This window comes from Microcaecilia unicolor, chromosome 10 (assembly GCF_901765095.1).
Source record: "Microcaecilia unicolor chromosome 10, aMicUni1.1, whole genome shotgun sequence".
NCBI classification, from domain to species: domain Eukaryota; kingdom Metazoa; phylum Chordata; class Amphibia; order Gymnophiona; family Siphonopidae; genus Microcaecilia; species Microcaecilia unicolor.
The window spans coordinates 15,344,381-15,416,469 of NC_044040.1; positions in this window are offsets into that span (position 1 = coordinate 15,344,381).

A 72,089-nucleotide genomic window follows, 5' to 3' on the forward strand; every position below is an offset into this window, starting at 1 on the left:
AGTAGATCAGTGTGCTTTCAATGTTCATTGGATGATTTTACGCTGCCTGTCTATATGATTTTGATTATATAATGATGTGAGCCACCGAGAATGGTAGATCGTGCGGATTATAAATCTTGGAAATAAATAAAGCCATAGAGCTTGTGTAATTGAGATCACCTAAGTGCAGAAGATACCCATGTAACTTACAGTATTGTATAAGTTACATGCATAAGTGGGAGCCCTACCTGTATCCCACCCATGCTCTGCCCCTGTATATGTCCCCCTTGCAAAAAGCTGGTATTTGCACAATATTGCTTAGACAGCATGCACACAGATAAGTGCCTAGTTTATAGAATTGCACCATACGTGGGTAACAATCACCACATATACTTACTATATTTAAAAAATAAATAAAACAAACTAAACTTAAACATAAAAACTAATCAATCAACTCATAGTTAATATATCAAAACATAAAATAGAAAACAAGCACAGATCAAAAATATGAACACCATCAAAAAGGCAGAATAAAAGTTTAAAAAATAAAGAAATAGCAGAAAAAGCCATCCCAAACAAATAAGTCTTTAGCCTGTTTCTAAAAGCAATCAAACCCTGAATCAACTGCAAGTCTACAGGAAGACCAAAAAGGCATGAAAACTAATTCTGTGAACCACATGCTGGGATGGAATTTCCAGACACTGCTGTTGACCTCAGAAGAGAGCATTGAGAATGTCAATATAACAATGTACTCAATTCATTTGAATATATGAAACGGAGAGCCCTAAAACTCTTAAAGCAGTAACCAAAACATGAATATTAAGGGACAGATTTTTAAAGCAATTTAACAGACAGGAAAGCCTCCCGCTTGGTTAAATCACACTCTGTGCCCTGCCAGCATTTGGTGGCACTTAACGAGGCAGTACCACTGAACATTGGCTTTGACCACTGTGGCACTGCCTGGTTAATGCTGGGCCAGTTGGTGGAAAGAGTTGAGGGGGAACCGTCAGTAACGCAGGCACTGGCCATATTTAGTGCCAGCAGCCACATAGCTAAACTTATTCTGAAGCTCTTATTCCCTTGTTGGGACTGGTCATTTGGATTCGGCATTCTTCCACCCTTGGTCCTCTTTGCTTGTATTTCTGTGGAAGGCGTGGACCCCCCCCCCCCCCCGCTACTAAATGGACTTGGGAAAAATCCACTATTTCGGGAATAACATGTATAGAATGTTTGTAACGTTTGGGAAGCTCGTCAGGTGCCCTTGACCTGGATTGGCCGCTGTCGGGAACACGATGCTGGGCTCGATGGGCCCTTGGTCTTTTCCCAGTATGGCATTACTTATGTACTTATGCATGTATTCCTGTCTCAATCATGACTAAGTCACAAAAAAGGTGTCCTAAATGACCAGATGACCACTGGAAGGATTAAGGCATGAACCCTCCCCCCCTTATTACCACAGGGGTCACTGACCCTTTCCCACCCCATCCCCCAAAGATGTGAACGAAACAGTACACAAGTTCAAAACAGTTGATTATGTTGGGAGAGATCTTTTTCTTTTAGATCTGTATGCATATTAAGACTAGCCGTTGAGCCCATGAAAACGGGCTACTTTTGGAATGGGGGGGGGGGTTTCCGAGCCCCCCCCCCCCCCGAGGTTGGCGCCGCCCTGCCCCACCTCCCCCGGAGTCGCCGCTGCCGCCCCTTCACCCGGCCCGAGCAGCACTGTAAACTTACATCAGCACGCAGCAGCAGGCACATCAGCAAAGCTGCCGTCGGGGCGGGCTTCCTTCTCTGCCTGTGTCCCGCCCTCGTGTGATGTAACGTCGGTGAGGGCGGGACAAAGGCAGAGAAGGAAGCCCGATGGCAGCTTTGCTGATGTGCCTGCTGCTGCGTGGTGATGTAAGTTCACAGTGCTCGGGCCAGATGGAGGGGCGGCGGCGACTCCAGGGGAAGGGGAGCGGTTCCGCTGTCTGCAGCATGCCAGTAGAGACTTCCCTCTCTGTCCCGCCCCCATCATCACGTATTGAAGCGGGGCGGGGCAGAGAGGGAAGTCTCTACTGCACATTTGCGAGTGAGTACGGTCACTCGCCGTTTATATGTTTGATACACATGTGTTTTGGACCATGACTATATGATATGGACAAATAGATGTTTAGTAATATTTATATTTCTCATTGGGGTCGCATGTGCCATAAAATCATCTGGGAGATTCAATAAAAGGAATTTTGGACACCATCTGTGAGATGTTCCTTCTTTTTTTTTGTGTCTCCGCTACTGTTTTGAACTTGAATTATTCATCTGTGGAGGTTGGTTCTTCCGTTTGTAACTAATGAAACAGTTCACACCAGCATCTATGACAGCTTCAGATGTAATGGCCAGTCCTATTAGAGCAGCGAGCAGGTTCCTGGAGTAGCCAAGTGGTCAGCGTAGAGCACTGGAGAGAAGGGGACCCAGACCCCACCAAAATATGAATTCTGACTAGGCCGCTTCATGTCCAAATTCGTTCCTTCCCTTTCAGCTGTGTGCTACACAATCTGCTGCAGTGACATTATCTGTTAATAGATATACACTGTTCTCAGTCCCACAAATCAGTATCTGATTTATTTAGATTTTGCTCACACCTTTTTCAGTAGTAGCTCAAGGTGAGTTACATTCAGGTACTCTGGATATTTCTCTGTCCCAGGAGGGCTCACAATCTAAGTTTGTACCTGAGGCAATAGAGGGTTAAGTGACTTGCCCAAGATCACAAGGAGCAGCAGTGGGATTTGAACTGGCCACCTTTGGATTGCAAGACCGGTACTCTAACCACTTGGCCACTCCTCCACTTGTTAGGCTTTAGTGTTCTACATGGAATGTTGCTACTCATTGGGATTCTAGAATCTTGTACTCTTTGGGGTTCTACATGGAATATTTATTTATTTATTTAGATTTTGCGCACACCTTTTTCAGTAGTAGCTCAAGGTGAGTTACATTCAGGTACACTGGATATTTCTCTGTCCCAGGAGGGCTCTAAGTTTGTACCTGAGGCAATGGAGGGTTAAGTGACTTACCCAAGATCACAAGGAGCAAAAGCAGGATTTGAACTGGCCACCTCTGGATTGCAAGACCGGTACTCTAACCACTTGGCCACTCCTCCACTCCACTGATAAATGAATAAAACGACTGGATGAATAAAGCATCCTTATGCACCAAACCAGGCAGCATTGTGACTTCATAGCCTTTAAGAGCAATCAACCAGGTAATCTCTATAGTCATCTAGAGAATTTCTATTGAAGATGTATGAGAAAATGATGTGACCCTCATCTTTAAATAAGTGATTTTTAAACAATGCTTTCAAGGACAATTCTTCTGAAATGACAAATGCGTCAGCAGCTTCACAGCAATTCCCAGCAGGCAGGCAGGCAGGCGTCCACCGCGTGATCACAGAGGGGTCAGGGCTACAGGTGAGTCCTCCAGAACAGGCCCAAAATATTGATATGCCACAAAAAAAACATGGCATTTTGTCTTCTCAGCACCAGTGCTGTAAATGTGGTGCTGAGGGTTTAAAATCTCCTCCAGGATGCCTGGAGTGTAGAAGAATTGCCAAGTTTCCCAGTGCCAGGAGGGAGACTTTTTAAGCCAGTACTGGTTTTGAACTTCTATCCCAAAGCAGGGCGATATTTGTAATCCCTGATTCCAACCATTAAATCAGTCCTGCAGGTTCCATCAGGTAGCAGGGCTGAGAATCGAGAGATCACACGGTCTATAAGTTTTTAGAAATAAAATTTTAAAAAATAAGTCCAGACTCGCCTGTAATCTTCCTCTGAGAACTGGATAACTTGACAGGTCTACTTACAGGTAGAGCTTCCTTCCCAGTTACCCAGTTCCAGGAGGAAGACTTTTTGGCCAGTCCTGATTATGAACTTCCATTCCAAAGCAGTGTGTATTTGTGTCCCTGATTCTACCCCAGTGATTCCCAAACCTTTCCTGGGGGAAGCCCAGCCAGTCAGGTTTTCAGGATATCCACATTCATGAGATCAATTTGCATACACTGCCTGCATGGTATCCCTGAAAGGCAGTATATCAAATCCATGATCCTTTACCCTTTAGTAAAGTACGGCATATTAAATTTCTCTCATGAATATTCATTGCAGATATCCTGAAAACCTGATTGGCTGGGGTTCCCCCAGGACAGATTTGGGAATCACTGTCCAGTGCTGCAGGTCCCATAACACAACAGAAAGGGGTTGTCAGAAATCCAGGACTAGCCTAAAATCTCCCTCCTGGAGCTGGGTAACTTGGCAGCTCTGGTGTAGCTGTTCCACTCTGCTTCTCCTGTTTAATGGTCGGCACAGGGGTTCTGAACCCAATCCTCAGGACACACCCAGCTAGTCAGGTTTTCAGACTGCCTACAATGAATATGTATGAGAGAAGATTTGCATAGAATGGAGACAATGCATGCAAAATTATCTTATGCATATTCCTTGTGTATATCCTTCAGTATGTCCCAGTATGGCAACACTTAAGTTCATTTCATCCGTTCTCAGACACAGGGTCATCATAGATCTTTTCAAGAATGCCTCCATCCTGGCACAAAGCTCCAGTTACACTGCTGCTTCATGGTTTCATTTTGCTGCAGTGATTCACAAGAGTACAACAGAACATGGTTCCAGAACCCTCTGAAGCAAGTAGGGTTATGAACTGCCTTTGGCTCTTCCTGACAGGTTAGGCCATTTCTGGGTAGGGTTGCCAACATTTTGCCAAAGAAAAACCCAACACCTCCCCCACTCAACCCATACTCCTCTTTTGTCCCGCCCTCTTGCCATGCCCCAAGTCCCTAGACCCGCCTACTGTTGTACCCTTCTCCTGCCCCTCTACAACCAACTATCCACACTAGCGTTGACATCTTACAAGAAAAAATTGCCACACATGCATACGTTCTATGATTATTTCACAAACTTTACATAACGGAAAAAGTTCTGGTACTCAAATTCTGCGAAAAACATACACATTCCAGATTTATATATTGTAGAAAACTTGTCAAGTATATAACATCAAAATAATGTTTTTATTTTAATCTTTAATTGAGAATGAATGAGACTGGTAGGCAGACTGGATGGGCAAATCTGAAGCCAACTGGCATTCCAAGGAGCAAGTCACAGTCACAAGTCATATTACTCCAGGCATTTACAAGCCATGGTGACATCATTCCTGTGAAGTAGAAATCATTGTGATCTCAGAAGGGTTTACAGTTTACTGGAGTGACATCACCCAGCAATGAGCTGCTTTGATATGACCAGGAAATGATGAATGATGTAACATAGACAATATGAGCAGAGATTTATTTAGATGAAGCTTTTTGTGGCAAAAGCTAATTTCAGAGTGACATATAAGGCTCATAAGGATGCAGTACACAGCTCAATATCATTAACAACCTTATGAAACCATAAGTGGTAATGTTGGTAGCAGTAGTGAGGCTTAGCTAATCTGCACAATTTACTTCCTGCTACAGTATTACAAAGCCCCAGTTATCTCTTACTTTCCCATCACTTTATAACCACTACAAATCCTCTGTTCTTAGCCCCAGGCTTTTTCTTGAATTCTGTTGCGAGTTTGCTTCCACTGGGCGGCTGCTCCAGTTATACATCACCCTTAACATCATCCGAGAAAATCACAAGGAGCCGATACAAGATTCAGAAAACTTTATTGGCACAACAAGTCATTGTGACATCTCTGCTGTGAGTTCCACATGAACTCATGCCAGGATGCAAAACAATTCTGAAAGGAAGCTCTGGAATGAGAGGGCGTAAAATGAAGTTGAAGGGGGGTAGACTCAAAAAGGGTGATGGGTGCGTGGAATGACCTCCTGGTGGAGGTAGTGGAGAGGCGGAGTGTATCTGAATTCCAAAAGCATGGGACAAGCATGTGGGATCTCTTAGGAGGGAGGGAGGGAGGGATAGCGGATTATATGGATGGGCCATATGGCCTTTATCTGCTGTCATTTTCTATGTAATTCTATCTAGTATGAAAAATAAAATATTCTCACCTGATGCAACTTTAAATCTTGCATTGACAAAGATGGTGGGTATAGGCATGTACATAATCCATAGAGTCTCTTGAAAGATCACATTTAAATAATATGAAAGATTTCCTCTAGCAGAGCAAAGAATAAATACTATCTTGTTTATAAGCCATGTGAGGGTTTGATGTAACAATAAGAGCCAAAAAAAATTGAAATAGTCACTTGAAACTATGCAGTGAAAGAAATGTTTTATTTACAGCAATGACGGTGTGTGGGGTGCATTGAGGGTTACCACATTATGATCTGAACCAATGTTATTTTGAGAAGGATATTGTGAATTTATTTTAAAGTAGGAGGGGAAAGTGGTGTCGCTGAGAGGCTTTCCCAGTCAGGGTACATTGGAGTATTCCATCAGCTGAGTCAGGAAGAAATGAAGACATTGATGTCTTTCAAGAAGCTCTATTGAGATAAATGGTGGTGGATCCCATGAGGGAAGATGTCACACTGGACTTGGTACTCACAAATGGAGATCACATGTCTAATGTCCAGGTGGGTGCCCATCAACACCATTGATCATCAGACTGTATGGGTTTAATAGAAAAGCTAAGATGGAGTCTAGGTATACCAAGCTCAAATTCCTGGATTTCAAAAATGCTGTCGTCAGTAAAATAGTTGCCTTGAATAAGTACTGGCATAGTAACATAGTAGATGACGGCAGAAAAAGACCTGCACGGTCCATCCAGTCTGCCCAACAAGATAACTCATATGTGCTACTTTTTGTGTATACCCTATTTTGATTTGCACCTGTGCTCTTCAGGGCACAGACCGTATAAGTCTGCCCAGCTCTATCCCCGCCTCCCAACCACCAGCCCCGCCTCCCAACCGCTGGCTCTGGCACAGACCGTACAAGTCTGCCCAGCACTATCCCCGCCTCCCAACCACCAGCTCCTTCTCCCAATCTTGACTAAGTACTGGCATGGTTGACATGAGGTAGGAGAAGCAGAACAGAGACCTATAAACTAAAACAAGTTATAAAAACGGCAACAGATATTTATGTGAAGTAAGTAACTGCAAGAGGGAAAGGAAATACATATAGCCAAGGATGTGGCTCAAAAAAAAAAAAAAAAAACAAAGATTAGCATTCAAAAAATATGAAGGAACTCAAACTGAAGAATACAGAGAAGAAAATCTGGTAACGCTGAAAGAGATAAGGAAATAAATCAGGGTTCAAATGCACAAATGGGTTAAAAAGATAAAGTGAGATGACAAGACTTCTTTCAAGTATGTCAGAGAAAGGAGAAAGAGCCAAGGTGAAATGGTAAGACCGAAAGGTGCCAAGGGGGTGAGGAGAAAAAGGCAGAAATACTGAACAGACACTTCAATTCAGGGATCACAGAAGATGGCCCTAGAGAGAGAGAGAGAGACTACAGATGGCTAGCAAGGGGGCATGTATGGAAACGGAAGAGAGTATGCATGAGAAACTTGCAAAAGTGAACGTAGGTAAAGCCATGGCACTAGCTAACATACATCCCAGGAGTAATGGAGCTCAGAGGGTCTGCAAAGAATCTGTTCAATAGATCTTTGGTGATGGAAGTGGGTCCAGTTACTTAATAAATCCTTTTGCTTCTCTAAGGGAAAGGCCACTAGTAGCCCTCACATGCTCTCATCATCCAGAGTAACATTTAACAACTCGGTCTTAGAAAGGTTCACCTTAAAACCCAAGAGGCTACATCTCCTCCATAATGCCCCTTAATAGCTGTTATGGGTTGACAACCATTATCATGTTGTTGGCAAAAAACACGATCTTATATTACGCTAGGCCACTACTTTACCCTTCATTGACCTAAATCTGTGCTACTAAAGGCTCAACCACTAGCGCAAAAAGTAAGGCGAAAGAGGGCCCCTTGCCTCATCTCAAAGGGAACAGTTTGGAGTATCCCCCATTCACTTGGATTCTGCAGTTAGGTTCCAAGTAAAGTGCTAAAATCCATCTCTCTCAAGATGGCCACCATGAAGGCCCATCCCACTCTACTGAAGCCTTTCCAGCATCTACCACTAAAAGAACTAGTGGAATCCTATGTTTGTATGCCCACACCACCAAATTTACTAAAATCGCCACACATTTCACTTGCTATCCCCCCTGGAATAAAGCCCCACTGATCAGCAAGAACTAAGTCAACAACAGCCTTATTCAATTGCACAGCCAGTTACTTTGTCGTGAACTTTACATTAAGATTTAGCAAGGATATTCGCCTATAAGAATCGCATACCATCAGGCCATGTCTCTTTTGCTGCCTGCTTCTGGGTCTGTCCTCCCCTGCTTCTATCTGTGCCGGGAGTCAGGACTGGATGATTGCATTAGCGCAATATTGGACAGGAGCAGGAGAGGACAGACCGTGGGAGCAGGCAAGCAGGAAGTGGTTTACTGGTGCCCTCAGGGCCCCCCCCCCCCCTTGGAGGCAAAGACAGAAAGGTAAGGGGGCAGGTAGGAGCGGCAGTGCGAGTGGGAGGGGTGGCTTGTGGCAGTCTGGTTCTGCCCCGGGACCAGCTATGTCTCTCTGCCGCCCTAGAATTACTTTCTCAGCTCACAGAGAAATTGTCTTCTCAATCCCATGATCTTGGTTTGATGCTATTAAGCCCCCCTAGCCTCTCAAGTGCCTCACTTAATCCTTTTGCATTGGCTTCATGTGACCTCTTCTAGTAAATGATCCTAATTACTGCCTTTAAATCATCCCATTCCACATCACGAGGCAGCTCCCCACCAGTATGTATTTCAAAATATTCTTTGATAACTTGGGTGAGATATGCCACAAATCACTATATTCTCTAACAGCACTTCATTGAACCTCCAAAATCACAACCTGGAGGTTTCACTTCCTGCCCACAGCTTAGGCCAGACTGACTGCAACCCATCTTGCAATTCTGTGAGCTATACCTGTTTGCGTAGGGCCTGGTCTATTAGGATATAATCAATGCATGGGTAGGAATTATGGGACTAAAGTAAGGGACTAAGGCACAACGGGACAAAGTGAGTCTGCCAAGGTTATTCAAGGTCAGTAGCAAAAGGTTGGATTTGAATTACAGTCTCTCAGGACCTTGCATTCTACCTAAACTGTGGAGCCCAGTACAGCGGTAATCATGGGAAAGCCTGCAATAAATTCTTTTTGCAGTTCACTTTTTTCTACATTGTTTTGGAACTACCAAAATATTCCTTCTACCAAGCGAGATGCTTCGCTGCAGGCATTCCCTGTAATAACAGAACAGACGAATCACCCCTTTCATGAGCTCTCAGATGGTAGGACACAATTTATAGAGAATATTAAGAGGCAATTTCCAGGTAAGATTGGGAATCGATACACACCATTGTCACAGTCCGCTGTTGATCGAGACTACTTAACAAGCAGAGGCCTGCTGTCCCTCCTGCCTGTGACTTACAGGCACATCATCTGGGCCAGATATTTTTAATTTACGGTAAACTACCTCAGCTGGCTCCAGATCAGCTGGGGACATGATTTACTGCTAATTCATGGCTCAGATTCCCCTCATTCACAACCCAGCAAACAGTTTGATGCTGATAAAAATCAGCTTAAACACAGTCATTTAAGAATGAGTGCCAAAGCTGTGTGCAAAGGGTTAAAACTGATGGCTGGAGACCATAGTGAGTCCCCCAAAGACGCTTGAATAGCGCTCTTCATTGACAAGTCCTGCTTTCTCAGAACTTGGCAGACCCTCCCTCCCCCCTGTCATCCACTTCACTACGTCTAATTAATCCTATTAGATTATTTTCACACCCTGGATGCTTTGGGACTGCAGAAAAATAGACCTCTAAACACAAAATTACTCTTAGGGGAAGGGACACAAATGTGTGAGCCTGGGAATGGGGCTTTAACCAGAATATTTTATAGTAGAAATTAGGGCCGAGCTAGGAAGGTAGGAAAAGCCATTCTTCTAATGGACATGGACACAAAAGGGTCTTAAGAAAGGAATTTAAAGCAGCATAAAATGTCCACTTTCCACTAACCCAAACTGCTTCACTTCTCACTAAAAACTTTCAAAGTGGCAACCCTGTCATGAACGTCTAACCATTGTGGAAGCTTTTCTTTAAAACGAGAGTTACAGTGATCTGTCTGGAAAAAAAAAAGATTTGTGGATGTCTCCTGCGTGACCATTCTGTGGCTTTCAGCTAAGACCTGCCGTTCAGTTTGCATGTACCTCTTATTCAGACAGAGAAAATGCAATGAGGTATTCTACATGTCATATTCCTACTATAGCTATATTGGTTCTCTAGCAGCACTCTTACTATCGGATGTAAACACAGTCACAAAGAACACAGCCTGAACTTCAGATTCCATTCTCCCTGTGCAGTATCTTTCTAAAAACTGCATTAAACCTGGAGCCACAGCGCACTCACACACAGGAAACAAGAAGGTATCGTTCATGCACAACAATTTTTGGCCTCCCGGAAACACTACCAATAAAACCTGGCACTAATTCAAAATTGAACACCTCAAATCCCATAGCTTTGATATAATTGAAACCTTTTTGTGCACTGTTCAGTAATGCCTTAAAAGCCTTTTTAGCTCCATGCAATTTGTTGCTCACCCACCTTCTCCCAGATACAACCATAAGAAAGAAAATTCCAGTCTTTTTTTTTATTTTATTTTATTATGAACCCCCTTTCCCTCTTCCCCACAGCCTGCTTTGCTCTTCCAGACCTGGAATCAGAAAATGCATTCCATTCATGAGCCCCTGACTGCAGTTACAGTGGAGTGGAAGAGTTGCCTAAAGGTTAGAGCAGCGGCCGAGAACCAGGGGAAGCCAGGGCTCGACTCCCACTGCAGCAACTTGTGATCTCGGGCAAGATGTGGGACGCGCTGGGGTTTGCTTACCGCAGATTAAAAAGGATTACGGCGGGATGCGCCGAGGCGTCCTGCGGTAAAATCCCAATGTACGCACGCAAACCACACACTAAAAAATCTTTCTGGGTTCTTCTCGAAGGCGTGTGCCTGGGAAAAAGAGAGGGGGCATGATGGCACAAATCAGTTAGCCACATTACCGTGCGCTGATTAGCGTGGCATATGAGCGAGGGAAACCCTGCTGCCTACAAAGTGGGTGGCAATAAGGGTTCATGCACTCATTTTTGTTAATGGCCATTAATTGGAAAAATGGAAAATCTGCCATTTTCTGTCTGTGGTAAAAGTAGCCTTAGAATGCAAGAAAGACCTGCGTGGCAGAGCCAGTGGGGGGGGAGTCGGGGCTGGTGGGGTTTTTTTTGTTAAATTTGTACCCCGCGCTTTCCCACTCACGGCAGGCTCAATGCGGCTTACATGGGGCAATGGAGGGTTAAGTGACTTGCCCAGAGTCACAAGGAGCTGCCTGTGCCTGAAGTGGGAATCGAACTCAGTTCCTCAGGACCAAAGTCCACCACCCTAACCACTAGGCCACTCCTCCACTGGTTGGGAGGGGAGGCTAGTGCTGGGCAAGACTTCTACAGTCTGTGCCCTGAAAATGGCAGATACAAATCAAAGTAGGGTATACACAAAAAGTAGCACATATGAGTTATCTTGTTGGGCAGACTGGATGGACCGTGCAGATCTTTTTCTGCCGTCATCTACTATGTTACTATGTAAAGATTCACCAATGCCACTTTTTACCACAGCTTAGTAAAAAGACCCCCTTAACCCTCAGGAATAAACCCTGCAGCACTTGTTACTAAAGCTTAGTGCATGATAACGGTGATTAGCACGCGCTGTGCTACATGGCCCATAGGTATAAAATAGGGCACGCAGAATTTAGCACAGTCTGCTAGCGCATGCTAAGCTTTGGTAAAAGGATTGCTTAGATTATAAACTCTCCAGGGACAGGGAATTACGTAGTGTAACTGAATGTGATTGGCCTCGAAATACAACTGAAATACGCTAAGTCCAAACTCACTTGATTAATCTCTACAGAATGCTCTAAATGTGATGTGTTCAAAAGGGTTACTATACCAGAACGTAATCACCGTAAGTTACAACTGAAAAAGGCATGAGCTAAATCTTTTCCCTTCCCCCTCCCTCCCATCTTGGGTTTATGGGGGGGAAATCTTCATTGAGTGAAGACTACTGTCCTTCACGGTTGCCCATGCTTATTCTTTCATACAATTCAATAAACCTTTTTCGTCCAGAAATAAAGAATGAGAATATTTTTTGAGTGAAACCTGTGTAGTGTATCCCATTAAACATTAACAACACTAGAGAAAAAATACAGCTGACAATCAGCCTCTCTGAATAATGAAGAGCATTTCCAGCAGCACTGCTAAGAGTTTATACCAGATCTCAGCCAGGACTGGAACATCACATACTTATCTGTTTCTCTTATTCCCATTATCCACGGTGAAAAGTCAGAATACAAGGTTTCCCTCCGGATCTGCCATTGTTATAATAGGTTCAGATTAAAATCAGCCAACAAAAAGACCATCCGGGACACTTTGAGGCATATTTTCAAAGCACTTTCAAAGTTACAGTAACCTATGGAATTTTGCAAGTCTAAGTGCTTAGAAAATGAGCACCTTCGTCGCACTTTGTGAGTTTAATATGCCTTTCCAACCAGATGGTGTCTTCATAGACTCATAACTTTATAAATGACCATTACAATATAGCCCAAAGAGTTATCTTTGGATCCTGCTCTATTCACTACCATCAGCTACCCTAAAGATTTGTTCCCAGGCTCTCCAACTAGAAACATCCAAGGAATGGTTGCAGACAGGAGTACGAAGGCGAAGGCTTCGGGCAGCTATAGTTAATGGCAAGGGGGTTTCTAATTGTCTGTGTCACAGCCCTGTGGGAGACCCAAAACAAGACAACACAACAAAGTAACCTAGTGACTGAGGAAGCCAGGGTTCAAAATCTCAATGATGTGCCTTGTGACCTTGGGCAAGTCACTTTACCTTCATTTGCTTTATATACAGATTGTAAAACTCTCTAAGGCAACTGACCCTAAGTTACCAATGAAAACACCTTTGCTAAACAGACTTCAAAGGCCAGGGACTTTTCATAATAAATGTGAGTTATGATAACTATAACACATGGTCAAATTCTGTTTTTCCTAAGCCTTTTTTTAATAACAGACAAAACACCCTGGCTAGTGTGTGGGAGGGGGGCTCCCTGTAGAATTGGCAAGTTTAGCCATGATTCCTTGTAATACTAATTTAGGTGCTCAGATTCCATGAAGCTGATGGTTTCTTCCAGGAAATACCTATGGACAGAACCCACCAATGCCCTAAACACCGGGGTGGAAACGAACTGGTGCCGGGCACTCAAGTTCTCAATGGTCAGACTCCTACCTGAACCAGTAGCATTGTGTGGCCCAGGGCTTATGGACCCCTAGTAACGACCGATACGAATTTGCTTTGCACCTGCTTTATGGGTATTAAATAAATCTGCTGATAGGGAGCAGCTCTAGATAATCAAAAGCCAGATTACACCGATTTAGTTCCATTTTTTCACCATGGCCCATGTTAAACTCTTCTCTCAGATTTGTTTCTGACTGCTACAAATTTCAGGCTGTAATTACAAAATAATCTATTCAAGGGCAGAAATATTAATTATTTTCCCACCACTCCGCCCGCCTCGGATGCCTCTTTACCAAGCCCTAGGCTGCAGGCACCAAAGTGTTAAAATCGAGTGACGACACCTTTAGAACAAGAAGTCATCATTTGGGGTTTTTTTTAAATTGGATTATTAGCTCACCTTTCCAATAACCATCGAGGTGGCTCGTGCCATTATAAGCAAGTTAATGTGTAATAACAACTAAGTCCTCGTCCCAAAGAGCTTACAGTCCAAGTGCTATAAAAAAAAATACCCACCTTTCTAGAAGTTAGTGCTGTCGGTTTTCATTAGCAGAGTTCACTGAGTCTCTCTAACAACTACAACCTAGAGAGAAGCCCCTGAAATTTTAGGTTTGCAGCTGGGACAGGGTAGCCCAAATCATTTTGGGGACACGCTTACAGAGGGGTTTTCCAAAAGAACAGAGCATCCAGCTCAGAAGCAAAACAGCAAGTGCCACCCTTGTAAGATGAAGTGAGTGAGCCAGATGGGAAAGAAAGAAAAAAAAACCCTCCAGAAACCCAACAAACAAGTTTCAGCCTTTTCAATCCCTTTTGCAATCACTGCCGCGTGTGCTGGTTGCCTCTTGCAGATGTGGCTGTGAATTCCCCTGGAAATCCATCGACTTGCAGCCTACCTGCAGCAACCCCTCTGGCTTTTTCTTCCGGTGCAACTCCTGCACCTTGTCAATGGAATAAATCCCTGCTCCCTGGTAGCCCCGAAAGGAAGCCAATGCTTTTGCAAAAATCCGGCGCAGCAGGACCAGAAAGACGAATCTTGGGGCGGGCGGAAAGGGGGTTACGTGCAGCGATCACTCGCTGCAGATGTCCGTGTTATTCAATAGAACATCCACTTGCATAGGGGGGTTCACTGGAATGAACGAACAGTCACCGAGTGCCCGTGTTTAGGTGCAGGAAAATACTGGTTCCCTCAGATTTATTTAAAAAAAAAATCACCTTTACAGTACAAATGAAATAACCCTGATGAGGTGAATTTGGCAAAAGCCTGGTGCATCAGCAAAGAATCCAGCAGCTGTCTAGTAATGTCCATTTCTATTTTCAAAAAAAAAAAAAAAGTGGTGCGTTTAAACGTTCAGCTCTTGTCTCTCCCCGTCTACATAATTTAAGAGCAAATGGCTGACAGACCGGGAGCATCAGTTGTAAGTCATACAGGGGAGAGGGGGGGGGGGGGCGTCCGAGTTTTATTCCCGCCTTGGCAGTATTATTTTGCTGGGGGGTATTTCCCGTGACCCGAAGCAGCGGTGCACATCTGGAAGCCAAGAATTCCCCGGGCAAAGCAGCTGGAGAGGTGCTCGAAAAATAGCAGCCAGACGCTGTTCTGCTCCAGCGGCAGGAAGAGGGAGGGAGGGGGGGGGGGGGAAAGTTTGGGGAACAAATGGAGTTGGGTGAAAGAGATCTTTAGGAAATGTACCACAGCCCTTTGATTTTACAGAATGCAAATAGTAATGTCTCTTCTTGGCCGTGGAATAATCACAAAATAAACACGACGTTTTGTCATATCGATTAAACTTCTGGGACCGCAGGGTATCTACAAGGGTGGCACACAGCTGGCACAGGAGATCCCCCTTCCCCCTACTTTAAAGTGACCGTGATAAAGTTCGGGAATGGGGCAGGTAGCTTTGAGCTCAGGCCCAGCCTAGTCTCTCCTCCTTAGATAAATAATACCCCAGAATCTCCCAGATAGGCGAATTTAATGTGTTGCCCATAAAAATGCCACGCTGCAGCCTGAAGTTATTATGCCAGTCCAGTGTGATGCACTCATGTGCGCCCCCACCCCCCCATTTTCTGAATAATCTGTATGTAATGTTCAAGGAATGGACAATAGTTACAAAAAAAAAAAAACTAGATAACTGTCACGTCTAATCTGTATGTTAGGAATAAATGACCTCCTATCAAGACCCCCTTTGCAAATTCATTCTGCGTCCTTGACACTTGCATGAAACTTGATTGCTAACAGGTCATTTCTGTTTAAGTACTGTAGAGAGATGGGGATAAGAAACAGGAAAATCCAGCATGCAACCTCCCTTGCATACCAAAGCCTCAACCGGTTTCCCCATCTATAGAGAATTGTATTCGCAGAACAGCAGCTCTGCCTGTTTCCTAAAACACGAGGGTTTTTAGATCTCTTTGGCTCTTTTCAGTTAAGGGGGTGGGTTCTGGGGGGAAGGAAGTCCCTCAATAAAAATGCATCAGGTCCGTTGCTCTGCTGATGCAAATTTCCCGTGCATTTGCAGGTAGTACCGGGTACCTGCCCCTACAGTAGGCAGCCAGGCTGAATTACTGCAGTAAGCTGACACTTCCCCCCCGGCAACCGACGCTGCCTTATTTTAAAGAGCGATTTTAAGAAACCTGAAAATTCCTCCATGCCTTACCTGAGAAACTGCCTGGGTACGATAACCCCCCTCCTTCAGTGCAGCCGCATTGGCACTGCAGATGAAGTCTTCCCCATACCGAGAGGGGGGGGGGGGGAAACGGATCCCAGCAATATTCCACGGGAAATTTTCAAATAAATGACAGTAATAGGAAAAAGCCAGCATCAGCGATTGATCAGTCCTTGATCCCTTGCGGATTTGGGGGATTTCTTGGTTCCCGCGGAGGAGACTGTACGTCCTTGAGGGTGATTTTTCCAGCGGGGAAGGAAGGCTCCGTGCGATGGCCGATCCCCCGCCGGTTCTGCGGGAGAACGATCACCCGCAGCGGCCAGCTTTCTGCATCGCAGCCTCTTCCGATCGGCTGCTCCTCCGCCTCTCTTTGCCGCCTCCTCCGAGCTCACACTGCGGCTGCCTCGCCAGCCTGCTCCCGCTCTTCCGAGCTGCTGCCTCCTGCAGAAATACAGACACACATGCACACTGCTCGGTCTCCCTCCTCTTGCCTTCTAGTGTACGCGACAGATTCAGCACCTTCTCTAAAAATATACACGGGGGGGGGGGGGGAGGAGGGGTCAATGTTGGCCCCCTTGCTCAGTGAGGGGGGTGGGGAATCGTTTCAAGAACCCCTGGGGTCTGGACACCTTCCTGCTGCATCTTGCCTAAAGTTTGCTGGAATGGGGTTGCAGAGGCATCAAACTCTGCATGCACGTTCACGCGTGTGTGTGTGTGTGTGCGCGTGTATCTGCGTGTGTGCTGATTTGCACTGGAAGCACTATCACAGGGGATTGAAGCTCCAGCTGCCTGCTCTTCCCGAACGAACCCACCTCATTGCTACTCACCAGTGACATCTGGGACCCAAAGTCCGATTGAGCTAATTGTGAACTTTGAGATAACATCTCAATAGATGAGACACATATGTTGCCCCCCCTCCAACTCCCTCTCCCCCCTTTCACGCCAAGTTGGTGATGTACAAGATGATCAAACCAAGGAAAATCTCCAAAATTATCAAAAGGGTCGTGGGGGGAGGGGCTCTCCGAGATTTTGGGGTGTAGAGGGCAGGACTAGAGGTATGCTTAGCTGCCCAACCAGGATCTTTAAAATGGTGCTCAGCCAGACCTTCCTTTTAATTTCAGACAACCACCCGGGATCAGTGACTTTTTATTTAATTCAGTATTAATACAGCTCGAGCTCCTTCTGTCGGGGATATCTCCCCACACTCTTCTCCAAAGTATAGGCGCCAACATTTCAAAATGATTGGGAGTTGCCATACTGAGACAGACCTGAAGGTCCATCAAGCCCAGTATCCTGTTTCCAACAGTACCTGGCAAGATCCCAAAATAGCACGATACACTTTATGCTGCTTAAATAAGCAGTGAATGTTCCCAAGTCCATCTTAATAATGACTTATTGTATGTTCTTTTAGGAAGCTAAAACCCTGCTAAGCTAATTGCTTTTACAGCATTCTGAGGCAATGAATTCCAGAGTTTAATTACACATTGAGTGAGGAAATATTTTCTCCGATTTGTATCTAGTGGTTTCAAGGTGAGCAAATTTAGGGCTGGGTAGGACCAAACGATGATCAATAATTGAACGAAGTACTCCAGTCAGAGAAGAGGGTATGGTACAGTGGGAGAGATAATCAGGGATACCAATTTGAAAAGCTTTAACAGTTGAAAGTGCTATTTTGCAAGTGATCCAGAACTCAATGGGCAGCCTAGACACAATGAAAAAGCTTGCTCAATATTGGGGGTGCTCACCCCACTGGCACCCACAGTGCTGGATCCTGTGCTCCAAAGCATCACCTCCCTCTCTGAAAATTCCTTCCTCCTCGCTGTGCTCTTATCACTCTCTTTCCTAGGATACAAGTTTGCCTGGAAGTTTTGGACAAATCTTTAAGAATGGTGAGGGAGAAAGGGAATAAGGATTATGGTACTCCATTGCAAAATACCTCCATTGCTCTTAGTGGCCCCAGACTTGGAAATAACTGTAACTTTATGGGTGGTGAAATGGGGTAATGGGGCATGATTTTGATTCAGGGGGTCCTTTTTCCCTGGTGATGAGTAGCAGATCTCAGATCCTACCTTAACTGAAGCGGTTACTACTACTACTTATCATTTCTATAACGATACTAGACGTACGCAGCACTGTACACTTGAACATGAAGAGGCAGTCCCTGATCGACAGAGCTTACAATCTAATTAGGCCAGACAAACAGGACAAATAAGGGATAAAGACAAAGAGTAGCAAGATTCTGGAATCCCAAAGAATAGCAAGATTCCAGAATCCCAAAGACTACTACTGCTACTACTTATCATTTCTATAGCGCCATTAGACGTACGCAGCTCTGTACACTTGAACATGAAGAGACAGTTCCTGCTCGACAGAGCTTACAATCTAATTAGGACAGACAAACAGGACAAATAAGAGATAAGGGATCCGAATTAAGCACCTACTTTAAATACAAGGACTCAGAACACTAAAATGTAGAGACATTCATTTCATTTTGTCGAGTTCCTGTAAACTTCAGAAGAAAAAAAAATATCCACCCCATGTTCTCCTTTCCCTTGAAGAAGTTGTATTTATCGTCTCACCCTCTTGTGGTCCTTGTTTTATTTATTTGGATTTATTTACCGCCTTTTTGAAGGAATTCACTCAAGGCGGTTTTACAGTAAGACTAGATCAAATATGAGCAATAGACAATTACAGCAGTAAAAATATTCAAAAACAATACAAAGTATGGCATGGTAGACTACTTACAATGTCAACACAATACGTAATAGAATATTTTAATTGACAGTGAAGGGTATAAGCAAAGATGGAACATATAGATAGATAAGAGAGTAAGAGGAGTTAGAAAGTAAGGTGACTGATTTAAAGAAAGGTGCACATTAGGTCAGAGAGATGGTTAAATTGTCATTCAAGGTTGGTTTAGGTCTACTGAAAGAGAACAACTTTTCAAAAACCTTAATAACCCGTAGCTATTGCTCGCCATTGCCTGCCTTATTCTGGGGAGTCATTTGTTTTTATTCAGAAAAATGAAGGCACGTCATGTGGGAGACATTTAAGCTTGTCTCGCAGGACAAGTTTAACTTTGGGCTCAGTGGACCGCTCGGTAGCCCTAAGCCTGGGAGCGGGACGGGACTGGGAAGCCAGCATGAAGGGAAGATGGGAGGATAGGAACAAGGCTGGAGGGAGGGAGGGAGGAATTAGAGGGCTAGACCCTTGGGGATTGGCGGTGTAATTTTAAAAATGTTTTGCTGCCAAGTCCCCTCAAGGGAATTGGGAAGCAAACAGAAGGGGGCAAGGTTAAGGGAGGGGGGAGTATTTAAGAGCTTTGCCTCCAGGATGCAGGGTCTTTCATCTTGCTCCCTCCCTCCTTATTACATGGCACCCCAGGTTTAGGGCAGGGAGTAAGGGGGAGGAAATAAGATGATTTTGGTGGCTGATTTGTCACAGCAGGCAGACACTCGAGCTACAGGGCTTCAGCTCATCGGGTGATGAGCACTTTATTAAGGATCTAAGAGTTGGTGGGCTGGAGGCAGGGCCGGTCAAACCCGGTAAGCAGGCTATGCATTGCAGGAGGGCGTTTGCCTTCAAGGGCGCCTGCTCATCTCAGTCTGGCTCCAAAGCAGGAGCTGTCAGCTCTCTGTCCAGTCCCCTCCCCCCTCCCAAGCAGAGAAAAATCCTCCTGTTGTGTTTGTCAGAGGACCTCACTGCTCCAAACACACTGGGATTGAGAGTGAAACCAGGAGCTGGAATCCAGCCTAGAGAGGGCTCAGAAACAGCACAGCACAGCCTGGACCCTTGTTTTGTCAGAGACTGCTGTTTAGTCCTGCACCTGACCCACCCTTTTCCACCCCCACCCCCAACACAGCAACTCACAGGACAGGAGGGCTAGATGGCTGCTTTCAATTCCTAACCATCACCAATCTCCTATCTCTCATTCCCACTTCAGTAACTCCTGTTAGTCTGTCCAACTCAGACTGTAGAATATGTTAGTTTATGCTGATTAAGTCTGTCCTAGCTAGATCCTAAGCTGTGCTCGATGGGAAGGCTATTGTGCTGCATGCAGAGTCTAACTTCTTAGGATTTCAGGTTAATTTTTGAAGAATTTGAAGAGGGGCTATCTCTGTTCTACATGTGTGACTGCAAGGCCAAGTGTCTGAATAGGGATCTGTTTGTTAGATTCTGAAATTTTGATAACACATTGTTTTTCAGAGTTGGCAAGACTGTCTGTTCTCCTAATTCCTGGTCTGTGTGCTAAGTTATTTTTCTTCTATACTGGTGTAATATTTTCAATGATGGTAAAAGGGGTGTGTCTACTGTGGGGGCAGAGCCATAGTGATCCCGCCCCTGGATGGGTAGGGGCGCCGACTAATAGACTGCAGGAGGGCGCTAGAAAACCTAGGGCCGGCCCTGGCTGGAGGGTCGGGTGACCCAGAAAGGATGAGCATGGAGGTTCATGCCATAGCCTTTGCCCTAGCTGTCAAAGCGGGGAGGTAAGGTAAAGAAATGTTATCAGATGTTAACGATTATTTCATTTGTATAGCTCAGGTGAAGGTTGTATTTAAGGACTGTTTTATGGTTAAATTCTTATCTGTTATTAAAAGGAGGCCAGCGAGCTGTTTAACGAGCAAAACATAGTGGAGGAGTGGCCTAGTGGTTAGAGCACCAGTCTTGCAATCCAGAGGTGGCCAGTTCAAATCCCACTGCTGCTCCTTGCGATCTCGGGCAAGTCACTTAACCCTCCATTGCCTCAGGTACAAACTTATATTGTGAGCCGTCCTGGGACAGAGAAATATCCAGTGTACCTGAATGTAACTCACCTTGAGCTACTACTGAAAAAGGTGTGAGCAAAATCCAAATAAATTATTTGAGATTCTGTTGCTACTATCTGAGATTTTACATGGAATGTTGCTACTATTTGAGATTCTGTTGCTACTATTTTAGATTATACATGGAATGTTAGTATTCCACTAGCAACATTGCAGATCAGCAACACTGCTGCGCAGGCTTCTGTTTCTGTGAGTCTGACGTCCTGCGACGTCAGACTCACAGAAACAGAAGCCTGCGCAGCCGCATTGCTGATCTGCAAGCGCAGGCTTCTACATGGAATGTTGCTACTGTTTGAGATTCTAGATAGAATGTTGAGGTTCTGTTGCTTCTATTTGAGATTCTACATGGAATGTTGCTGAGTGGAGGAGTGGCCTAGTGGTTAGAGCACTGGTCTTGCAATCCAGAGGTGGCCGGTTCAAATCCCACTGCTGCTCCTTGTGATCTTGGGCAAGTCACTGAACCCTCCATTGCCTCAGGTACAAACTTAGATTGTGAGCCCTCCTGGGACAGAGAAACATCCAGAGTAACTGACTGTAACTCGCCTTGAGCTACTACTGAAAAAGGTGTGAGCAAAATCTAAATAAATAAAAAAATAACATGGCGGCTGCTACATGGGAACTTCCAGATCACTCCCCCAGCTTCCCTGCCTCAGGCATGACATCACCAAGTCATCATACGGGATTCCAAGGCTGATTGGTGGGGAGGCTGAGGAGGAGGCGGGGCAGGGTAACTGCTCAGCAGCAGAAATAAAGAGCCACTGAAGAGAGAAGCAAACCCTTCTCAGTGGCAGAGTCAGGATTGCTCCCCACCCTCCTTCCCTTGGTAGTCATTGCACAGCTTGCGGGGGGGGGGGGGGGTTTCCCGTACGACTAGTTAAATTTTGTTAGTGTCACTTCTGATGAGTTGTTAGGTGTAGGACACTTACGCTAGTTACCTGACACATATTAATGTGCTGTATGATTTTTTTTATTTTTGTTACATTTGTACCCCGCGCTTTCCCACTCATGGCAGGCTCAATGCGGCTTACATGGGGCAATGGAGGGTTAAGTGACTTGCCCAGAGTCACAAGGAGCTGCCTGTGCCTGAAGTGGGAATCTAACTCAGTTCCTCAGTTCCCCAGGACCAAAGTCCACCACCCTAACCACTAGGCCACTCCTCCACTGTTGCTACTATTTGAGATTCTACATGGAATGTTGCTATTCCACTAGCAACATTCCATGTAGAAGTCGGCCCTTGCAGATCACCAATGTGGCCGCGCAGGCTTCTGCTTCTGTGAGTCTGACGTCCTGCATGACGTCAGACTCACAGAAACAGAAGCCTGCGCAGCCTTCTACATGGAATGTTGCTAGTGGAATAGCAACATTCCATGTAGAATCTCCAATGGTAGCAACATTCCATGTAGAATCTCCAATAGTATCTATTTAATTTTTGTTACATTTGTACCCTGCGCTTTCCCACTCATGGCAGGCTCAATGCGGCTTACATGGGGCAATGGAGGGTTAAGTGACTTGCCCAGAGTCACAAGGAGCTGCCTGTGCCTGAAGTGGGAATTGAACTCAGTTCCTCAGTTCCCCAGGACCAAAGTCCACCACCCTAACCACTAGGCCACTCCTCCACTCCTAGCTTTGTCCCAGCTGCAGGTTGTGGCAGAGGCATCTAAGCCTAGAAACTGCTAGAGGTGCAGGAACAGAAAAAAAAAAGTGAGGTTGGTCGCCTAAGCTGAGGACCTGTGCACTGACTGGCGATGAACTGATCACCTAGCTGCATCTAACGGCAAGTGCAATGGTAGACTGGGTCATGGTTAAAAAAAAGCAGACATACATTGTGGCCTAGCTGGAGAAGGAGGTATGGCAGGCCGCTGCAGGGACCAGTGAGTCACGCTCCTTAGCTGGCAATGCAAGGTGTTGAGCAGGCCTCCATGAACGCTGAACTTATGGCTCAGCTGCTTCCTAAGATGTAACGTAAGTATGCATTAATAATGCTGTGGCCATTTCTACCCCAAAGTTGCCTCCCACCCAATCCTTGTACACGTATGTGGGCCAGGCGTAAAGTGTGTGTGGCCTGCCTATGTTAACAAAGCTGTGGCCTAACTTACTATCGGTCTTGTTCACTTTATTGTACAGAATGTGAATTAAAAGTTGATAGCATGAAGGGAGTTAAAGGAAAGGGGGTGAGGGGCGATGGGGTGCAGCAGGGAGCTAGTCCCAGAACCAAAATGTTAATGGCAAGGGAGAGAAGTGGAAGGACACAGGGGACCTTCTGCGAGAAGAGACCCAGATGTTGTCTTTATCAGTGCTAACTGCTCTATGATAAACCAGCTGGGGTCCCTTTGGGGGAAATAAGACTGAATAGAACTGTGAGAACAGACTAGAATGTAAAAGTGTCCAATGCTACCTTTCTAAATAGAAAAATCAGAATTCAGTTCTGTTTCCTAATGTGGGCAAAGGAGGGCAGCCATTTTTACTATAGGGGATACCAACACCGTGTGTAGTATTTTACTGTATCCATAGGCGCCAACTTGTCAAAATGATTGGATGCTGAACACGACACAAATTAGCCCTCCCTGGACAAATGCTCAATGCTGGGGGGGGGGGGGGGGGAGGAGGGTCTTAGCACCCGCAGAGCTAGCCTACGATCCAGCCTACCAACCTACTGTAACTGGCCATTAATTTACTGCCTCTGAATCAGTGGCGTAGCCAAGGGTGGGCTCGGGTGGGCCCATGCCCACCCATTTTGGGCTCAGGCCCACTCAGTAGCAGCACATCTATGATGTGGCTGGCAGGGATTTCCCAAGCCCCACCAGCCAAAAACTCCCAACAACTGTCCCTCCTGCATACCTTGTAAATACCCGATCTTCGCTTACAGTGAGCAGCGACTGATACATACTGCTCGCACCAGCCCCACAGCCTTCCCTCTGATGTATTCCCGCCTATGCGGAAACAGGAAGTTACATCAGAGAGAAGGCTGTGGGGCCAACACGAGCAGTGTGTGTTAGTTGCTGCTCACTGTCGGTGAAAATCTGCTATTTAAAAGGTATGCAGTGCAGCGGGTGATGTTTGAGAGACCATATAGCATGCAGGTGAGAGAGGGAGAGACCAAATCACTTGCGAAGTACTTCTGCCCACCCAAAATTGGGTGTCTGGCTATGCCCCTGCCTGAGTCTGAATGCAGAATCCATCTCCATTAATGGCATCTGAATGCAGACACCGGTTGAATAGCATTTGGCTTTCTGGCTGTCTCTGCTACAATAACATTGGCTCTAGCTGGTTACATTATATCCACTAACAGTTTCTAAATTCCATGCGTTGATACTAAGTGTTTCTTGGCGAATGTCCTACGTTGGGTTTGGATTGCTCGGCAGGGCACAAGGCAGCAGGAATAACTTGCCTTTGCTTAGCAAACTGCACCGCTCTGTAACCTTGGGCAGTCAGGCCCTTGCAATCCCTCATTACGTTCACCTTGAGCTTCTGCTGCTCATAAAATTACATTTTCATAAGCTTAGGTCTCTCAATTAGCCTTAATTACTGGGTGTAGAAGTCAATTTACTAACGCAAGTTTCGCTGTCTTGAGTTAGCACAGTTTACAAGGCTGGAAGCCGAACTGCTATTTAAGCTGATAAAAGGCAGATTTGCTTGTTAAGTATAATCAAGGGGAGTTGCTTTTTGCAGGATCCGTATCTGGCGCGCGTGGTCGCTCGGCTGCTACAAAGCCTACCTCAGAGCGCCACCTACGGGCGGCCGGGGTTATAGCAACGCAGGATTGCCTTCTACACAGCACTGCAGTGCCCGAGTAAGTCATATTCCCTCTAATCCTTTGGCATATTTGCATTACCTGTGGACTCAAAAGCTGCGCCATATTTCGTTTTCCGAAATGCAGACCAACTGCGGTCCTGAGAAGATTAGTTTTCGTTTTCACCGATACCCCCTCTCAAGAATGCTCAAACGTTAACATATATTAAGCGTTTTCTAAGGCTGCTGGAAATAGCGTTTACGGTTTCCTGTGTCTCAATGCGACTTTGCAGACTTGGTCAGAAACTGCCCGATGCATTTGCTTTGGGTTTGAACATGGGCAAAATTCAATGATTTTCCTTTTGTTCTGACAATGTAGGTCAAAATGCTGTAGTGTATGTTGTATTACAATATCAATTACAGTTAATTTTATTTCTTGCTCTATACCGCAGATCGTAAAACAAGAATCTAAGCGGTTTACAATAAAATAGTTTAAAAAGAAAAAGGGAATACGAATTAACCTCGATCACGAACATTGCTGGTATTTTAATTAACCTTTTTAATACTGTTTCAGTTCCGTATAATCAGAAGAAAGTTATATGTAAGAACATTCCTACACTTCAGAGTTTAGCAATTTCCTCTGGCCCCACCCCACCGAGTTTGGCTGAAGTCAAAGTGCTTACCTCTTCCTTCAACCTAGGGCTACCAGCTGACTCCAGGTTTACCCCCATTGCATACAGTGACTTGTTCACATTTCTAAATTGGATTCCCTAAGAATAGCAAGACAAGTCCCTGCATGCAAAGGGGTAAAGTCTGGACCGGGTCACTCTGGATCCAGTTAGCAATCCCCTATTCCAACCTCCAGAGCTCCTCTCGCTGTCTGAACCAGCCAAGGACTCAAACTGATTTTCTTTTTTTTTTTTAATATTGGGAAAGTGAGTTTTCAAACCACTGACTTCACCATTATATTGGTATGAACTGAGAATTTCACAGATTGAGCAAGCATAGAGTGTTCCCTGTTTTATAACAAAGAGAGCAAGCAGAGAAAGGAATAGACAGGAGTCCAAGCTCAGGGTTAGTCCTGGGCAGTGGCGTAGCTAGGTGGGGGCCTGCCCCCCCCCCAAATTTGCTCTGGGCCCCTGGTTGGCTGGTGGGGGTCCCCAACCCCTACCAGCTGAAGACATCATCCAGCGCTGGTCAGGGCCGGCCTTAGGGCGAGGTGACCGCATAGGGCCTCGCGCTCAAGAGGGCCCCACACGGCGCGCCTGAACTCCACCCCAACCGCCCAAGTTCCAGTCCCCCTCTCTCTGAATTTTAAAAGTCATCTAAGTTACCTTGTCAGGGTTACAGCGGCAGGCAGCAGCAGTGAAAAGCATGCGAGCTGCTCGGTGCTTCAGCAGCCTTCCCTTTCCTCTCTCAGCTCTGGTCCCGCCCTTCAGGGTTGCCAGGTATAATTTTTTTTTCCAGCCCAATCCGGGCCAGAAACCAGCCCAAAACCCGCCCAAACACAAACCCCGCCCCTGACACCCCCACCCCCGCGTCACCGGCCCCGCCCCCGCCGTCACTGGCCCCGCCTCCCACGTCATCGGGCCCGCCTCCCCGTCATCGGGCCCGCCTCCCACGTCATCGGGCCCGCCTCCCACGTCATCGGGCCCGCCTCCCCATCATCGGCCCCGCCTCCCACGTCATCGGCCCCGCCTCCCACGTCATCGGCCCCGCCCAAAACGTCACTAACCCCGCCCAAAAACGTCACTAACCCCGCCCCCCGCGGCCGAAAAAAATCAAAAAGCCGCCCAAAAAGCCGCCCGGAAGCTTAAAAACCGCCCAAAAAACCGCAACCCGCCGCGGGCAAAAATTTCCCGCAGCGGGTCGCGGAAAACCGCCCAATTGGGCGGTAAAACCGCCCACCTGGCAACACTGCCGCCCTTGCAGAAACAGGAAATGAGGGCGGGAGTCGAGACCAGAGCTGAGAGAGAGAAAGGAAGGCTCCTGAAGCACCGAGCTCACACGCTTTTCACTGCTGCTGCCTGCTGCTGTAACCCGATGACGTAAGATGATTTTTAAAATTTGGAGGGAGGGCGGGAGGCCCCTGGAGCTCAGAGGGAGGGGTGGCTGGCCCTGGAGCTGAAAGGGAGGGGGCCCTGGAGCTCGGAGGGGTGGAGCTAGGGTGGGGCCCCATCCAATTGGTCTGCACAGGGCCCTGCACTTGCTAAGACCGGCCCTGGTGCTGGTCTGCGGTGATGTCGCTGCATTGCCTGCCCATGAGAGAAAGAGAGAGCAGGGCAGTCAATGCGGCAGCGCCGGAGACCAGCACTGGATGAAGTCTTCAGCTGGCCGGGGGTTGCGGACCCCCGCCAGCCAAGATGTTACAGCAGTGGAGGGGGTGGCGGCGGGGCAGCAACCAAAATGCGCCCCCCTCCTTGGGATCTGGCCCCCTCCCACCTCGAGGTCTGGCTACGCTTCTCTCGTCTAACTGAAGCCAGAGATTAGGGAAGCTAATTTTAAATCATGGACCCAGAAATTGAATTTAGCCACAGGTCTAGCTTTCTTTTGCTTTAAAATAATGGGGGCCTTTTATATAGGTGCGCTGGTATTTTTAGCGCGTGTTAAAAACAGGCATGCGCTAAACGCTAAAGATGCCAGTGTATTCCTATTTTAGAAGCGGGCTGCTTGAACTCTTATGGGAGACTACTTTGAAACGGCATATAGCGAAACATGGATCTGTCGGTGATCTTTCAGTCTCCACCACACATTATGGAATACAGCAGAAATAGCTGAGAAAGCTGATACGCTAAGTATTACCTTTTGAACAAGTTTGATATATACGGACTGGAATGAACTGTGATTAAGAATAAGTTTGGAAACGTTGATGAAGGCAGTTAATAGATTAAAACTATATTTAAACAAGTTTTAAAATATAAAAAAAATATGAATGGGATTAATGAGGATTACGGTTTCCCCCTCTATAAAAATGCTTGGCTCATGAAGAAATGTATTAGCCATTTAAGAGGTGGATACGTTGATCTGATGATCCTATTATGACTGACTGATTATGCAGACCTGTATACATTAGAGACAAATTAGCAGAGAAGTTGAGCGTACATATGTAAGTGGAGGAGTGGTTAAGGGTGGTGGACTTTGGTCCTGAGGAACTGAGTTTGATTCCCACTTCAGGCACAGGCAGCTCCTTGTGACTCTGGGCAAGTCACTTAACCCTCCATTGCCCCATGTAAGCCGCATTGAGCCTGCCATGAGTGGAAAAGCGCAGGGTACAAATGTAACAAAAATAAAATAGATACTATTGGAGATTCTACATGGAATGTTGCTACTATTGGAGATTCTACATGGAATGTTGCTATTCCACCAGCAACATTCCATGTAGAAGGCTGCGCAGGCTTCTGTTTCTGTGAGTCTGACGTCCTGCACGTACGTGCAGGACGTCAGACTCGCAGAAGCCTGCGCGGCCACATTGGTGATCTGCAAGGGCCGACCTCTACATGGAATTTTGCTAGTGGAATAGCAACATTCCATGTAGAATCTCAAATAGTAGCAACAGTGGAGGAGTGGCCTAGTGGTTAGGGTGGTGGACTTTGGTCCTGAGGAACTGAGTTGGATTCCCACTTCAGGCACAGGCAGCTCCTTGTGACTCTGGGCAAGTCACTTAACCCTCCATTGCCCCATGTAAGCCGCATTGAGCCTGCCATGAGTGGGAAAGCGCAGGGTACAAATGTAACAAAAATAAAATAGATACTATTGGAGATTCTACATGGAATGTTGCTACTATTGGAGATTCTACATGGAATGTTGCTATTCCACCAGCAACATTCCATGTAGAAGGCTGCGCAGGCTTCTGTTTCTGTGAGTCTGACGTCCTGCACGTACGTGCAGGACGTCAGATTCACAGAAGCAGAAGCCTGCGTGGCCACATTGGTGATCTGCAAGGGCCGACTTCTACGTGGAATGTTGCTAGTGGAATAGCAACATTCCATGTAGAATCTCAAATAGTAGCAACAGTGGAGGAGTGGCCTAGTGGTTAGGGTGGTGGACTTTGGTCCTGAGGAACTGAGTTGGATTCCCACTTCAGGCACAGGCAGCTCCTTGTGACTTTGGGCAAGTCACTTAACCCTCCATTGCCCCATGTAAGCCGCATTGAGCCTGCCATGAGTGGAAAAGCGCAGGGTACAAATGTAACAAAAATAAAATAGATACTATTGGAGATTCTACATGGAATGTTGCTACTATTGAAGATTCTACATGGAATGTTGCTATTCCACCAGCAACATTCCATGTAGAAGGCTGCGCAGGCTTCTGTTTCTGTGAGTCTGACGTCCTGCACGTACGTGCAGGACGTCAGACTCGCAGAAGCCTGCGCGGCCACATTGGTGATCTGCAAGGGCCGACCTCTACATGGAATTTTGCTAGTGGAATAGCAACATTCCATGTAGAATCTCAAATAGTAGCAACAGTGGAGGAGTGGCCTAGTGGTTAGGGTGGTGGACTTTGGTCCTGAGGAACTGAGTTGGATTCCCACTTCAGGCACAGGCAGCTCCTTGTGACTCTGGGCAAGTCACTTAACCCTCCATTGCCCCATGTAAGCCGCATTGAGCCTGCCATGAGTGGGAAAGCGCAGGGTACAAATGTAACAAAAATAAAATAGATACTATTGGAGATTCTACATGGAATGTTGCTACTATTGGAGATTCTACATGGAATGTTGCTATTCCACCAGCAACATTCCATGTAGAAGGCTGCGCAGGCTTCTGTTTCTGTGAGTCTGACGTCCTGCACGTACGTGCAGGACGTCAGATTCACAGAAGCAGAAGCCTGCGTGGCCACATTGGTGATCTGCAAGGGCCGACTTCTACGTGGAATGTTGCTAGTGGAATAGCAACATTCCATGTAGAATCTCAAATAGTAGCAACAGTGGAGGAGTGGCCTAGTGGTTAGGGTGGTGGACTTTGGTCCTGAGGAACTGAGTTGGATTCCCACTTCAGGCACAGGCAGCTCCTTGTGACTCTGGGCAAGTCACTTAACCCTCCATTGCCCCATGTAAGCCGCATTGAGCCTGCCATGAGTGGAAAAGCGCAGGGTACAAATGTAACAAAATAAAATAGATACTATTGGAGATTCTACATGGAATGTTGCTACTATTGAAGATTCTACATGGAATGTTGCTATTCCACCAGCAACATTCCATGTAGAAGGTTGCGCAGGCTTCTGTTTCTGTGAGTCTGACGTCCTGCACGTACGTGCAGGACGTCAGACTCGCAGAAGCCTGCGCGGCCACATTGGTGATCTGCAAGGGCCGATCTCTACATGGAATTTTGCTAGTGGAATAGCAACATTCCATGTAGAATCTCAAATAGTAGCAACAGTGGAGGAGTGGCCTAGTGGTTAGGGTGGTGGACTTTGGTCCTGAGGAACTGAGTTGGATTCCCACTTCAGGCACAGGCAGCTCCTTGTGACTCTGGGCAAGTCACTTAACCCTCCATTGCCCCATGTAAGCCGCATTGAGCCTGCCATGAGTGGGAAAGCGCAGGGTACAAATGTAACAAAAATAAAATAGATACTATTGGAGATTCTACATGGAATGTTGCTACTATTGGAGATTCTACATGGAATGTTGCTATTCCACCAGCAACATTCCATGTAGAAGGCTGCGCAGGCTTCTGTTTCTGTGAGTCTGACGTCCTGCACGTACGTGCAGGACGTCAGATTCACAGAAGCAGAAGCCTGCGTGGCCACATTGGTGATCTGCAAGGGCCGACTTCTACGTGGAATGTTGCTAGTGGAATAGCAACATTCCATGTAGAATCTCAAATAGTAGCAACAGTGGAGGAGTGGCCTAGTGGTTAGGGTGGTGGACTTTGGTCCTGAGGAACTGAGTTGGATTCCCACTTCAGGCACAGGCAGCTCCTTGTGACTCTGGGCAAGTCACTTAACCCTCCATTGCCCCATGTAAGCCGCATTGAGCCTGCCATGAGTGGAAAAGCGCAGGGTACAAATGTAACAAAAATAAAATAGATACTATTGGAGATTCTACATGGAATGTTGCTACTATTGAAGATTCTACATGGAATGTTGCTATTCCACCAGCAACATTCCATGTAGAAGGCTGCGCAGGCTTCTGTTTCTGTGAGTCTGACGTCCTGCACGTACGTGCAGGACGTCAGACTCGCAGAAGCCTGCGCGGCCACATTGGTGATCTGCAAGGGCCGACCTCTACATGGAATTTTGCTAGTGGAATAGCAACATTCCATGTAGAATCTCAAATAGTAGCAACAGTGGAGGAGTGGCCTAGTGGTTAGGGTGGTGGACTTTGGTCCTGAGGAACTGAGTTGGATTCCCACTTCAGGCACAGGCAGCTCCTTGTGACTCTGGGCAAGTCACTTAACCCTCCATTGCCCCATGTAAGCCGCATTGAGCCTGCCATGAGTGGGAAAGCGCGGGGTACAAATGTAACAAATATAAAGTGCATTCCTATGGGCATCTTTAGCGTCTAGTGCACGCCCATTTTTAACATGCACTAAAAATGCCAGCGCACCTCCTCCATAATTTGTAAGCAGGGCAATATTAATTCTTTGATGGAGTTTAGGCAAACAAGCATATTGGACTCCCACAAATTCCTTCTATATTAACTATGATAAACTGCATTATAAAAGCAGGAATAAGTCGTGAGAGAATCCTTCATAAAGTATTGTACTCACTGCCAATTATAGAAAGGATACTGAAGGTCACATCAACTCATCTGTAAACGTTTTACTGTACTAATACGTTCTCTACTGGAGAAACTACCTGGTCAGCATACTGCAATCTGTTCAATCGGTGGTTTACAAAAAAATTAATTAATAATAATAAACGTGTTTTTAAAAACTTAGATATAATACAGATCTGTAGTGAATAAATACATATGCATTACCAACTACCATAAAAACTATGCACGCTTTTGACAGGATCCTTCATAAATGGCCAGACATCAAAACTTTATCGAAACAAGTTTTTAAGAGGTGGATACGTTGATCTGATGATCCTATTATGACTGTCTGATTATGCAGACCTGTATACATTAGAGACAAATTAGCAGAGACGTTTTATTTGTTTACTTTATTAACGTTATTACTGTTGAATCTTCTACACTTACCCTCAATCTTTAATGCCCGAATTGAACTGTATATCTACTCCTTATAACTTGTACTTTAAACGTAATAATTTTCTGTATTTCTCATTCCGGAATGGTGATCGCTATTACGGCACAATGTAAGCCACATTGAGCCTGCAAATAGGTGGGAAAATGTGGGATACAAATGTAACAAATAAATAATATTCCATTTGGACTAGTACTTTTGAGTGGCCATTTTACTAAGCCACGTAAGCATCTATGCGAGCCCAACATGTACCAAAATGGAGTTACCATATGGCTACCGCGTGGCTCTTGTGGTAATTTCATTTTTGCTGTGCGTCCAATACGCGCAACCAAAAATAATTTTTATTTTCTGCCACGCGTATCGGACGCGCGCCAAGTGACATTCGGCATGCGTAGGTCATTACCGCCCGGTTACCGCATGAGACTTTACCACTAGGTCAATGGCTGGCGGTAAGCTCTCAGACTCAAAATGGACGCACGTCAATTTTCATTTTGCCGCACGTCCATTTTCGGCAAAAATTTTAAAAGGTCTCTTTTACAAGTGCACTGAAAAATGATTCTGTGCGTACCCAAAACCCGCACCTACACTACCGCAGGCCATTTTTCAGCACACCTTAGTAAAAGGACCCCTGAATTTCCTTCCTTCCTTAATTTATTTTCATCACCTCTTTTGGGTAGGTACATCTTTCTTATTCCTGAAACACACTAATTAATTGCATTACACATAAACACCTTCATATTTACAAAGAAGGAACTCTGCCCTTACTTTTTCTGCCGGGAGAACAAACAGTAAGCATATTGGATTTCTTCGTTGTTAACAGTTCTACTGAAACAGTTAACTAACTTTGTCCTTTTTTAGTTATCATCGTAGAGATAGAAAAACTATTTTAAAACTGTAAAAAAAACCTTTTCTTTTTCACATTACACTGCTTACTTTGTCCCTTGTCATTACAGCATTTTCCTGAAATACATCATTCTATTGCTAACTTACATTCGTAACTACAGAAAACATATATACATTTATCTGTGTGCAGTCAAAGAAGTGTTTTAAGTAACAGCAATCGCAAAATCTATTTTCCTTTTGAACTTGCTACCATAGAGGCCTTTTGAATTCATTGCAATGTCATTGAAATCTGTCTTGCAAAACACATCAACAAAGGCAGATTCTGTTCATTCTGTCTACACTCAAACACTAGAAACAGGTTCTCAATGTCATTTCTGCAATCAAGAGTCTTCCTAGGGAAAATCACTCTTCCTTTTTGCTTTCTCGCCTGCTCTCGCTCAACTTCCCCAAACCCTTCAAGGTAACACTCCTCCCCCCCCCCCCCCCCCCCCTCCTCCACACAGTCCCACCTGTCAACTATGAAGAGAATAGACAGATTTCTGTGGACAGTGATCTCTGGTTGCCCCCACACACATATATAGTTCTTTCTGCTAGCAGCGGACTTACCAGGGCAAAACTCTGCCTATGACTCCCGGCTACGAGGCCCATTCTAATCACTTTAGCCTTATTTGGCTTATGCCTTAAACCTTCCCTGTTTGTAACTTTTATTTCTATTGTATGTACTCCATTTTTGCTTAAGAAAATTGTCCTGCCATTTCCCCAGAGGGTCATATTACTGTTAAGGAAAAGCAGGGCTTTTTTTTGAGGGGGTACTTAGGGATACTGAGTACCGGCACCTTTTCCATTGTCTGCTAAAATTGACCCATGGTCCACAAATTTTAATGAGAGAGCTCAGGCCCTACACACCAATTCTGCCTTGTCATAGGTTCTGTGACTGGTTGCAGGGGACCTGGCTATTGTGGGGTGGGTCCCTCAATGATCACCCCACCCCTGAAGGGTAGCCTGGCATTTGAGTACCGGCAACTTTTTTGCTAGAAAAAATGCACTGAGGAAAAGTGATTCTTCTGGGGGCAGTTTCTTCAAATGTGTAAATTGTGCACATATCACAAGAGGAATAAACTTTATATTGGGTGTAATCTTAGCCTCCCAAATGTACTATTATGCTTAATATTTGCATTGTGCCAAAGGAATCCTCCTTCTAGAGTTCATAGGGTGTAATATGTACAGGCAACATATTAAGACGCTCTTGTAAGTTCTTTCTAATCAGGTGGCTGGTGCCCATTTCTGTACTTTTCTGCTACCTTTTCTTGGTATCTGATGGAAGATGCTCAAAAATCCAGCGCAGTACAAAAAGGCTCCGGAAAATGCCGCCCAGACAAGACAGAAAAATAATTCCCCAATGCTCAGCACTAATAATATGCAAATGTTATGTGCACTGTTAGTGCTGAGCATTGGAAAGTAAGGGGGAATATGTCCAGCACATGTGCATAAGACCTGCAGCGATACTGAACAGCTCATTCCCATCCATGCACGGAGTGATGGAGATGGGTTGGCAGAAGCCATTCTCGGTCCTGTTTGTTGTGTTGAACCCTTATCTCCAAGACTACGTCGCAGAAAACTGACTAGTTTAAAATGAAGATACATCAGGAGATTACCGGAGAACAGAGTGCATAAAAAAAAAATCCTGGGAAAGAATCACTCCATTGCAAATAATTTCACTCCTCTCAGAACTACATAAATTAGTTTTTAAAGGCATCGTATGGCCCCTCGTTCCAGATTTTTCCTTCAGTTGAAAAAGGTTCCCTTCACGTACACTAATGCCCTTGAGATATTTAAACTTCTCCTCTCTCCCTCTAAGAAACGTTTTGAGGGCTCCTTTAAACTTTTCTAAAGAGGGTTAGAGACGTAGGGTAGGGGGAAGGACATTCCAAAGAGATGGAACAACTATACAGAAGGTTTTAGAATGAACATGCTCAAAGCAAATATTGCAAGAGAAAGGAATCGCAAGGCAATTTTGGTAAGAGGTACGCAGAGCTCGTGTAGGAGAAAGAATATGAGTAACTTGGAAAGATACAGAGGTGTTGATTCTCAAAATATTCCCATATACTAAGTCAAAAGTACTTTCCAAAAGTCAAACGATGCTCATGAAATAACAAAAATGCCTGAAAGGGAAAAAAGTCTTGGTACTCTCGTCTCTATCTGTTGCACAAGCTTACAGGATGAAAAGGACTTTACCAGGGTAATCTCTCATCATGGGCATTAAAATAACCCCTTTCAAAACATTTGTTAAAACTCCACTTGCATACAATTTCTGGATCAATATTTAAACGTGACAAAAAACTAGAGTCAAAAAGACTAACTTTCAAAAAAAGCAGTATTTTTCCATTTCTATAAATCTCACCAACTGTGGTCAGGTTTTGCTATACAGCAGATTCAAGGCATGACCAAATTTCTGAAAAAAAAAAATATATGAAAAACAATATATGAACGTGTGAATATAAAGACAGGTGTACCAGAGGTGTTTTTTTTTTGTTTTGTTTTTTGTACCCCGCGCTTTCCCACTCATGGCAGGCTCAATGCGGCTTACATGGGGCAATGGAGGGGTAAGTGACTTGCCCAGAGTCACAAGGAGCTGCCTGTGCCTGAAGTGGGAATTGAACTCAGTTCCCCAAGACCAAAGTCCACCACCCTAACCACTAGGCCACTCCTTCACTGTTGCTACTATTGGAGATTCTACATGGAATGTTGCTATTCCACTAGCAACATTCCATGTAGAAGTCGGCCCTTGCAGGTCACCAATGTGGCCGCGCAGGCTTCTACATGGGATGTTGCTAGTGGAATAGCAACATTCCATGTAGAATCTCCAATAGTAGCAACATTCCACTGTAGAATCTCAAAGAGTAGCAACATTCCATGTAGAATCTCCAATAGTATCTATTTTATTTTTGTTACATTTGTACCCTGCGCTTTCCCGCTCAATGCGGCTTACATGGGGCAATGGAGGGTTAAGTGACTTGCCCAGAGTCACAAGGAACTGCCTGTGCCTGAAGTGGGAATCCAACTCAGTTCCTCAGTTCCCCAGGACCAAAGTCCACCACCCTAACCACTAGGCCACTCCTCCACTCCGGCTCATTTCCAAAAGAGAAAAACGTCCAAAAAGTGGCATAAATCTGCATTTGGACAGTTTTCTCACAAAAACACCCAAACTTGGTATTTTTTAAACCAATTTTTAGATGGATTTCTATGAAGTCCATCAGAAACGCTTTCAAATCACAAGGGGGCATGTTGAGGGCAGGGTCTGGGTATTCTATCGCTCGGACATTTTTCTGCCATAATGGAACAAAACAAAAACAGCCAGGGCTATAAATTGGACGTTTTGGTCTAGACCTGTTTTTATAACTAATAAGCCACAAAAGGTGCCCTAAATGACCTGATGACCACAGGATGGAATCGGAGATAATCTCTCCTTACTCCCCCAGTAGGAAGATTCTGTGCTTATTGTGGATCACCAGAGAGTAGAGACTGTAAGTTGTTTTTATTTTTTTTGTTGTTTTTTGAAACCTCCTCCTGGGTAACCTGCATAATGTGCTCTGTTCTGCTTGCCAAGAAAAGAAAAATGTGAAAAGGAGGGATGGAAGTGTTGGACTCCCTGAAAGACCGGTGCCAAAGTCTATGAATAATGAGACACAACTCCAGCAGGAGAAAACCAGAAAACAAAGCGCTTTTAACAGCATTAATTAAATGAGCCTAAGTGACATTTCTAGCTCTCTTTCTTGTCTTTGCAGTCAATGAGAATAAAATGGGAAAATATAAACAAGCAGGGGAGAAATAATCATTAAGATTTAAAGGGCGTTTTGTGAGTTATTTCCTTTAATGAAGGGCACTCGGGATTTAATTAGAAACTTAAAGGATGTTCTTTATTCCTTTGGAAAAAAAATAATGTATTTAAGACTTCAGTGCAACACAAATATTTTTTGTTTGTTTTTTTGTGGTGGGTTAAGAGTTGCCATTTACAGAGTGTGATTGTGGGGGCTCAGGCATGGTAATAGCGACATAACCATGCAATGAGACAAATTGTTTTCTGTCTTTGAGATTTTATCTGACAGTCTAAAGGACAGTGCCCAGGCGTGCATGTCTGTTACATATACCCTTGGGCATTTAAAAAAATTCAATTATAATTTGAAATATCATCATAAAAAGTGTAGCATTGTAGCTCATGCTCAGAAAAGCTATGACATCATCGGGTGAGTGTAGATTCTTCCAGAAAACCAAACTGCAGTGGTGGAGGAGTAGCCTATTGGTTAATGCAGCAGACCTAGATCCTGGAGAACTGGATTCCATTCCCACTGCAGCTCCTTCTAACTCTGGGCAGGTAACTTAACCTTCCATTGCCCCAGGTACAAATAAGTACCTGTATATACTATGTAAACTACAGAAAGGCAGTATATCAAGTTCCCTTTCCCTATTTGAGATTCTTCATGGAATGTTGCTAGTGGAGGAGTGGTCTAGTGGTTAGTGCAACAGCCTTTGATCCTGGGGAACTGGGTTCGATTCCCACTGCAGCTCCTTGTGACTCTGGGCAAGTCACTTAACCCTCCATTGCCCCTGGTACAAAATAAGTTCCTGAATATACGTAAACCGCTTTGAATGTAGTTGCAAAAACCTCAGAAATGCGGTATATCAAGTCCCATTTCACTTTCCCTTTTTGAGATTCTACATGGCATGTTGAAACTATTTGGAGATTCTACATGGAATGTTGCTATTCCACTAGCAACATTCCATGTAGAAGCCTGCCCTTGCAGATCAGCAACGCGGCCGCGCAGGCTTCTGTTTCTGTGAGTCTGACGTCCTGCACGTATGTTCAGGACGTCAGACTCACAGAAACAGAAGCCTGCGCGGCCGCGTTGCTGCTTCTACATGAAATGTTGCTAGTGGAGGAGTAGCCTAGTGGTTAGTGCAGCGGACTCTGATTCTGGGGAACTGGGTTCGATTCTGACTCTGGGCAAGACACTTAACCCTCCATTGCTCCAGGTACAAAATAAGTACCTGTATATACTATGTAAACCACTCTGAATGTAGTTGCAAAAACCACAGAAAGGTGGTATATCAAGTCCCATTCCCTTTCCCTATTTGACAGGTCCTTCCATTACTGGATAGGAATGCACAAGATATTCCAAAGAGACAGTTATCGAAGGCGCAATCCATCCACATTCAAGCATTGCAAAGACTTTCAGCCAGGAGAGATTCGGTGAGTTGAGCAGTGGCATAGCCAAGGGTGGGCCTGGGTGGGCCCAGGCCCACCCACCTTGGGCTCAGGCCCACCTAGTAGCAGCACACATATGATGTGGCTGGCAGGGATCACCAAGCCCCACCAGCCAAAAACTCCCAACAACTTCCTGAATACCTTGTAAATAGAAGATCTTCACCAGTAGCGAGCAGCGACTGATACATATTGTTTGCACGACCCCACAGCCTTCCCTCTGAAGTATTCCTGCCTATGCAGAAACAGGAATTTAAATCAGAGAGAAAGCTGTGCGGTCAATATGAGCAGTGTGTATTAGTTGCTGCTAGCTGCCAGTGAAAATTTGTTATTTAAAAGGTATGCGGGGGAGGGGAGATGTTTGAGAGACCATATGGCATGCAGGCCAGAAAGGGAGAGACCAAATCACTTGTGGGAAAGGGCGGAGTTCTGCCCACCCATCTTGGGCCCAGGCCCACCCAAAATTGGGTGTCTGGCTACGCCCCTGGAGTTGAGTGAAAAATATTTCCATAAGTTCTGAAAAATCTCAGAAAAAAGGATTTAGGGGTCATCGTGGATAACATGTTTGAAATCTGCTCACTGTCTCCTGGATTCTATATAGCATTGCCTAGAGATCCTTGCCGAAATCGGTGTAGACTGTATAACAGTGCATGTAACTTAACGAGCTAATGAGCGCTGATAACAGCACTTAATAAGCAATGTGCAAAATGGACTGAGATACAAATCAACTTATGCATCCAGCTTTTCTTACATAAGTACACAACTGCGGAACGCTTTGCCCAAAACCGTGAGATCTATCCATAACCATCTTAACTTCAGGAAACTACTGAAAACCAACTTGTTTAAGAAGGCCTACCCCCATTGACCCAAATTAACTTTCTACTTCCTGCGACACAGCAAAATATGGACCATACTAGACTTCTATCACCACCCCCTCTTTAGGAAAGAAGAAACAGGGGTGATATGATACAGACGTTCAAAAATTTGAAAGGTATTAATCCGCAAACGAACCTTTTCCAGAGATGGGAAGGCGGTAGAACTAGAGGACATGAAATGAGATTGAAGGGGGGGGGGGGGGGGCAGACTCAAGAAAAATGTCAGGAAGTATTTTTTCACGGAGAGAGTGGTGGATGCTTGGAATGCCCTCCCGCGGGAGGTGGTGGAGAGGAAAACGGTAATGGAGTTCAAACATGCGTGGGATAAACATAAAGGAATCCTCCTCAGAAGGGAGGGATCCCCAGAAGCTTAGCCGGTGGTGGGAGGCAGGGCTGGTGGTTGGGAGGTTGGGATAGTGCTGGGCAGACTTATACGGTCTGTGCCAGAGCCGGTGGTGGGAGGCGGGGATACTGCTGGGCAGACTTATATGGTCTGTGCCCTGAAAAAGACTACTACTACTTAACATTTCTAGAGCGCTACTAGGGTTACGCAGCGCTGTACAATTTAACAAAGAGAGACAGTCCCTGCTCAAAGAGCTTACAATCTAATAGACAAGTGAACGGTCGGTCCGATAGGGGCAGTCAAATTGGGGCAGTCTGGATTCACTGAACGGTAAGGGTTAGGTGCTGAATGCAGCATTGAAGAGGTGGGCTTTAAGCAAAGACTTGAAGATGGGCAGGGAGGGGGCTTGGCGTAAGGGCTCAGGAAGGTTGTTCCAAGCATAGGGTGAGGCGAGGCAGAATGAGCGGAGCCTGGAGTTGGCGGTGGTGGAGAAGGGTACTGAGAGGAGGGATTTATCCTGTGAATGGAGGTTACGGGCGGGAACGTAAGGGGAGATGAGGGTAGAAAGATAGTGAGGGGCAGCAGACTGAGTGCATTTGTAGGTAAGAAGGAGAAGCTTGACTTGAATTGAATTGAAAAAGACAGGTACAAATCAAGGTAAGGTATACACAAAAAATGGCACATGTGAGTTTATCTTGTTGGGCAGACTGGATGGACCGTGCAGGTCTTTTTCTGCCGTCATCTACTATGTTAGTTCTTTGTTGCTTTATACTTATGTATCTTACATGCTTACTACTATACTATGCATTTGTATTATTGAACCAGAGCCGACCTCTACGGTATTGTGTAAGCCACATTGAGCCTGCAACTAAGTGGGAAAATGTGGGATATAAATGTGTCAAATAAATAAAATAATGAGCACTAATTGGCACTTGAGAATTTATGTGAACAACTCGCTAAGTGTATTCTGTAATGAAGTGCGCTGGACTTCTAACATGCACAGTTCAAAAGGGGCATGGTTATGGGCAGGGAAATGGACGTTAATTTACACGCCTATTTATAAAATATGGCCCAGTGTGCCTAAATCTACGTGCCGGGATTTACGCCACATTTTTATTGGTGTAAATGGATGTGCATAGTTTTAGGTGTTGAGATATCAACTAAGTGTATTCTGTAATCGATGGTAGATTACGCTTAGCACTGATTTCAGCGCCAAATTTAGTCATTTAGTTAGTTACACCATATATAGAATCTCCCCCTGTGTGACTGCTTATGCCCAATGTTTTGAGTGGCATTTTTGTGGATCAAGTGATATGTTTCCATTAGGAGCAGCCGTGTAATTTTCTGTTGCGCTGAGCTCATTTTAAGGAAAACAATTGCACTTTAAAATGAAAATTCTGGCTGACCCAGGGCCGCCGAGAAGGGGGGGGGGACACAAAATTCCACGGGCCTCCAAGAGGGGCCCGACGCTGCAGTCCCCGGTCTCACCCACCCACGGCTCCGTCGACAGCCCCTCTCCGTCCGCCATCGGGCCCCCTGCATTCAAATCGGCAGCGCCTCACCTCTGTGTGAAAGCACAGCAGCAGATCGTCTGCCTTCGGGCCTTCCCTCCCTGTGTCCCGTCTTCGTCTGATGTAACTTCCTCAGGGGGAGGAATGCTGGCTTCGGCCTAACCCCTGGTAAGCCTTTCCTCAGCTGAGAGGTGCCCAGCTCTACCACCGGCTGCCTTTCAGGTGCTGTGGAGGACTTGCAGCTCATCTGCATATCCTTACAGCCTTCTCCGGGGTGACACCCAGGTCCACTCCGATCCACTCAGGGCCTCCGCTCTAGGTGGGGCATTTTTCTCTTTACATCTAATCTTCTTCCCAGTTGCTAAAGTACCGCAGTCATTTATGGCCCCTATTCACATTCTCTTCCTAGCCCTGTCCCTTCCTAATCTTTTCCCTCACCCCCTACCTCTCTCCGCTACAGGAACTCACTGCCCATCCATCGACTTCATCACCTCACCTTCTCTCCTACCCTCTTCCTCCCTCTTGGCTTTTAATCTCCGCCTCTTTCTTCCGTCCATTTTGCCTTCCCCATTCCACCTAAATACCTCTCGCCTTCGACGCCTTCGTGGCCACACCTCTCCTACTCTCCTCCGCTCTCTTTTACTCCTTCTCTTACTCTCAGCCGGTGACATCAATCCCAATCCTGGCCCCCCTCACCAACTATTATCCCAACTCTACAGATCTCACCGCGACCTCTCTAACCTCATCTCTATTTCTCTACTCCCCTCCTATTCTCTGCCCTTCTCTTGCGCCCTATGGAATGCCCGCTCTATCTGTAACAAACTCACCTATATCCAGGACCTCTTTATCTCGCGTCACCTCCATCTGCTCGCCATAACAGAAACGTGGCTCTGCCCTGATGACTCTGCTTCAGTCGCAGCCCTGTGCCATGGCGGTTATCTATTTTCACATACTCCTCGCCCTGCTGGCCGTGGGGGCGGTGTTGGACTACTTCTCTCTCCCTCCTCCAGATTTCAACCCCTTCTTCCACCTCAATCTCACTGTTTTTCCTCCTTTGAAGTCCACTCTATCCGCCTTTTCTCTCCTCTGCCTCTTCGAATAGCGGTCATTTATCGTCCCCCTGATAAGTCCCTTTCATCCTTTCTCAGTGACTTTGATGCCTGGCTTGCCTTCTTCCATGATCCTTCCTCCCCCTCTCTCATCCTTGGTGACTTTAATATTCCTGCTAATGATCCTTCCAACTCTTATATTTCCAAGTTACTCGCTTTAATGTCCTCCTTTAATCTCCAACTATGCTCCACCTCCCCCACTCATCAAAATGGTCACTGTCTTGATCTCATCTTCTCCTCCAACTGTTCACCCTCTAGTTTCCTTGCCTCTGATCTTCCCTCCTCTGATCACCATATTATAACTTTCACACTTAATTCTCCTCCCTCCCAGTCCCGTCCTATCTTATCTAATTTATCTAGGAATCTTCATGATATTGACCCTTCATCTCTATCGTCCCATGTTTCAAACCTCCTCTCTACTGTGGCACCATCCACATCTATCAATGAGGCTGTTTCTTCTTACAACAATACTCTATCCTCTGCCTTAGACACTCTTGCACCTTTGATGACCCGCCCTGTAAGGCGTACAAAGCCCCAACCTTGGCTGACTTCTCATATCTGCTACCTACGTTCCTGTACCTGCTCCGCCGAACGCCTCTGGCGGAAATCTCGGGCCCTTGCTGATTTCTTACACTTTAAGTTCATGCTGACCTCCTTCCAATCTGCTCTTTTACGTGCCAAACAGGATTATTATATCCAACTGACCAACTCTCTTGGCTCTAATCCTCGACTTCTCTTCACCACATTGAACTCTCTTCTCAAGGTGCCCCCTCCCCCAACTCCCCCTTCATTATCTCCTCAGACCCTTGCTGAATTCTTTCACAACCAGGTTCAAAAGATAAACCTTGCTTTCTTTACCACATCACCTCTCCCTCCACTAGTCCGTTCCCCTCTCTCTCCTTCCCTTTCCTCCTTTCCTGAAGTTACTATTGAGGAAACTACACTTCTCCTTTCTTCCTCAAAATGTACCACCTGTTCCTCTGATCCCATTCCCACCCACCTTCTTAATGCCATCTCTCCTGCTCTTATTCCTTTTATCTGTCACATTCTCAACCTCTCACTTTCCACTGCGACTGTCCCAGCTGCCTTTAAACATGCTGTGGTCACACCTCTCCTTAAGAAGCCTTCACTCGACCCTACTTGTCCCTCTAACTACCGACCCATCTCCCTCCTTCCTTTTCTCTCCAAATTACTTGAGCGTGCTGTTCACCACCGCTGCCTTGATTTTCTCTCCTCACATGCTATTCTTGACCCACTACAATCTGGTTTTCGCCCTCTCCACTCAACCGAAACTGCGCTTACTAAAGTCTCCAATGACCTATTACTGGCTAAATCCAGAGGTCAATATTCCATCCTCATTCTTCTTGATCTTTCCACTGCTTTTGACACTGTCAATCACAGCATACTTCTCGATACCCTGTCCTCACTTGGATTCCAGGGCTCTGTCCTTTCCTGGTTCTCTTCCTACCTCTCCCTCCGCACATTTAGTGTTCACTCTGGTGGATCCTCTTCTACTTCTATCCCTCTGCCTGTCGGCGTACCTCAGGGTTCTGTTCTTGGTCCCCTCCTCTTTTCTATCTACACTTCTTCCCTTGGTTCATTAATCTCATCCCACGGCTTTTCCTACCATCTCTATGCTGATGACTCCCAAATCTACCTTTCTACCCCTGATATCTCACCTTGCATCCAAACCAAAGTTTCAGCGTGCTTGTCTGACATTGCTGTCTGGATGTCTCAACGCCACCTGAAATTAAATATGACCAAAACCGAGCTTCTCATTCCCCCCCCCCCCCCCCCCCAAAACCCACCTCCCCGCTCCCCCCGTTTTCTATTTCTGTTGATGGCTCTCTCATTCTCCCTGTCTCCTCAGCTCGAAACCTTGGGGTCATCTTTGACTCTTCTCGCTCCTTCTCTGCTCATATCCAGGAGATTGCCAAGACCTGTCATTTCTTTCTTTACAACATCCGTAAAATCCGCCCCTTTCTTTCCGAGCACTCTACCAAAACCCTCATCCACACCCTTGTCACCTCTCGTTTAGACTACTGCAATCTGCTTTTTGCTGGCCTCCCACTTAGTCACCTCTCCCCTCTCCAGTCGGTTCAAAACTCTGCTGCCCGTCTCATCTTCCGCCAGGGTCGCTTTACTCATACTACCCCTCTCCTCAAGACCCTTCACTGGCTCCCTATCCGTTTTCGCATCCTGTTCAAACTTCTTCTACTAACCTATAAATGTACTCACTCTGCTGCTCCCCAGTATCTCTCCACACTCGTCCTTCCCTACACCCCTTCCCGTGCACTCCGCTCCATGGATAAATCCTTCTTATCTCTTCCCGTCTCCACTACTGCCAACTCCAGACTTCGCGCCTTCTGTCTCGCTGCACCCTATGCCTGGAATAAACTTCCTGAGCCCCTATGACTTGCCCCATCCTTGGCCACCTTTAAATCTAGACTGAAAGCCCACCTCTTTAACATTGCTTTTGACTCGTAACCACTCGCCTCCACCTACCCTCCTCTCTTCCTTCCTGTTCACATTAATCGATTTGATTTGCTTACTTTATTTTTTGTCTATTCGATTGTAAGCTCTTTGAGCAGGGACTGTCTTTCTTCTATGTTTGTGCAGCGCTGCGTATGCCTTGTAGCGCTATAGAAATGCTAAATAGTAGTAGTAGTAAAAGCATGCTACAAAGTCCCTGCATGCATAGATTAACCCTTTTGGGCAAATCAGAATCTAGTTAACAAACCTAGTGGCACCTCACAATGTTTGCCCCCCCACCCCAGTCTTAACACACTGATCAATATGGCCACAGCCTGAAAGAAAGCAGAGCTGCACCCATAAACACAATTTAATCAGCAGCCCACATTAATTATGTCAATGTGCAGTCAGGGACTGGCCTCCGATTCCTCCATTCTGCCAAACTTCTCAAGCACCAGTGCATTCCAGCATTAGTCTTTATATCTTTTCCAATTATCTCATTAAGATCTGGGTTAAATAAGTGAGAACACTTCAGTTAAAACTATAAAGGAGCCAAATGAAGATGTAAATAGTGGCGGTGTCTCCCTTTGAGGAATGCTGTTTAACTGTTTCGGGGCTGAAATGTAAAATAGAGGTTCATTGAGTGGATAGCTTAAGACTACATCCTCTGTGAAAATGCATGTGGGCCACATTATCCCAGCCTGTGTCCAAGCATGCTGCAAGAAATCCCCATTACCATTTCGGAGGAGCTCCCAGTGGGAAGGGATTAGATTGGAAAGTGAAGTCCTGACCTTTAAGGTGCTCTAACAGAATTGAAAACCCTCAAATCAAAAGTAACAAATCAATCTACATTAATAGATCTCTCTCTCTCTCTCTCTCTCATGATGGAAGTATCAAAGTACTAAAAAAAAAATATCCTACACTATGAAACATAAATGAATTGTATATTAGAGGGACCTGAAGTCTTAACAACTCCTTGTAACCTTGCAGTACATATGAGCATATATTTTCATAATAATGCCACAAAGTTTATAGCAACCAAACATTCCCTGTTTAATAAAACTATTACATAAGTAATGCCATACTGGGAAAAGACTAAAGGTCCATCGAGCCCGGCATCCTGTCCCTGATAGGGGCCAATCCAGGTCAAGCTTCCCAAACGTACAAATATTTTATACAAATTATTCCCTAAATTGTGGATTTTTCCCCAAGTCCATTTAGTAGCGGTCTATGGACTTGTCCTTTAGGAAACCGTCCAACGCCTTTTTAAACTCTGCCAAGCTAACTGCCTTCACTACGTTCTCCGGCAACAAATTCCAGAGTTTAATTACGGGTTGCGTGAAGAAACATTTTCTCCTATTTATTTTAAATTTACTACACTGTAGTTTCATCGCATGCCCCCTAGTCCTAGTATTTTTGGAAAGCGTGAACAGACGCTTCACATCCACCTGTTCCACTCCACTCATTATTTTATATACCTCTATCATGTCTCCCCTCAGCCGTCTCTTCTCCAAGCAGAAAAGCCCTAGCCTCCTTAGTCTTTCTTCATAGGGAAGTCGTCCCATCTCCGCTATCATTTTTGTCACCCTTTGCTCACCTTTTCCAGTTCTACTATATCTTTCTTGAGATGCGGCGACCAGAATTGAACACAATACTCAAGGTGCGGTCGCACCATGGAGCAATACAACGGCATTATAACATCCTCGCATCCGTTCTCCATACCTTTCCTAATAATACCCAACATTCTATTTGCTATTAGTGATCTCTTTGTAAAGAATACATGACTTTTATGGATGGATGCTCCCTAGTGGTAGTAATATTGTAACACTACAGCTAGGGGTCATGGCAGCCATTTTGGATTCCAGCCAAGGCAGAAAGGTCCAGGGGGTATTTATGGCCCCGCTCCTTACTGTCATTCAAAACCATGGCTGTACTCCATTTTGCTATGCTGACTACATTCAAATCCTTTACTGTGTCTCTAACTTAAAAGCTTGCCCCAACTCTCTTTCCACCTGGCTGAAAACCATAGCCTCTTCCTCAGCACTTCCAAATGCGAATCCATCATATTCCCCGCTACCCATGTCTCTCTCCCGTTGCTCTCTGCCATTGAGAATCATTCGCTGCCTTTTCGTGAATTCACCAGAATCCTTGACGTTATGTTCAACAGTAGACGCACCTTTAAATCTCACGTTGACTCTGTAGTTCGCTCTTCATTCTATGCCCTCTATCGTGTCCTTGCTGTTCATGCTTTCCTTTCCTCTCCGTTGGTTTGCTTTCTTCTAGGCCTAGTAATCACTCATCTTGATTATTGTAATTCCCTCATCGCTGGTCTCCCTCTCCATACCCTGAAGTGCCTCCAGCTCATCCAGTCTACTGCTACATCATGCCCATTGATTCAACCGGGACACTCCTCTCCTCCTTGGCTCCCCACATCAAGTTTAAGCTCTTAGTGCTTACATTCATAGGAGCCAACTTTTCCAAATTATTGGGGGTGCTAAGCTCAGTGGAAATAACCCCTCCCTGGATACATACAAGGAAGTTTCTCAATATTGGGGGTGCTCAAGCACCCACAGAGTCGGCTCCTATGCTTACAGTAATGGTTGTCTTCCCTCTGCTCCCATTTATTAGTAAACTCCTCATCCCCTACTCTCCAGATCGTCCCATCCATTCAACTTCTGAGAATCTTTTGCCGCATCTTTTCCTTCCTCACTATGTCGTACTACTTCCCGTGAGACCGCCTTCAGTTACATTGGTTCAAAGCTATGGAATTCTCTTCCCTCCTCCCTTAGATCTGTTCCTTCCCTCCATACCTTTAAAGCTCTCCTAAAACCTTTCCTTTTCACTGAGGCCTTCAACCTCAACAACAACGTTACCCAGTCCTGACCTCACTTATCTTCTGTAGTTTCTGTTCATTTTTTGCCTCCTCTACCTTAATGGAATCTGTATGTAAACCACATATTCGTCATTGACGGCTCCTTTCGTGGTATATCAAGAAGTGCAAAATAAATATTCAGTGACACTATATGGATACCTTGGCACAGCTGATTTCACTGGGCCTCTCCTGCCCAGTTAAAACACTTTGAATATTGACCACCATTCTTACATCGTCCACTAAAATGTATTTTTAAAAAAGCACCTTCTTATCAGAAGAGAGAGGTTGATAAACTCTTTCTAAACGGTAACAAGCTGTGACATTTGTCATAAATTCAGAGGTGACAGTCCAAATTATTGGCCCAATCGCACTAAAGGCCTTGGATGTCCATTTAACTTTTTGACATCTACCAGAGGACGAACCTCCAGCAGATTTCCCTGTGAAGATCTCAAGACTGAATCATCTCTCTTAAATACCATGGTCTTTGATTGTTAATTTTTTTTTTAATGTTCTTAATAATCAACTAATTATATACAGTCCATAACACTTATTTATATACACTGTGATCTATATAACCAACCCACACAAATGTATTTCAACATAGCTGCCAGCTGGCTTGCTGTGTGGAGGCAGTGTTTTAGAGTGACAGTCGGCCACATTCGATCAAACGGCAGGTGAAGCTGAAATGTTCCCTGGGGTATGTAATACTCTAATAGACATGCTGAAATAGAGGCAATTAATAAACAACTCTTAAATTAGTCCTTATTTTGTCCATGGTCAGTAACTTGACCTGCTCCAGGCAAAGGTTTTTTTTTCCTTTGGCGTTCCAAACCTCCTCCCACTCCCACCAACACATCCCTTACAGAGAGTGGCGTTGTCTATTTCCAGTATGAACATTTTTTTCCCATTTGTAGTAATGGTGGAGTTTAATGGATAAGTATTTATTGCATTTGTATCCCACATTTTCCCTCCTATTTGCAGGCTCAACGTGGCTTACGTAGTACCGTGATGGCGATCGCCAATTCCGGTAAGAGAAATACAGAGTGGTCAAGTGTTAATGATCATAGATGACGGAGTATATAAGTATTCAAGGAGAGAGAGTTAAGTTTTGTCCAGTTCTGGTAGGAGTTTCGATTGTGTTGGAGGGTTGGGGTGTTTAGGTTGAATCATTCTGGTATGCCTTTGTGAACAGGTTGGTTTTTAGCGATTTCCGGAAGTTTGTTAGGTTGTGCATTGTTTTCATGACGTTTGGAAGTGCATTCCATATTTGCGTGCTTATACAAGAGATATATAAGTACAGTTGGACAGCACATACTGTACAAGTGGTAGCTATATGACTTTCTTCCTCAGCCACTACCTGGCTAGTGGCCTGAAACCTAGTTCCTTGCACTATTATTCTGGAGATGACTTTCTGAAGCTCCTGAATTCACTTAGCATTCTCTGAAGTGAAGGGGAAGGTCAAACATTCATCACTGCACCTTCCTTTCCTGGGGCATAGATTACTTAACAGTGTCTTATCTATTAGACATAAAGGGGGAGATTCAACATATGGCGCCTAAAAAAAAAAATCGGCGCTATAATCGGTGACTAGATTTAGGCGCTGATTATAGAATACGCTTAGTTGATGTTTCAGCACCTAAATCTACGCATATACATTTACACCAATGAAAATGTGGCGTAAATCCCAGCATGTAGATTTAGGCGCACTGGGCCATATTCTATCACTAGGTGCATAAGTTTCAGAATGCCCACTTCCCCGCCCATAACCACGCCCCTTTTTGCCTGCGCACGTTAGAAGTTTGGCGCAACTTGTGAGCCTAAATTCTAATCTGTGGCAATTAGTGATCATTATGGCTTAAGAGCCGTTATCAGCATTCATTAGCTTGTTACGCGCACTGTTACAGAATTCGGGGGAAAGTCCCTCTTATTCTCATACTTCTGTAGATGGCAGAATGTTTGCAGCTTGTATTTTACATTTTTTTCTTGCACCTCTCAAGTCGTATCTACTCCTAGAGTCTCCAGTTGTGTGCATACAGATTCAAGGCTAAGGGAGCTTCTCATTTCTTGGTTCAGTGGTTTGATTATGTAACCAGAAGCTGAAGAATTATAACATGCTCATGGGTGATTATCATTCCAAGCCCAAGACCTGTTTGGTTAGTGAAGAAGCTGCCTCAGGGATGCATTTAGGGGTCCTTGCACTAAACTGTGATTAAAAAGTGGCCTTGGCGTGCCCTTCACCAAGATTTTCTCTTGCACTAAGGCCATTTTTTCTGCAGCCATAAAATGGCTGTTTTCTTTTTTTTCTGCATTAATGGCCATGCACTAAAGATGCCATTAGCACACAGCTATTAAAAAAAATAGCATATGCACTTACCACACTTTTGTAGGTAGTAAGGGCTCATGCACTATTCCTGTGCTAACCAGTTAGCACATGGTAATGTAGCTGCACTTGTAGCATGATATGGTGAATTTCAGAGTTATTAATTTTGCTGAAAAACAGATACATATATAAAAAAAAAGTTTTGCTAATGCAACATGTTCAGTATCAGAAACTGACCCCCTCCCCCTGAAGACCACTGATAGCTGGTAACAATAGAACTAGCTGGGTGGATCACCAGCAATCGCAGAGAATGGGCATGACAAAAGACAAGCCCATCTTCCTGAAACTCACAGACAATGACCCACCTAATCTTGTCAAGTGACCAGCTCCCATCTCAAAAACCAGATACAGCTGGTTTCACCTATCCCTGAGTTTTCATTGGATTAATACACCCCACCTGACTTCAGCCTATGGCCCAACAGGAATTATTATAAAAACTGGAACACAGTCTGCTCCCTCTCTCTTAACTCTGCTGTCTTGTCTTCACGTTTGTGAGCCCTTAGGTCCCACAAGGCCGAAAGACCTCAGAGGACAGCCGTGCACCCCAATCTTCACCCGCGGCGACCGCCGTTCACCAGAGGTTGAGCCCCCAGCTGCAGGCGGTCAGCAGGACTGCTGGAACTGCGGGGTGGACGGCTGACCTGGCTAGTGTCGGGAGGAGCGGGCCAGCAGTAACAGCCGACAGACGCAGGATAGCTCTCGAGGCAGGTGGCTAGCAATCCACGGTCAAAGATAGCACAGTCTCTGGATAAGCGGCTAGCAATCTGTGGACAAGGACAGCACAGTCTCTGGATAGCGGCTAGCGATCTGTGGACAAGGGTAGCACAGTCTCTGGATAGCGGCTAGCAATCTGTGGACAAGGGTAGCACAGTCTCTGGATAGCGGCTAGCAATCTGTGGGCCAGGGTAGCACAGTCTCTGGATAGCGCCAAACGATGCAACGCGGAACCGCTGCACAGGCTACAGGAACAGAACCGGAAGCAAAGATACCAGCTAGGTTCTGGGTTTAAATATTGCACCACCCTGCCCTCGGGAAGAAACTCACCAATCCGGACCTGGGAGTCGGCAGAGCCCCTTGGATTGGCTCTGCCCGAACTCCAGGCGGAGTCATCGTTCTGGTCCTCCAATCCGGGGCAAGGTAGGCGGAGTTCCAGAGCCTCCCGGCTCTGGAACGGAGAAGACGTCGGCTCCGGCGGCGCGAACCTTGTCCCGATCTCCCTTCCCCAAGAGGCCGGAGTTCGCTGTCGACGGCCGCCGGTCCCAGCCTGACCTGCCAGTCCCGCGGCAGCGCCGGCTCCTACGCGGGACCCTTCTGGCCGTCCTCTTGTGCCGCGGAAGCCGCTGGCTCCCTCTCCCCGCAGCGGGAGCACAGGTAGGGGCGCGGGACGCGACATCTGCACCTTTCTCTGGATTTTCACTGAATCTCTGGGCCTTGCTGGCCGCCACACACTTCCCAATTAAGACTTTCTCCAGGTTCCACTGCTAACAAATCTGCAAAAAGACTTCTTTTCCAGGGTTCAAGGTTCAACATCAAAGCTCCTTCATCACTCCAACCAGCAGCAGAAAGAATTCATCTAAGCCTCAAACAAAATGAGTTGCTATTAAGCCAGACTAAGTGATATTTGTGGCACATTTCCCTTGTGTAAAATCCCTAAAACTGCCTTCTAAATTATTGTACTACCTGTATTGTAAACAAACATTTGTATATCTTATGTTCTGAGCACATTTTCTTAATTATACAGTACAGTGCAGGGTTAATTCAATTCCATATATATTCCCCCCCAGACATGCCCCCCTGAAAAATTAAATATTTTTTAGCATGTGGTTAGCACACTAAGAGGTCCTTTTACTAAGCTGTGGCAAAAAGTAGCCAGCAGTAGTGCGAATGTGTCTTTTGGGCGTACGCTGGGCCATTTTTTTACCACATTGAGGAAAAAGGGCCTTTTTTTAAGGGACGTAAAATGGACGTGTGCTAAAATTGAAACCAGCGTGCATCCATTTTTGGCCTGAGACCTTACCCCGCCACCCATTGACCTAACTGTAAGATCTCACACACTACCTGTGTGGTAAGCATGCAGCGCAAGCCAACTGCTGTTTACTGCCAGGTAAGCGGTCTGCGGTAGAAAATTATTTTCTACAGTAGGATGTGGCACATGCCAAATTCGGAATTACTGCCCGGCTCACGTGCTAGCTGGGCAGTACTGCCGATTTGGCACACGCTAAACACGTATAGGCCCTCCTGCACCTTTGTAAAAGGGCCCCTTACTGCAGGATGCCTGAGCTTGTCCCATACTAGGCACAGGATAGCACCTAATACAACTTAACTTGGCCCCTGAGGTAGCCAAGTCTAGTTTAGCAGTTTAAGATTTCCCTCAAAATGTAAAATAGGTGGCAAAGTGAAGATGGTGCAGTTTTGTGATTTAGGGGCTGGAGCTCAGTAAGATGAACAGAGGAACGGTCATACTAGATCAGACCAATGGTCATTGAAGCCCCGCGTCTTGTTCATGTAACCCCAGTCCCTCTACTCACTCTGATCTCTCTGGCTGGACTCCTCTGCAGCAAGGGGCACCAGGAACCAGGGCACACAAAACTGATATTCTAACCTTTGTCAAGCTAGGCATAGGCCGGGGCCAGATTACCCTTTGGCCTACCGGAGTTAGTTTTCTTCTGGGACAGTTCGTAGTTCACTCTCACACAAACCAACAAGAATCTTTTAATTCTCTTTACTGAAGAACTTGAAAAACAGTTCATGAAAATAAGTTCTTGGCCTACACCAGCCTTTTTCAACCAGTGTGCCATGGCACATTGATGTGCCACAGTAGGTGCATAAGTGTGCCGCGGGAGTTGAGGGTCAAAGTTTTCTTGTCTCTAGCAGTCAGCAGCAGCGAGCAGTGATTCATCCACCCTGCTTGCGTCAGCCCAGAGCCTTATCTTTGATGTAACTTCCTGCTTCTGTCAAGGCAGGAAGGGTCAGAGAGAAGGCTCTGCAGTTGACATGAGCAGGCTGTATGAATTGCTGCTGTCTGCCGCCAACCGCTAGAAACAAGAAAACTGTTAAAAAGGTACACGAAGAAGGGTGGTCAAGAGAGACGAGGGGAGATGCCTGGTCTCTGGCTGGAGAGGGGGCGGACGGGAGAGATGCTGGACTATTTGTGAATGTGGGGGGGGGGGGGGGAGTAAAAAATGCTGGATTATTTTGTGAGGGTGGGGGAAAAAGAAGGTAAATGTTGGATTATTTGTATGGGTGGGGGGAGAGAAGGTAAATGTTGGATTATTTGAATGAGTGGGGGTGAGAGAAGGTAAATGTTGGATTATTTGAATGAGTGGGGGGGAGAGAAGGTAAATGCTAGACTATTTGTGGAGGAGGGAGAAGGTAAAATTCTGGATGGTGTGAAAGAAAATAAAATGCTGGATCATGTGAGGGGGTGTGCCTTGACAATTTTAGAACTGCGTAAGTGTGCCGTGAGAAGAAAAAGGTTAATCTTTGGCCTACACTATCCATACTGCCTGCTCCTGCTTTCCAGCCTAAGCTTTGGGAAGGCTTGGCTTAGCTTCCCCAAGCCTCTACTACCAGGCTCAAACAAAACTGGAATTATATTACATACATATATATATATATATATATGTGTGTGTGTGTGTGTATATGTATATCAATGATTACTGAATAGAACAAGCATATCATTTACAAGTCTCCATTACCCTTCATCAACTTTCATTTATATTTCCTATCCATTAAACATAACCCCTTGGGAGGATCTTTCCAGCCCTGGAATCTGAGGGCAGCAGGGATGACCCAATGGACCCCATTTGATGAGAGGGTAAACTATCGAACAGGTTAAGAGCAGCTCTGATGGACGGATACATCCTGGTGATGTTAGCATACAGTAAGGGAGAGCCCAAGGGAGGGGACAAAGGATGGCTTAATGCAAACTAGTTCAATTATTAATAACTTAAATAGTGATAAGGGATATTTTCTGGATCCGGGAGGTAATTGCTCCACAGAGGGAGGAAAATCTTTACTACACTAAACTAGAAAATGACATTCTTCATAGTTCTCAGCATTTTCTCAGGTGCCATCCATCTGAGCTGTATCCGATTTGGGGAGTTTTTCTAAAAATGTTGTAGTGAATTTAAATGTTCTACTCTGTAAAATATATATTTTGAAATGTATTAGTCATCCAATCTTGCAAGAAAATATTTGAATAAACAATATAAAATAGTACTTAACATTAAATAAAATCTATTTGGTCATGCAAGTACCTGAGCAGTGAATGCATACTTCAGTCTTCCTCAAAGATATATTTTGAAGGGATAATATCAGATCTGTTGAGGAAGAGAGGGAAGTCCCTAAATCTTTCTGCTGATGCTGTCTGCAGCTGGTCCAAAATGCAGTAGCATGGGTTTTCGCACAGGTTAATATTCGAGAACATATTTCTCCCATTCTGTAGAATTTTTATACTAGTTACCTGTGCTATTGAGAATTAGGTTTAAAGCGTTACATTCTACGGTCTGCAGCATTTGAAGGAGAGGCTACAATTGTATGCTCTAGGCCGACCTTTGCATTCTCAGAGGATGGAATATGGGATGTAACTAGTGTTTGGGTGACTTGTACTTCTATGGCATGGTCTCATATGTTTACCGTTAGGGGCAATATACAACTGGAAGCCTTCATTTAGGCATCCTGAGGAAGCAAGGTGGGAGCTATTCTATTAGGGCGCCCAGATTACATTCTAGAATACTAGTGAAGACCGTATTGGCGTGCCTAAGTTTAACACACCCCCACAGTTCTACCAGCCCTAGAGCTGATGAAAGGCTGCAGAGAACTTAGAAGCCCGTTTACTAAATCGCATAGGTGCCTAGGTTTCCCCAAAGCACATCAATTTGGAGTTACTGCCCGGCTACCACATGGCCCGTGTGATTTAATTTTTTTACGTACATTCGCTACACGCGCCAGCAAATATATTTTATTTTCTGGCGCGCAATGAAAATCGGGCAGTAATTCTGACTTCACGTAGGCGATTACCACTAAGTCAATGGCTGGAGGTATGATCTCAGACCCAAAATGGATGCTCGTCAATTTTTATTTTGCCGCATGTCCATTGTGATTGAAAAAGGTCTAGATCAAACCATCTAACTTTTAGCCCTGGACACTTTTTTTGCTTTGTTCTATTATGGCAGAAAAACGTCTAAGTTTTGGGCATGCCCAACCCCTGCCCCTAACATGCCCCCTTATGATTTGCATGCAACCGCAGAGAAAAACATCTCAGATCTGAGTTTTAAAAATCATGATTTTTGACATTTTTCAGAGAAAACCGTTCAAATGTTTTTCCATTTTATATATTTTTATTGGTAAGTATTTTTTAATGTTTGTGTTTTAGACTCCTGAGGCAGGCCTGTGGCCGAAACACACATCTGTGTCAAGTCTTTAATAATAAAATTATTTTTAGACAGTCTCTTGAGTCGAGTCTTTAATAATAAAATTATTTTAGAGGCCGGACTGTTTCCCAGTCTCTTGAGTCATCGGCCCACTTCCCACTGTCCTTGTGCTCTTACTAACCCCCCTTCCCATATTTCTCTGTTTTGTTTTTTATTTTCTTTTAAATGTTCCTCACCTTCCTGATGGACTCTTTGGGGTCAAGAATCTTTCTCATCACACAGCAGCAAGTATTACTACTGGGCACTTCAGAAAATTGCTCATGTGATGATATAGAGCTTTTTGTCCATAGGCAGCAAATAAGTTTTAACAGCAATTTAGTCTTTCCTAAGAGCCATTTTCGTATAGAAATTGAATTTTATGACAAAAAGTAATTATAGTTACATCTTTAGCTATTTAAGCTGGGAAAATCTGTACTCCACAGAGAAAACAGCTACCTTCTAGTTACTTACAGCAGGTGATATATACCCTGCGTGCTGATAACAAGCAGAATGAAAAGAAGGCAGTAAGAGCTGAGGAAAAGGCATAGGAGGGAACTGTCAGAGCAAAAGACATCTATAAGCATAAAATGTTTTCCTGGCATCTTTTAAGAGCAGGGCTCATCTAGCAACAAGAACTGCAGATATGTCCTGTCAGGTGCAGCATCATGGTGTGTGCACAGGCTCCAGAGGTTTGACGCCTCTGACCTTTTCATTATTCTGTACACAATACCTTTCAAAAAATTACAGGACCAGGCAACCTCTGCCCCCTCCCCCCACACCGAATTGCAAAATTGAGGCCTGTGTGATGTTGGGCAGATATTGTTCATTCTCTTTCATGGAGTTTCAAAGATACCAATTAGCACATTTTTTTGAATGTTATATGGAGCTGTTCATGGACTTCACTCAATTATTCTTTTGAGGGTTAGCCAGAAATCAGAGAGCTATACAAACATTCAGCCCCAGGTTTTGTTTTGTTTTTTGCTCATTTCCAGTGCACTGGGGACAAGTTGGGAATTTCCATGGCAGAGTGTGGGAGATCCCTCTATCATTGCCAATGACTTTCAAGGTTTCTAAAGTTCCCCAAAATTACTGTAAAAGATCTCCACAGTTTAAAGGCCAGTTCATGATATAAGCATGGGATGTTGCAGGGGCAGACTGAAGGTGCTCTGGGCCCCCCACCCAGCTGCTGCCCACCACTCCATACCACCGCAGCTGACGCCCCCGCTGCCCCGGTCCTACCTGAAGGGCCTGCCGGTGGTCTAGTAGTGTCTACGGGGGAGGGGGAGCATATTCTTTCCTGCCCGCTGTGCTGCCGCTATTCCCCTGCCTGCACCGCCATGTTTTCAAAATGACAGCCGAGACTTCCTGCAGTAGTCTCACGGGTCTTGACAGTCTCACGACACTTCCGCAGGCAGTCTTGGTTGCCATTTTTAAAATACAGCAGTGCCGGGCAGAGGGAATAGCGGCAGCACAATGGGCAGGAAAGGACATGTTCCCCCTGCAGAGGCCACTAGATCACCAGCGGCACGCCTTTAAAGGTAGGACCGTGGAGGGCTGTAGTGTGCGGCAGACATCCGGGCAGAGCCTCTGGGCCCTCGGGCACTGCCCAGTTGCCCAAATGGTCAGTCCACCCCTGGGATGTTGTACAGCTAAATACAAGACCTGTGGCCTCTGGTACATAATTCTATCCAAATCCATCAGTACCCTGATAGCGTACATCTTGGGATTGTGATACTTGTTTCTAAGCCTGTAGTAAGATTCTAAAGCTGCCAGATCTTTTGATGTAGGAGTCAGAAGTCCCCTGCCAAAAATGTTGCCTCTTCCACCATTTTCCTCCAGTACAGCCAAAGAGGTGCTTAAGATATTTCTCTCGCTCTGTTTGTCAATCTGCCATAAACATCTTTGTACAGCTTTGATGGTGCCGATAAAACGTTAATATATAGTAGGTGGTTTTAATAAGAGTTTTTGTAGTATCTCAAAGTACGTCTGATCTGATTGATTCAGGTTCATTTTTGGTTCCCTGCGTTGTGTTCTCATCAGCTCTCGACACATGTGGTGGTTAAGGAAAACTAAAGCAGGGCTTCCTGTCTGTCAAACATTTGGTGACACACTGGGTGAGAGATCATGGCACTATTTGACTTAAAGATTGGAAAAGAGAGGGGTAAAAAAAAAAAAAAAAAAAACGTAACAGCAAAATGCATGGGGTACATGTGATGAATCTTTCGGCGTGAACGGAGTAAGAAGGGGAGAGGGAAAGGCCTTGCAAATGAGATGATGAACAGACACAGCAAAACAAGAAAAAAAAAAGCAAGCCCTTATCATAAACTCAATGCTCAGAGTAAGACGAGGCGTAATTTCTAACTTATTTTTCAAAGCTGGACTTCTTTACTTTGTTTTGTCGGCACATTATAACAAAAAAAATCGCAATATCCTGGTCTTTTGGAAGATTTATCATTTTTGACCTTGCACTTATCAGACAGTGAGATGGGAATACACAAATGACTTTTCCTTTCATATTCCCCACAGCTAGGAGGCTTTTGGCTGCAGTGGAAAAGAATACACATCCCTTTTACAGCCTAATGTTAGACAAGCACACACATTGTGCCTCTGTTCACTGATATGATTTCCCTTGAGGGAACCCATCAAAGATATTTCAGTGTATCTAGAGAGATAACCCTGGATTCCCTTGTCAGTTGTTTGGTAGAGTGATGTAACAACTCTTACCTGACACTCGAATCTTGAGAAGCTGCCATGTTATTCTGCTTTGCCAATGATCAGAGCACCTTTCCACTGTAGGGCCACTGAGAGGGGGGGGAACGGGTGGCAAGATTCTCCGGAACCAGGCCTCCAAGGGGGGGCCCAGTGCTGGAGGTCTGTCTCTCTCCTGCTCCTGACGGGACCCAGGTGATTGCGTCCTGACAGGAGCAGGAGAACTCCAGCGCCAGGCCCCCCTTAGAGGCTGGGGAGGAGTAGACACAGGGCTTGGGGACCCCCAGCCCCATCAGCAGAGGCCTTCTTCCAGTGCTGTTCACCGCATTGCCTGCCCTGCAGCTGCTCTTCTCCCTCACTTGACGTGACGTGAGGGGGAAAAGTAGTCGCAGGGCAGGCAATGCGGTAGAACAGTACTGGAGGAAGGCCTCTGGCTGGCGGGGCTTGGGGACCCCCACCAGCCAAGGTATGTGGAGTTGTGCCAGGGAGGTGGGGGTAAATGTGCCCCTCCCCTTTTGGGCTCCTTGCCCCTCCCCCCCCCCCATTTTTGTAGTCTGGCTACTTGGTGGTCCGGGGGGGGGGGGCCTGGCAGTGGCGGTCCCACCCCAGGCCCGACTCGGTCTCTCAGCGACCCTGTTCCACTGGCCTCCCATTAAAGGAGGGAGAGCAGGAATGTTTAAGATCACAGCAACCCATTTATCTTAGGAGCTGGTAACAAATATTTAGGGGTGGACTGACCATTGGGACAATAGGGCAATGCCCGAGGGCTCACAGCAATAGTAGGCTTGCTCTCCCCTAGCTTCCATTTTATTTAATCATATTAGATAGGTTTTTAGGGGCCCAGATCACTGTCAGTCTGCTCCAGTTTAGACCCCAATTTTTAGCAGTGGAGCAACTGCCTAACTTTAGTAAACCTAAGCAATCCTAAAGGTAAGCCAGATGAGTGAGAACACATAAATTACCCTGTAAAATCTTATATATAAAATACATGTGTAAACCTCATTCTATGCATTTTGTAATCCCCCAGGGGTACTCATGTGCTAAGTGGGGGTCATTTAACCCACAACGGGCCAGATTCTCTAAATTTCACCTAAGTTTTATAGAATAAGGACTTAAATTTCCAAGCGTTATATAAAATACACCAAGTGCCTCTCCATGCAACCAAATTTGGTCGCATCCATTTAGGCCATGTTTTACTTAGCGTAAATCCCGATACCTGTATTAGGTGCAGAGCAGGTGTATTCTACAATGCGCATAGATTTTTAGAAATGCCCATTCCACGCCCATAACCATAGAATGTTATTAAATGGGTGTAGGGAAAAATCCACTATTCCTGGGACAAGCAGTACAAAATGCTTTGCTCCGTGGATCTTGTCAGGTGATTGTGACCTGGATTGGCCACTGTCGGAGACAGGGTGCTGGGCTAGATGGACCTTTGGTCTGTCCCAGTGTGATGATGCTTATGCCCCGTTTTCAACTGTGCAACTTGGAATTTACACACACCACATTGCAGAATGCACTTAGTTGTGCGCATAAATCATAATTGATACCAATTAGTGCTGATAATTGCTTAACATCCAATTAACCGTGCTGATTAGCTAGTTTACCAATAAGTTAAGTGCGTTGTTATAGAATAAGCTTCAATTTCCACGTGGAAATTAAGGCACAATATGTAGAAGTTGGGGAATATCTGCAGGATTTATGCTGGTATTTCAAACTATAGTTTATTTCCTGTCTCATCAGCTCATAACCTTGGGGTCATCTTCGACTTCTCCCTTCTCTGCATATAGTCAGCAGACTGCTAAAACCTGTCGTTTCTTCTTTCTCTATAATATCACCAAAATTTGCCCTTTCCTTTTTGAGCACACTACCAGAACCCTCATCCACACTCTTATCACCTCTTACTTAGACTATTGCAACTTGCTTCTCACAGGTCTCCCACTTAGCCATCTCTCTCCTCTTCAATCTGTTCAAAATTCTGCTGCACGACTAATATTCCACCAGGGTCGTTATGCTCATATTAGCCCTCTCCTCAAGTCACTTCACTGGCTTCCTACCCGTTTCCGCATACAGTTTAAACTCCTCTTATTGACCTATAAGTGCATTCACTCTGCAGCTCCTCAGTACCTCTCCACTCTCATCTCTCCCTACATTCCTCCCCGGGAACTCCATTCACTGGGTAAATCTCTCTTATCTACACCCTTCTCCTCCATTGCTAACTCCAGACTCCGTTCCTTTTATCTTGCTGCATCATATGTCTGGAATAGACTTCCTGAGCCTGTACGTCAAGCTCCATCTCTGGCTGTCTTCAAATCTAAGCTAAAAGCCCACCTTTTTGATGCTGCTTTTAACTCCTAACCTTTATTCACTTGTTCAGAACCCTTATTTTATCATCCTCACTTTAATATTCCCTTATCTCTTGTTTGTCCTGTTTGTCTGTCCTAATTAGATTGTAAGCTCTGTCGAGCAGGGACTGTCTCTTCATGTTCAAGTGTACAGCGCTGCGTACGTCTAGTAGCACTACAGAAATGATAATTAGTATTAGTAGCATTGACTTGGTCTCTGCATCTAGATGACCTATGTTAAAAACTATCCTCCATGTGCTCTTAGCTTTAAGCCATTATTTTAGGAACATATCCATGTGTGAATAGCAGTATTTACATGTATATTTTGCATACATATGTGTACTGATTTCAGAAACATGCTACTTAGAAGGGGAGAGCTGCACCACACATTATGAGGGGGTGTGGTTTGGGCAGGGCTTGGATGGGGCTAAATCAGCTCGAAGGAACACATAGGACTCAATATTCGGACCGCAGGACGTAGCCTGGCTAACTGTCGTGGTCGGAGCTGAGCCCGGACATTCAGTATCGGACCATTTCCGGTAACTGACATTGAATATCCGGTTTATTTTTGGCCGGTTCAAACTTAACCGGACAAGGCAATATTCAGCGCTGGCCGGTTAAGTTAGAATTGGCCAAAGATAGGTCTGGTATTCATGCAGCCAAATATGGCCACCAAACCTGCGCTGAAAATGGTGGGTAGCTGGTTATATTATGCGATATAACTGGTTGTCCACTAACCACAAATTTTCAGCAGGTCATGGCTGGCCTTGTCCTGCTAAAAATCTGCAGTTAGCTGGTTATGGTGTACTTAACTGGCCAGGTGCCGATCCTGGCCAGTTAAATGCTTTAGAATGCCAGGGAGATAGGTTTTAACAAAGTGCTCGTTTCAGCCAGGGCTTTACAAAAGGAATTAAGAGTCATTCTTCTTAATTCCATGTAGTTTATTTCTGCCTACAAAATGAAGCTATATTAAAATTGTAGCCTCGCTACTTCATTGGTGGCACTTCCGCCTGTAGCTGCCCCATTTTATAAACCTACCCTACAAGTGTAAATACCAACACCACCATGTGGAAGCAGGAAGGTTTGCTTCGTTCATTATTTCAACATGTGTGTTTGTAAAATCAGGGCCGCTGAGAGACTGAACCGGGCCCAAGGCAGGGCCGCCACCACCAGGCCCAGGGCAGGACCGCTGTCGTCCCCCCCCCCCCCAAAAAAATCGTTGTCCGCTGTGGCCCCCCCTCCCCCCCACGATCGCTGCCACAACACGATTGAAATACCTTGGCTGGCAGAGATCCAGAGGCCCCACCAGCAGAAGACATCTTACTCCAGCGATGCTCTTCTGCCGATTGCCTGCCCCTGCGGCTGCTTTTCCTCTCAGGGCAAGCACGGTTTCAAAACTGAGCGTGCACGTCTGAGAGGAAAAGTAGCTGCTCAGCAATGGGCAGAAGAGTAGCGCTGGAGGAAGCTCTTGGTCCTCCCATCCAAGGGGGGGCCCGGCACCGGAATTTTCTCTCTCCTGCTCCTGTCGGGACATGATCGCTCAGGTCTCGTCAGGAGCAAGAGAGAGAGAGACCCCAGCGCCAGGCCCCCTTTGGAGGCCCGGGCCCAGGGAATTTTGCCCCCTCAGCCCCCACCCTCTCGGCGGCCATATATAAAATGGCTGCTCCTGTTGCATGAGCCAGTAAAATACACATTCACACCTGCAGGTATTTTAGAAAAAGTTCTACGTTGGCAGATCCTTTTCTATAATACCACTGGAAAGGAACGTACCTCAGCCTGGATGTCTCAATTGCAATCTCTACATTCTATGTAAAATGGTTGCTCTTAACGTGCTTTAATTTATCCTACAATCCAACTGATTAGTGCCTTAATTTTTCACTTTGAGTTAATGCTTTGGATTTATTGACATTAACGGACCTTCATCACAGGGAACTATATTGGCATTTGTGATTCACGGTTTGATGGTCCATTAATGTCAATACATCCTGAGGGTGCCGTGATGGTCAATGACGATTTTCAGCAGCATTATCTGTTTAGCGGTTTGAGGAATTCAACAGTAAGGAGTGTTGCCTGAATCCTCGGTGCTTCTACCTTAATCCACCAATAGACTAAAACCCTCTGGCTGACCTCATAGGTCGGCAGGCAGAATGGTGTCCTTTAGATGAACTTTCTAATTTCCTCACTTTCCAGAAAGGGATAGAAGATGCAAGAAGCTTGTAGAACCAAAGGAGTCTCCAGCAGTGGCGTAGCCACAGGTGGGCCTGGGTGGGCCGGGGCACATCCACTTAGGGCTCAGGCCCACCCAACTGTAGCACACCCCTACACCCCTTCCCGTGCACTCCGCTCCATGGATAAACCCTTCTTATCTGTTCCCTTCTCCACTACTGCCAACTCCAGACTTCGCGCCTTCTGTCTCGCTGCACCCTACGCCTGGAATAAACTTCCTGAGCCCCTACGTCTTGCCCCATCCTTGGCCCCCTTTAAATCTAGACTGAAAGCCCACCTCTTTAACATTGCTTTTGACTCGTAACCACTCGCCTCCACCTACCCTCCTCTCCTCCGTCCTGTACACATTAATTGATTTGATTTGCTTACTTTATTTTTTGTCTATTAGATTGTAAGCTCTTTGAGCAGGGACTGTCTTTCTTCTATGTTTGTGCAGCGCTGCTTACGCCTTGTAGCGCTATAGAAATGCTAAATAGTAGTAGTAGTAGGTAGCTAGTGGGGATCCAAAGCTCTGTCAGCTGAAGACTTCCGCCTAATGGTAACAAAACCGCTACTCTCAACGATACCGGAACCTGCGCATGCTTAGATTTCAGCGCATGCCTTCTGCAGACTGTCAAGGTGGAAAGAAGGGTTTTCCTGCCAGCTTAGATAATTTTTTGGTGGTGGTGATGTGGAGAACACTTGGTGCCCACCCACTTCTTGCCTAGGCCCACCCAAAATCTGTTGTCTGGCTACGCCCCTGGTTCTCCAGTATAATCAGTGGGAGGCTCTGGTGGCAGCAGACTCCCTCTTGAAACCATGTCTTAGGTTCATATCTCCTGCTTTTGACCCTTCAGCTACAAGGGAGAACCTTCAAGCCAAACCTTATCCAATGTAAGACCCAAAAATACTGAGCTTTTATCAGTCGCCCAGACTAGTAAATTATTAGGCTAAAGAAGTGAAACGGAAAAGTGCAAGTGTCAGATCCACAGGGTTCCTAGAGGAATTGGAGGACCTCTGCTAATCACAGAAAGAAGGGGAATCTGAGCTACTTTGTTAATTACAGCAAGGCGCCAGTGGCATACCAAGGGGGGGGCGGTGGGGGCGGTCCACCCCGGGTGCACGCCGCTGGGGGGGTGCCATGCGCCAGTCAGCGTCGGTCGTTTCCATGCTCCCTCTGCCCCGGAACAGGAACCTGTAAATGTAGTCAGGAGTGGCCTAGTGGATAGGGTGGTGGACTTTGGTCCTGAGGAACTGAGTTCGATTCCCACTTCAGGCACAGGCAGCTCCTTGTGACTCTGGGCAAGTCACTTGACCCTCCATTGCCCCAGATACAAATAAGTACCTGTATACAATATGTAAGCCGCATTGAGCCTGCCATGAGTGGGAAAGCATGGGATACAAATGTAACAAAAAAAAATGAGGTAATTTTTGTATTCCTCCCCAATGCTCAGAAAAGAGTGCCCTAAACAAAACTGCCTTACTGCTGCAAAAATTAGTGCCAGGTTAGAGCAGGCATTAGGGTGTTGGAAGAGAGGATTTCTCGTGATTTTCATGTTCTCTCGTGATTTTTTTCTGCAAAATCTTCTGGGTTTGATTGCTTTTGGAAGCAGAAGGAAGCCTGTGCAAGGTCTTAAGCACTGGTCGTAAGAAACAACAGACCCAAGCAAAAGCACACTTTGGCGTCTGTTTCCCGTGTCTAAATTTAAAGCGTCCATGCTACAAAACAAATTTAAAAGGCTTAGGTCACAGGAAACAGACGTTAATGTGTGTTTCACGTTCGGGTTTCACCAGGTACATACGTACAGGAGCCAAGCTTACTCGGAACTCATCTGTGCATGTGCCAAGCACAATCCTTTCGTGGAGGAGTGGCCTAGTGGTTAGAGCACCAGTCTTGCAATCCAGAGGTGGCCGGTTCAAATCCCACTGCTGCTCCTTGTGATCTTGGGCAGCTCACTTAAGCCTCCATTGCCTCAGGTACAAACTTAGATTGTGAGCCCTCCTGGGACAGAGAAATATCCAGAGTACCTGAATATAACTCACCTTGAGCTACTACTGAAAAAGGTGTGAGCTAAATCTAAATAAATAAATTATTTGAGATTATGTTGCTACTATCTGAGATTTTACATGGAATGTTGCTACTATTTGAGATTCTATATGGAATGTTGATATTATCTGAGATTCTACATGGAATGTTGCTACTATTTGAGATTCTACATGGAATGTTGCTATAGTGGAGGAGTGGCCTAGTGGTTAGAGCACCCCAGAGGTGGCCAGTTCAAATCCCACTGCTACTCCTTGTGATCTTGGGCAAGTCACTTAACCCTCCATTGCCTCAGGTACAAACTTAGATTGTGAGCCCTCCTGGGACAGACAAATACCCAGTGTACCTGAATATAACTCACCTTGAGCTACTACTGAAAAAGATGTGAGCAATATCTAAATAAATAAAGTATGCTATGAGTGCACCTATATTAGCATCTCATTAATGTTGAGCATTAGGGTGTTGTTGTTCTGGTGGTATTTTTATGGCGCAATTCGGAACAGCATCGGAGTTTTGAGCATCGGGGCCTGAGTTTCCAGCAAAAATGCCAGTCAACCATAAGTGAAAACAGCACTGATAATTGTGTTAATGGAATTGCTAATCTTATCTGCAGTGGGAGAAAGAACTGAGAGAACTGTGTTTGATGCCTGCCACCCTCAGTGGTACCGTGTTTCCCCGAAAATAAGACACTGTCTTATATTAATTTTTGCCCCCAAAAATGCGTTAGGTCTTATTTTCAGGGGCTGTCTTATTTTTCAGGGAAACATTGGGATTGGATCGGGGTTGGCCCGCCTGCCCGCCCTCTGTCGCTCCCGGAACTAACCTTAAATGCCTCCTTTCACCTTCGCAGCAAGCAGCAGCAGGGCAGGCCACTCCTTCCTTCCATGTCCCGCCCTTGCCTGACGTAACGTCCGCGAGGGCGGGGCACGGAGGGAAGGAGAGTTCTGCTCTGCTGCTACTTGCTGCAAAGGTGAAAGGAGGCGTTTAAGGTTAGTTCCGTGAGCGACGGAGGGGGGGGGGGCGGCCCGGGGACGGGCTTGCTTTCAAACAAAAATTTGCTAGGTCTTACTTTCGGGGGAGGCCTTATATCTACCAATTCAGGAAAACCTCTACTAGGTCTTATTTTCGGGGGATGTCTTACTTTCGGGGAAACAGGGTAGGACATAGGAGCTTCTAGGAGTAAAGCACTGCTGAACTACGGAAGTGAATTGCTGGAGAGATTCTTGTATATACTTTTGCTGCAGTTGCTACTTTGTTGCATGTAGATGTCTTGACACTGCTGAAGTTATAATTGACTCTAAAGATATTAAGTAAAATTTTGGTTCCGGTCAGCTTGCAGAGTTGCCTTATAATTCTCTACACTCAGGGATCCTTTTACTAAGGTGCGCTGAAAAATGGCCCGCACTAGTGTAGGCGCGTATTTTGGACGAGCGGAGATTCATTTTTCAGCACACCTGTAAATAATGCCTTTTTTTTTTCTTTTGGCCAAAAACAGACGTGCGGCAAAATGAAAATCGCCACACATCCATTTTGGGTCTGAGACCTTACCGCCACCCATTGACTTAGCGGTAAGGCCTCGTACATTAACCGGGCGGTAATGGTCTATGCGCATACAAGCCTTTTACCGTCCGGTTAGTGCTGCGCAGTGGGAAATAAAGCATATTTTCCGGCACATGTAGTGGACGAGCGTAAAAAAATGAAATTACCACCCGGGCCATGCGCTAGCCGGGCTGTAATTCCACATTGACGTGCGTTGGGTGTGTGTAGGCGCCTGCTCAGCTTAGTACAAGGGCCTCTCAATAACTCTACGTCTGAACTGCTTATTTGGCCTACTAGCATAAGTCAGTCCAAGCCTTGGTCCTCCTAAATCAATACATTTGGTTGTGTACCCAGTTCCCACTCCATGGGACAAGCATTAGGCAAATGCCTATGCAGGGCATTTGAATCTGGAGTTACATCTGAACAATTCTGCTTAAAATCTGGGTGTGGCCCTGGTGAGTGGCAGTCATGTGGGTAGAAACCACTGCTATCCCAAATAATAATTCAATCCTACATGAAACACATTAGAAAATCTGTTTCCGACAGCATGCTTCCACCAGTTGGTGTCTTCTTCTGAAGTGTAGCACCAAGATCACTTATGCTCCCTGCCTCTTTCTTTGACCTATTCACATCTCAGATCTGTTGAAAACCATTTACAAACCACTCACATCATTTCACAGGACACCCTAATGTTTCCTATATTGCTTTGGCTGCGTTGCAGCTCCATTGCTTTGTGATGTTATCAGGGCTTATGGAAAGTTTGGACAAATTCCTAGACGAAAAGTCCATAGTATGTTATTGAGATGGACGTGGAGAAAGCCACAGCTTGCCCCGGGTTTGGTAGCATGGAATGGTGCTACCAATTGGGTTTCTGCCAGGTACTTTTGACCTGGATTGGTCACTGCTGGAAGCAGGATATTGGGCTAGATGGACCATTGGTCTGTCCCAGTATGGCTAGTCTTATGTTCTTATTGTTTCGTATAATCATCCCAAATGACTCTAGTTGTCTGCACACCTCCTCTGCTACTTACCATCCCAGGGTTGTCGTTAACTCCATTTTTTATTTTCCTCTGTCATCTCTTAATCAGTATTTCTTTGATTCATGCTTTTTATTTAATTAATCCTTTTATCTAATATATAGGACTTGGATAAGCCCCCGTTCCATTTTCTGTATTATCTTGGAAGTAGGGAATTAAGCAGAAAATGTGTTAAATATGGGGGGAAGAGTATAAAAATAAGGGACGTGGTGGAGACAAGTTATAGACAAAGTAGTGACTTTGATTATTTTTGATTCTTTCTCTTGCCACTGGCTTATTTCTCCAACTACTGCATTTTGTACAGGCTAAAGGCCCTAGGCCCAAATGCAATGCACATCTGATTTCAGCCCCCAGCTTCCTGTGTTCCTACTCACTTTTTAAGTGCCTACATCCATCAAAACTGACAAGACAGACTAACACAGTGTAAAGAACATGAAATGGGATTCCAGTCTCCAAACCAGAACCCAATGAGGGATAATGGGCATTTTCCCTACTGGGACAAGTATAATTTTCCCAGACTGAAACTGACGTCTGGACCTCAAGTGAAGACAACGAGGTATATTAATTCCATTGTACATCGTTCTTTATACACGTCTGTGTAAATCAGATTCTGTCGTATTTTGTCAGGCTGTCATCTTTTGTCTCCTCCTGCCTTATTTCCAAGCAAGGGTTCTGGATCATTTCTGAAAGTGTGTGTATTTAGGTCAAAGGGTTCAGGTGATGGCTGGCATTATACTCATGATATCACCATGTCCCCCCTCATCTTCTGGACCTCATGTCTCCTACTCTGATTCCACCTTGGTCCACCCCCAAAGCTGTCCCACTCGAGCATAACATAGTAGATTATGGCAGAAAAAGACCTGCACGGTCCATCCAGTCTGCCCAACAAGATAAACTCATATGTGCTACTTTTTGTGTATACCTTACCTTGATTTGTATCTGCCATTTTCAGGGCACAGACCGTAGAAGTCTTGCTCAGCACTAGCCCCGCCTCCCCCCACCGGCTCTGCCACCCAATCTCGGATAAGATGCTGAGGATCCATTCCTTCTGAACAGGATTCCTTTGTTTATCCCACACATGTTTGAATTCCATTACCATTTTCATCTCCACCACCTCCCGCGGGAGGCAGTCCAAGTATCCACCATTCTTTCTGTGAAAAAAATGCTTCCTGACATTTTTCTTGAGTCTGCCCCCCTTCAATCTCATTTCATGTCATCTAGTTCTACCGCCTTCCCATCTCCGGAAAAGGGTCGTTTGTAGATTAATACCTTTCAAATATTTGAACATCTGTATCATATCACCCCTGTTTCTCCTTTCCTCCAGGGTATACATGTTCAGGTCAGCAAGTCTCTCCTCATACGTCTTGTAATGCAAATCCCATACCATTCTCGTAGCTTTTCTTTGCACCGCTTCAATTCTTTTTACATCCTTTGCAAGATACGGCCTCCAAAACTGAACACAATACTCCAGGTGGGGCCTCACCAATGACTTACACAGGGGCATTAAAACCTCTTTTCTTCTGCTGGTCACACCTCTCTCTATACAGCCTAGCAACCTTCTAGCTATGGCCACCGCCTTCTCACACTGTTTCGTCACCTTCAGATCCTCAGATACTATCGCCCCAAGATCCCTCTCCCCGCCCGTACATATCAGACTCACCGCCTAACACATACGTCTCCCATGGATTTCTACTCCCTAAGTTCATCACTTTGCGTTTCTTCGCACTGAATTTTAATTGCCAAACCTTAGACCATTCTTCTAACTTCCGCAGATCTTTTTTCATGTTCTCCACTCCCTCCCGGGTGTCCACTCTGATACAAATATTAGTATCGTCTGCAAAAAGGCAAACTTTACCTTCTAACCCTTCGGCAATTTCACTCACAAATATATTGAACAGAATCGGCCCCAGCACCGATCCCTGAGGCACTCCACTACTCACCTTTCCCTCATCCGAGCGAATTCCATTAACCACCACCTTCTGGCGTCTGTCCGTCAACCAGTTTCTAATCCAGTTCAGCACGTCGGGGCCTATCTTCAGCCCATCAAGTTTATTCAAGAGTCTCCTGTGGGGAACAGTGTCAAAAGCTTTGCTGAAATCTAAGTAGATTACGTCCATAGCACGTCCCTGATTCAATTCTCCGGTCACCCAGTCAAAGAATTCAATGAGATTCGTTTGGCACGATTTACCTTTGGTAAAACCATGTTGTCTCAGATCCTGCAACTTATTGGCTTCCAGGAAATTCACTATCCTTTCCTTCAGCATTGCTTCCATTACTTTTCCAATAACCGAAGTGAGGCTTACCAGCCTGTAGTTTCCAGCTTCTTCCCTATCACCACTTTTGTGAAGAGGGACCACATCCGCCGTTCTCAAATCCCTCAGAACCTCTCCTGTCTCCAAGGATTTATTAAGCAAATCTTTAAGAGGACCCGCCAGAACCTCTCTCAGCTCCTTCAATATCCTGGGGTGGATCCCATCCGGTCCCACAGCTTTGCCCACCTTTAGCTTTTCAAGTTGTTCATACACACTCTCTTCCGTGAACAGTGCAGTATCCACTCCATTCTCATTTGTACTTTTTGCCAGTCAATCACGGTCCTTCTCCAGGATTTTCTTCTGTGAAAACAGAACAGAAGTATCTATTTAGCAAATTTGCTTTTTCTTCATCATTATCTACATAGCGGTTCGCAGCATCTTTCAGTCTAACAATTCCTTTTTACGTCTTCCTCCTTTCACTAATATACCTGAAGACATTTTTGTCACCCCTCCTTACATTTCTAGTCATTTTTTCTTCCGCTTGCACTTTTGCTAGACGTATCTCTCTCTTGGCTTCTTTCAGTTTGATCCGGTATTCCTCTCCGTGTTCCTCATCTTGAGTTTTTCTGTATTTCAGGAACGCCAACTCTTTGGCCTTTATTTTCTTGACCAGCTGCCTGGAGAACCATATCGGTTTCCTTTTTCTCTTGCTTTTATTTACTCTCCTTACATAAAGATTTCCCGACGCTGCTGCAACCCTCGACATCGACGCCAACTTCGGTACCGATGGCGCCGCTGATGCCGAGGCACTGGAACCAAAAAGCTTTCTCTCTGAGCTTCTCTCGAGACCTGGGTGCGCTTCTTCATCTGAAGACACAACTTACAGCTCTCCGGGCGATGGTTGGGCCCAAGGCACTGAAGGTACTAGGCATGCGGATCAGTGCCCGAGATGGTCCGGTTGCAGTGGATACATGGTTTGAAGCCGCTGGGCGTCTTCGATGACATGGCAGGAAAAATAGCCTCCGCGAAATCAAAAAACGCGATTGTGTCAGAAAAATAGACACAACAAAAAAGGGAAGAAAACCCGACCGAGCGGCCTAAAAACGGTCGCAACGAAGAAATGAAGGAAATTTACCAAGAAAGGAATAAGTAACTAGAAAAGTAAAGGAAGTTTTTCTTAAAAAAATATATAACAGAATATACTCGCACTTAGCTGAAAGGCCGAGAAAAAAGAAGAAACTTCTTCTCCGGGAACCAGAAGAAACGCGAAGCGCAAAAGAACTCCGTGTCTCCTCAGACGCGGAAAAGAAGAAACTGAGGAGCGTGACTGTGCGACGGGCGGGAAACTACGTGCGCGGTGGAACGCTCCAGAAGAGACTTCTAGAGATTTTTGCTGAAAATTCTCCGGGGCCGACGTGACGTCACCCACATGTGAGAATATCAGCCTGCTTGTCCTCGGAGAACTCAGGTATTCCCCCATTTTACTAAAGACAGCATGCTTGAAATCCAGGACTTTGAGTTTTGAGTGGCCGCCCTCCACTTCAGCCGTCATATCAAACCAAACTGTTGATGGTCACTGCTGCCCAGGTGGGCACCCACTTGGACATTTGACACACTATCCTCATTTGTGAGCACCAGATCCAGCGTCGCTCCCTCCCACGTGGGTTCCGTCACCATTTGTCTGAGCACAGCACTTTGAAAAGTATCCACTATCTCTCTACTTTCCGATTGCGCAGACAGAACCTTCCAATCTACATCTGGCAGATTGAGATCTCCCACCAACAGAACTTTTTGGATACATCAGCTAGATACAGTGGAACCTAGGGGTCTGAATACTATGTTGCAGTGGGGTTGTTTCATGTAACACTTGCAGTTTTTTTAGAGCGGTTACGGAAGTGACCATTAATAGTTTCCCGCCGTTAGTCGGCTATAAGAAGAGTAGGATCGCCATTTTGTATTGACAGCAAAGTAGCTGCGATCAGACACATAATAGTAAGTCCGATGTTATTTAATGATAATGATGTTAGAACACTTGTAGTTTGGTTTAAAATTGTTCTTTTGATACGTATGTTATTTATTGTGGTAGCTAAATGGTGTGAGATTCCCCCAGAAGAAGCAAGGCGAAACAGGCACCTGTCAGGGCTTCTATACACACCAGTTTGGAAAGCTGAGCATACAGGCTCCTCAAGCTAAGTGTCTTTTGAGCATTATATATATATATATATATATATATATATATATATATATATGTATATGTAAATTTTTCATGAGATGTTGTAAGTGCACAGGTTATCATCAAAATTATTGTAATTGCAACATATTGGGTGGAGGTGGCTTAAAGTCAATGATTAAAATAAATGCACAAACTTGGATTCACCATGGGAGTGATATGAGGATTTGTGCTAAATGATATGAGACTCCACCTCGTTGCAATTTACAAGTGTTCTTAGTGACTTTTTCCTATTTACATACTTTTTAATAGTTGATACTATACAAGTGGAGAAAGTTAAGCCATACATATTTTTTGTTATCCTAGAAATAAGCAGTGGATTTTCTCCAAGTCAATTTTAATAATAGTCTATGAACTTTTCCTTTAGGAAGCCATCCAAACCTTTTTTTTTTTTAAACCCCGCTAAGCTAACTGCTTTTACTACAATCTCTGTCAACGAATTCCAGAGTTTAATTACACATTGAGTGAAGAAGTATTTTCTCTGATTCGTTTTTCAGCACAAGATTAGTGCACTCTGATCGGCACACTACCGCGGGATGCCTCGCTGCGTCCCATGGCAGTGATTTTTGCCACGCGTTAGGCATGCACTAGTGCCTATTGCAGCTTAGTAAAAGGGCCCCTAAGTGCATAAAGCTAGGACAGCCTTTTTGCTATCCTAAATAGAGCTGAACCAAACAGAATATTTTCCTATTTGGCTGAATACAAATAGTGAAAAATATTATTCAGCGGAATACGAATAACGGGCATTGAGCTTTAACATAACAAATAATAAAATAAGCAATGTGAAATCAGTGATCAAGTGGGTTTTCAGTAGGATTTGGTACAGTAGAGGCCTGGATTACTCGTATTCAAATTTAAATTACTATTCGCTCAAAAAAAAATTAATAATGTTCAATGGACTTTTCCTGAAGGAAAAGTCCATTGAACATTATTAAATTTTTTTTGAGTGTGGGGGGGGGGGGGGGGGGGTTGCTGGGTTTTTGAA